This window comes from Papaver somniferum, chromosome 10, assembly GCF_003573695.1.
Source record: "Papaver somniferum cultivar HN1 chromosome 10, ASM357369v1, whole genome shotgun sequence".
NCBI classification, from domain to species: domain Eukaryota; kingdom Viridiplantae; phylum Streptophyta; class Magnoliopsida; order Ranunculales; family Papaveraceae; genus Papaver; species Papaver somniferum.
The window spans coordinates 148,609,561-148,681,649 of NC_039367.1; the positions used below are offsets into that span (position 1 = coordinate 148,609,561).

A 72,089-nucleotide genomic window follows, 5' to 3' on the forward strand; every position below is an offset into this window, starting at 1 on the left:
CAGAAGTACCATATTTGAGTGCAATTGGTGCAGTGATGTACTTAGCTCAACGTACGAGACCTGACATTTCTTTTGCAGTAAACTTACTAGGCAGGTTTAGTTCCTCCCCAACAAAAAGACATTGGAAAGGAGTGAAGCATATCTTTCGGTATCTTCGTGGAACAACTGACTTGGGCTTGTTTTACTCAAGAAATTTTTCAGAAGGTTCTCAAGTAAAGGGATATACAGATGCTGGTTTTCTATCTTGATCTACACAAAGTTGTTTCTAAAACAGGGTATGTTTTTACCACTAGTGGAACTACATTCTCATGAAGATCTTGCAAGCAGAGTTTACCAACTACTTCATCAAATCATTCAGAAATTATTGCGCTGCACGAACACAAGCAGGGAAGCTATATGGTTAAGATCGTTGATAGGGCATATCAGAAATTCTTGCGATTTGCCTTCAGTCACTAATGTACCAACAATTATATATGAAGATAATGAAGCATGTATATCACAATTCAAAGACGACTACATTAGAGGTGACAGAATAAAGCATATTTCACCAAAGTTCTTTTATTCTCACCATCTTAAGAATACCAACGAGACTGATATTCAGAAGATACAATCATGTGAAAATTTAGATGATTTATTCACCAAGGCGCTGCCAACAACAGTTTCTCGAAAACTTGTTCATGGTATCAGAATGAGACATCTTTATCAACAAAAGGTTTGATGTCATAATCAGGGGGAGTATCTACTTTTATAGATCCTCGGAGGTACTGGATTTATCGCATTCTACTCTTTTTCCTTTTCAAGGTTTTTCTCCCTTTTGGGTTTTCCTTGTGAAGGTTTTAACGAGGTAGCTGCGTGAGTCCAACACTGTTCCAATTTTTGGTATTGTACTCTTTTCCTTTCACTCTGGTTTTTCCCTATGGGTTTTTTCAAGCAAGGTTTTTAATGAGACAATATTTAGGATAATGGATACCCAAGGGGGAGTGTTATAAAATGCATGGGAAATGCATATGGTGGCTATCCACTTAGCACCATTGTTACACCAAGCTCCTTGTATAAGCACCTTGCATGAGCAACTTGAATAAGCTACCTTACAATAATAAGCTACTTGTTGGATGAGAGTAACACCTAAAGCTAGTGGGTGTTGAATTGCATGGTTTGCAAGCTAGAGGTGTTATTACCACACAACTCTTTACATGTAATGTGACATCTAAACTAGGTGATGTATACAAGCTAACACCTTTAGAACTTGTATAAATAGCTCCCTTAGCTAATGTATATAGTATCCCAATTTTCTTAAGTGAATAAGAAATGCTCTCTTCTCCCTTATTACTTTTCTTGATATCTATTTTGAGTTTAATGGTTAATTAGTACTTGCTTTAGTTATTGTTAATATTACTTTGGAAACGTAATAATTCCCATTTTTTTGCCGCATTACGCATATTTAACTGCATTGTTGATCGCATTTAAATTTCATCATACTGATTAATGCACACATTTTTACCGACCCGAATTATTGCCGAGGTTTTAGACTGCAGTGCTTAAAAGAAAGCTTGACAGTAAGAGAGAGTGAGGAGGAGTTACGAGTTTTTGGTTCTAAGATTCAACAACCAGCTACAAATACATGTAAATTCAGTGTTAGATTTTATTTTTTGCATCACTCCAAAATTTATTTTATTTATAGCACCATACTTCTACATTATCAAGATATACTTGATACTTTTCTGGTATTAAATGGGAACTATGCCTGGCTAAAGAGAACAGTAGATAAGTAATTTTTGGTCATCCAAGAATCGTCCTCTCTAACTTTTCCTGTGAAATTATTTGTATTATGATGAGAAGATGTATTTTGGCTTGGATAATATGAGATTTTATGTAGTTATCAAAGAAAATTGATGACATTATCAAATCAAATCCGTAGCTAAGTTATTTTAACACTTATTTGGTACCTTGATGACACCTTTTTAAGCCAAAAGAATAGGAAATAATACTCAAAAAATTTGGGCAACCAATTTAGTACACCGGTTTCTAATCTCTTTTATCTTTGCCTCCCTCAAACCTTATTTCCGTGTACCACCAACTCCTTTACCGGGTAATGTGGTTTTATTAGTTCTCAGTTGCACGGAATTTCCGGCAAACGTCGTGTATTAATTGTTTTTTTTTTCCAAAAAAGAGGCAAGTCTCATATATATTAAACATAAATTTATGATTCAAAATTAGAAGGCATTACGGGACTGACAGAGTTTTCATCTATTACAATAGATCCAAAGAATTCAAACAGACAACATAAACTTTCAAACCATTTTACATCATAGTCCCAGTTCCTAATCTGAAAAAAGATTTCTACCATATCTAACCGAGTCCAAAATAATGTGACAAGTTTAAATGGCACTAGTTCAATTAAGAGTAACTCATCCAAACTTAACAAAACTACAAATAATAGTGACATTAGGATCCAAAGATCCAATCATTTCTCAAGGTTTTTTCAAAATCACAGTAAAACAGACAAATGTATAACAGAATCCATATATTCATCCTATTGTGAATGATTTTTCATGCTAACAGTAACATAGGTAACAAGTGAAACTGAATCGGTTTGGATGGGTACGGGTCTTCTTCAAAATCGGTTATGGTGTCTTTGATCCCACTGTAACTATTTGTGTCTGAGTCTTTGGGTGAGTTTTAGCTGCTTGATGGAGAAATGGTACCTTAGTCATGAGTCCAATCAGTGATGTTGTTAAGAGAAACTTCAGTGTTGCTGCTATCCTGGAGATCTGTTGAAGGCTGTTCAAAATTTTGGAAGGTTTTCAAAGTTGCATACCCCCATGCATTCAGTAGGATATAGGCGTATATAATGTACATGATTTGATTTGATAGATCCCATATTTTGGTACAACGTGTAACTGGTCTAGGTAATCAATCCAGTTTTGTAGCATAACCATCCTAAAATAGGTAAATTCGATACATGTCGCCAATGCCTTGTAAATCAGGCGGGTACGCTTTACATGGAAAAAAAAGAAGGGAAATCAAATTTGTAATTGATATTGATTTGTAATATTGGGTCAAATTTATTGAGTGATTAGTTAGTTTTTTGGGGTTATAGTTGCACAACTCCTATTCCAATTTAGAGAAGGCTGATGAAAGTTGTGGGATTAGTACTTACATTTAGTATTTCCGTTTGTGCATCTCCAATATAAAGGGGTCAAGGTCTTAAAATAACATGACACATAGGATTTACGACCTTTAGCACCTAATTTCATCTCCAATATAGGGGTCAATGTCATATAAAAAGATGACATCATTTGTTAGATAAGTCTTTGGGATTGGAGATGAAATTTTGGTGAAGAGTTTTATCTTTATTTTTTTTTTTAATGTAGTGAATGAACCATAACCAGAAGATGTAAATAAATTACTATAAACAAGAGAGGACGGAAAAGTCAAAGAGAGAGAAAGTGCGGTGCAGAGGAGATTTTCTGGCGATGTTGACTTCAGTCAAAAGTTTCCTTCTTCTGATTTCTGGTGTGTTTCTAATTTTTTCTATGTTTCTTCTTAAATCCAGGTTTAATTATTGGTCTTTATCTTATTGTTAGATCCTAATTCTCCTTTTTTGTTTGATTTAAGTTTCTTTTTCTATGGATCCCCTTATACCTAATGGTATGGATCACCTTACACCTAGCGGTGAGTATTCTGTTTTGATTCCCAATTCTTCCAAGAGTGTTAATGATTCTCATACGAATGCAGGGTTTCAGCATCCTCCTAAATTTGTATGTTTTGATTGGTCTTCGTGTTTTGGGAAAGATCAAGCAGAGAAGATTGTAGATGAACCTATGGAGGTTCAAGCTTCTTCTGTTGTTGATGGAGAGAGAGAGTAATTTTTTTAAGGATAATGATATTGTTGATGTTCTTCAGAGATGCGAGAGTCTAGTAGTTGGTTGTTTTGTTGGTCGTCGTCTTCTTTCTTACTGGTTCAACATTTTGTACAAAAATCCTGGAAGCTTAAGGGTGATCTTGAGATGACTATTCATGGTGATTTTTCTAATGAAGAAGATATAATCTCTAATCTAGAACATGGAGCTCTATTTTTTTCTTCTGATCAACTATTAATAGTTAGAGCATGGACTCTTCTACTTAAAAGAAAGATTTTGGAGTTGAAGTTTGTTCATGTGTGGTTCATCTTTTCAATTTCCCAATTCATATGTGGCATGCTAAAAGATTAGCGATTATTACTAGTTTTATGGGTATATCGATTATGTCTAAAAATTGACGTCATCTAGAAAAAGAATGGGATATGCTCAGGTTTGCGTAGAGATTGACGCTCTCTGTGAGTTTCCAACTATGATTCCTATTGTGATTGGTGGCAAGAGAATTGAATCCTTGGATACCTCATAGAATATCATGTACAGTTTTTGGTCATTATCTGGCTAGATGTGTTTAAAGGCCTAAAGAACCTGTGGTGACTATTCATCCAATTCTTCTTGCTACAACTGTTGGTACTTCTAAGTAAATGTGGATTAAGAAGGCTCTAAAGGAACCATAATTTGTTATTAAAACAAGGAGCGTATACGTTCCTAAAGTAGGTCTGTTAATGTTGAGAACTTGGATAATAATGTTTTTTCAGTGATTTCCGGTTTTGTTAAGTAAAAAGTGGTGTATTTCTATAAAAGAGATCAGTTGATTGGTAGAAGTTCTTGTTTCTGTGGGCTATAGGTTTGAAGTTTTATCTGAAAATGATGTTGGGTCTTTATTAAGCAATAATCTTGTACCTGATGATATTCTTAAGGACTAATTAAACTGAAGTACATGCATCTGTTGCTAATTCTATTAAGGATACAAATATGTCCTCTGTTGGTGGATCTTCTTCTAAAGATATTACTAGTGGTGTGAGATGTCATTTCATTCACAAGCCTTCTAGTTTGAAGGATATTAAGAATCCTCTTAAGGTTGCTGACCACAAGAAGTTAAGAAAGAGTAGTAGGAAGATTCATCCCCTTAATGTTATTAATGATTAAGTTCATATGATGGACTCCTAGGGGCCTCAATGATCCCCTTAAACAAAGAGAGGTTAGTAGTTATATTAGTGATAATAACCTTTCCCTTGTTGGTTTAATTGATACTCATGTGCAACTTATTAATAGTGATAAATAAAAATAAACATTTGTCCTTCTTAACTTTTTTTAGAAAATTATGCTCATAACAATTCTGGTAGAACAGTGATTAAAGTTTCATCATCAATTTTAAACATGTATTTGAATGAATGATTAGAATCCAAATTTAATTTCTGATTATCAAAGCCTTAGAATACCTTTATCGCAAGAATTTCCCGTATATTTCCTCAAGTCATCAACAAACACATCAAAAGATGCAGATATGAATTCTACCAAGACACTAGCCTAACATGTAAAAGCAATAATCAAGCAAGTTAAATTCCCATGAAGCATTAAGATTCATAATGTTATGCTAATCAATACAATAGATTATGGAAAACCCATTATATAACAGCGGTCACTACATATGATTATAAGGATATATCACTACAATCTATAACTATATTTATGATACTTGTATTCAAAGAATATCACTGTTGCGTATAATATAGTATACCCTAAATTAGCTTTAGATATGGATGTGAATTAAATTAATTCTAGGCTTAACTAAACAAAAATTCAATTATATTGCAATATGTAAATCATGCAACTTGTCATAAACGGTAGAATGTGAACGACAATAATGAGAAAAAACTAATTCATCAATCAAATAACGTGCTTGGAAAATATGACTACATCTTTAACCAATAATAATAAACTAACTACATGTGTTTTTGGAAATCATCATAAAAATACAAAAAATAAAACTATTATATGAAACCATATATAACAAGTAGAACAGATCATCCATAAGGGTGAGATCTAGTTCTTATATATCCTCCTATATTTTGCCGAGTTCTAAATCTTGGTCAAGGCCAAATAAGCCTTAGTTTCATCTTGCTCTTAATGGGCTCACACAAGGGGGAGAGACCCAGCCTATAAAATTAATTTTTAATTCTGCCTCAACACAGTCCACAAGCCCAACAACTTGATATGCTTGTTAGTTTCACGGAACTGACAATCCAATTCGTACTCTTCTAGCACTCCCATTACCTCCGGAAACACTCAGTCCCTGCAGATTATTCAATACATCCATTCATTTATTCAGGTCATGACAATCGGTAATTCTAGCCCTTGTTTTTCTCCCAATAATCTTGTTCTCAACATCACCAGAAACCTTCAATCACCATCAGCACCGACTTTCAGAACTCCTCTCTGGCCTAACATTCATCTAAACCAACAATCAACTGATTCCTTCTCTCCATACTCACCAGATTCAAATGCAGCCAAAACCCATTAGTCTCCATCATTCTTCTCAAATCAACTGCATCAAATTTCTTCCATTAGATCCATTCTATCCTTATCAAGATACCTCAAAATTCATCTCCTTCTTTGATTCTTTATTTCATTTCCTTCTATCGGCAGCAACACAATTCCAACAACCAAACAACGTGTCTTGATAAGAACCCATATTGTTAGAGCATAGGTCGGTCGACCTCGCATCCGTTGCTATCTCAAGCATGTTTGTCAATATTAGTGATCAAAACTATGAGTCTTGATTTCTCGCCTACATAGCTAAGTCTCGGACTAGGATAGAAAGTGTAGTTGAGCTCAAGGACTTCATGGAGATTCATCATACAACGACGAAGATCCATACAAGGAACCGTGGAACTTCATCAACAAAAAGGTATGTGGAGACTTGAACTTATCTATCCCTCAAAAGTGTATCTCTTCTATCTCCTACTTCTGATGAGACAAAAAGTCGTATGCTATATATACTAGATCATACACATTTGACATTTCGAGCTGAGCGTTCATTGCTTATCTTTTTCTCGAAATCGTGTGTTGGTAAAGCGTTTCGATTTGATCAAGTTTATCTTCACCTAGGCCGAAAGTCATGAAAAGTTTCAATCACTTTGAGAATTTCTCTGACGTGAATCAGTATGTGAATAACGGCTACATAGCGTCCTCTGAGAATGTCTCAATGATTGAAATGAGAGTTTAGATTACATAACCATGTATTCCTTGAACCGAAGTTTTCGAATTTTGTTGATCAAGAGAAATTGGAAGGATTGTGGAATTGGCTTGCCAAGTCCGCGAACCCAGTCCGCAGACTCAGTCCGCGAACTGTCGGAAGTTCTTGACCGAGAATTTCTGCTGGATTTTCCAAAACTCGTTTGTGTGACTAAGTCCTCGAACTCAGTCCGTGAACCCAGTCCGCGAACTGGCGGAAGTTCTCTTTCCGAGAATTTCTGCTGAGTTTGGAAAACTCAACCGATTAACTTAAGTCCGCGAACTTGTTTGTGAACTTAAGAGGTTATGATCTAAAGATGAGCTCTGAACATGAAACATTAAATTACTTAGGAATGCTTTATGCAAACCGTGGCTATAATGTTCATGATACGATTCAATCGAATCGCATCATCTTTGTTTCAATTGTGTCCTGTGTAGTTACATAAGATCTCATAGTAATTGAACAACTCTTTAATTAGTTCATTTGAGTCATTTTAACTAGTTATGGTGAAGAAGAACAAGGTTAATATGAAATGCGCATATGGTTAACCTTTTGGGTTATTATGTTGAACCGACATACACGTACACGTTTGGGCATGGTTTTCACAAACCCAGTAAACGTCTACCCAAGTGTGTGTGACAAGCTAAGTTTTTAATCTAATGGTTGAGAAATATTAACTTGAATCTAAATCAGGTTTTCATCTAACAGTGAATATGGATTGCTTTGTAACTAAGGAAAAACCCTGATTTGAAGGCTATATAAAGGAGACATCTAGCTTTGAGAAAAACTAATCCCCACACGTCTGTGTGATACTAGTGCGCTCGCTAGAGTCGATTCTCCTTTAACCTTTGGTTTTCTTCTCTAAAACCAGGTTAACGACTTAAAGACTTCATTGGGATTGTGAAGCCAGACCGATACTACTTTTATTGTAGTTGATTGACCTGATCTTGCATCTTATATCGTACGAGTACAATCGATTGATTGGCTTGAGATCGTGAGATTTCTCCGATAGGCAAGATAAAGAAGTCACAAACATCTTCGTCTCACTGTTTGTGATTCCTCGACAAACCGCCTGTGTAGTCAGGAAGGATTCTATAGAGGTGATTGATTAATCTAGGCTGTTCTTCGGGAATATAAGACCGGATTATCAATTGGTTCATGTTCACCTGGATTTTATATCTTAAGACGGAACAAAACCTAGGGTTTATCTGTGGGAGACAGATTTATCCATTGATAGACTTTTTTGTGTGAGACAGATTTGTTTATTATCAAGTCTGCGATTTTGGGTTGCAGCAACTCTTGGTTGTGGGTGAGATCATCTAAGGGAATCAAGTGCGCAGTATCCTGCTGGGATCAGAGGCGTAGGAGTAAAAATGTACCTTGGATCGGTGGGAGACTGATTGGGGTTAAACTATCGTCCAGTCCGAAGTTAGCTTGGGGTAAGCTAGTGTCTGTAGCGGCTTAATACAGTGTGTGTTCAATCTAGACTAGGTCCCAGGGTTTTTCTGCATTTGCGGTTTCCTCATTAACAAAATTTCTGGTGTCTTTGTTATTTCTTTTCCGCATTATATTTTATATAATTGAAATAATACAGGTTGTGCGTTCGTGATCATCAATTGGAAATCCAACCTTTGGTTGTTGATTGATATTGATTGATCCTTGGACATTGGTATTTGGTACCGTCGAAGTTATCTCTCTTTAAAGACTCGCAGATTTCTATTTGCTTGAGTAAAGATCAAATCGAGAGATTGAGATATAAACTCTTTGATATATCTTTTTATTGATTGAGTCCGACTGTCTAGTTGATTCTCATAAAAAGTATATTGGAGCTTGTCCATACAGATTTCTAAGCGAAATATTGGGTGGTGTTGTTAGACCCCCACTTTTTCACATATGAACTACGACAACAACATTTCTTTCCCAACTTCTTGTAATTCGTACTCTCATGTTCTGTTCCGTCCACTTTCCACAGATCCACGAGATTCAACCAACAAAACCCATTTTAGTGTCAAATTCTTCATTTAATCTCCATCAATCTCTCGTTTCCAACCATGAATCAATTGAAAAACATCGATTCTTGTCTTGTGTTGTCCATGAATAAATAGTTTCGGTGAACCCACTAGAAACCATGACACAAGGCAGTCCCGAGGGTCTGTCCCTTTCAGTTCCAGCGCATGCCTTTAGTATTCTTCACAGCTGCCCCTTAACTTCAGTTGGACTCCAAATATCACTTACCCGATAAATGACATGTTCGCCCTTTTAGACAATTTTTTATTCCTCTGCCCCGAATGAAAACTTAAAACAAGCATAAAATATATAATTCACAAGAAAAATAACAAAGAAAACATGATCAATTGAATAGTAAACCAAAGTGTTTATGAAAAATGTCAGCTACACATCATTGACTTAGAGTGAGGGATACCTACAAAAGAGTGATTTATTAGTCATTTTCATTTGAATGAAACTTCAACTTAAGGGTCACTAGTTTATTTTTGAATTGTGATTAGAACTTTTAGCTCCTCGCAGTATGTATGAAGAAACACATACGCGTCTGATTTTTGTGTTGGGCTCGGGTCTGTGGTTGTGGCTGTCAAACAAGAACCTATCTCTTTTATCAAACTTAATTTAGAATTTCTAGAAAAATATAATTGATGGTTCTTTCCATTGTCCTTTAATTTGGAAGGTTTGAAATCGTATTTTGAGAGTATTTGAAATTACTTAATTACACGAGTGTTTGTGAATTTCTTTAATGCAAAGCTGCTTAGCTTATCGCTTTTCGCTAATTATTAGGTGACCTAGAAGGAAAGAAACAATATAACATCGGGAGGAACTGGAACTAGGAAGGAAAAAGAACAAGGATGAGATTTTTGTTTGTTTGTAAGTTTTGACATCCATGACTATCTACTAAATTTTAATTTTTGTGTAGGTGGAGATTTTTCGTAGTTGCTTTTAATTTTGATTTCCAATAAATTTTAATCATTCAACTTCAAGGAAAAACAAAGAACAAATACAATCAACAGTTACTTGATTATAAGGGTAATCTTGATCTCATAACTAGATCGACAATCTTGTTCACATCAACCTTATTCACTATTTTCATTCTCACTTTTTTTTCTAGTAAATAAACATTAAACCTTGTTGGTACCACAAACTTTATAGGTGAAAATATCACATTTTTTACAATGTCATATATATAAGCCATCTTATAGCATATTAATATTGATGAAAAATCACAAGCAATTACCACTAGGACCCCCAAATATCATTGAATTGTACATGTTTACTGCAGAATTACCAAAATAACTTGTGCCTCCGTTTTCTTCAAGGATTTGCAAATATCGGATAAAACCCGTTTCTTTCATTATATAAGCGTCTGTCGGTAAATGTCCATTTCCCATAGGTGGACTTGGTACATTTAGCTCTGCACCTGCTACTCCACCAAATCTGACTAATGCACCGTATGGAAGATAAGTGAAGAGCTCCTTTGGCCAATATCCAATGGGTGTTTTATCGTCATTTCCCATATAATACCACCAATTCTGACTCTTTTTATCCTGACATCGGTATATAAAGAAATGTTATTAATCCCTTATCATTTGAATGACCATCAGTATGATGAACATAAGATGGAAACAACTATGAACAAAAACACTGTGGCAAAGTTTATTATAAAAGTTATTTTCCCCCAAAATCCAATCGAAATAGTTAATTACCCGAAATACCCAAAAAAATATTTCCCCTCCGGAGCCGGGTGTGGGATTTAAAATGTTTCAAATGGAACTCTGGTATGCACCTGCATAAAACCAGGGAAAAACATATTGAAGCAACCTGTATTTTTATATCCATCAGCCTATGGAGATACACATGACAATAGAAATTAATTATTGTATTTTCACGGGTTGGGATAATTCCTGCAACAAAAAGTGATGCATAATCTTACTGTCCAGTAGCCAAAAGTTCTCGTGTAATTGTCACCAAAAAATTATGGGAATACCTATATACATTTCAATATTAAAGATCACACTTAGTATATGAAAGTTACAACAAATCAATCAACATGTGGAAAATGATCCGTGATACGAGCCTATTTTTTTTCATTCACACAATGCACAAAAGCTATCAACCATTTCCCAAGATTCACCTCAAACAGGTTATACATTCACTAAATCTAGGCGCACTTTATGCATTATATATATTTACATGGCGATAACTATTATATTATTAGCATTATAAGTGATGATTGTTAATTAATGGGTACTTACTGCCCATCCGGTTTCTGTGCTGTTAATTATGTCTCGTGGCCCATTCTGAATCCACATTTGAGATGTACTAAATTGGTTCCGAGTTACATATGGGTTATGTATTCCAAAGCTAGATTTAGCTCCATAATATTCTTTCTTTTCGTTATAAGGTGTTTCTACAGATACGTACTAGATCAAGATAGAAAACAAAGAAATTATTAGTTCCCGTTCTTCTTAAAGATAACGAATTACTTCTCGTTTAGCAGATATTTTAGCAAAAAAAAAAGTCGAGTAATTCTTACGTGATGATACATGGGGTTGCTGGAATAAGTTTTTCTTCTCCTTTTTATAAGACTAGAAAAGATCAGTTCCCGCTTTGTGGTCCTTCGAATATGGACTGTTCTTTCTGGGCACATAATTTCTTTATGAAGCTCATTAATCTGCACCGATGAATCCTTTGTGGAAGATGAACTTATCTTACTAATGTTTTCTTCTCGAACAAAATAACTTGGTTCCATCTGCATATAGTTATTCATAATTGTTATTAAATGGTATTAATAGTTGCATTTCGTTAAATCATTCCTATACAAACAATTTTCGGATTACAAATGTAATGTAATCATAAAACATGTGAACGATTATCTTGTTCCCCATATATAAATGGTTAATACAAGGGTATGCAATACAATGCAATGAGATATGGCTAACAATGTCATTGTGTATGTGTGGATTGAGTACCTGGATCTTATGATCTTTAAGTAATGGATGGTAGAAAGCAGGTTGCTTCTAGATGTCGATGCAATCTATAATATCACCCAATTTAGTCTAGAACATATACAAAGAAAAATAAATAGTTAGAAAAATAAATCTAAAGAAAACAACACAGATCAAAATACGTACGCGGTTGTTACGCTAAATCTAATGGTATTTAGACTTGTATTATGTAAATAAAACTATTCATTGGAAATAAGGAACAATTATCTTACAATTATCGTCTTGATTGGTGGTTTGTTAAGAATCTTGAGTTGTCTTTCAATCTCCATATCTTCTTTTTCCGATACGTTAGTATAATTTTTTCCAGCTACATATTTGGACAACACACTCAAACATAGAACAAGTATCATTAAAATCTCTACTAAACTGGACTTTATATAAACCATATTTACTTAATTCGTAGTAGAAGGGATGACTAATTAGTGGCTTATATATATATATGGTAATTCATATGTTGTAAATAACGAAGTCAGAGTTAAGATTATATCTATGAATCTGGATAATATTTCTTATAAAGAATATCCATTAGGATTATGCTGTAATTAATGAGAACTATTTTAGGGAGATAACCATTATTACTCTATGTGCATCATATTTAATGATCTCTTGGAGTTATTCCCACGTAATAGAAATGAAGATTAATATGCTCGAGGAAATGACGCTTATTTTGTACTCTCTCTGTACCAAGTGCTCATGTGACATATATTATTCACTTAATTTAATTCTAGGAGTTATATAGTGAGGGATGAGATTCATTGTACGTGTTGCTAGTAAGACTAGTTGTTACTTAACTAATCAAATCAGAGTGTCAAATCAACATCTTTATTAAAAAAAAGTTTAAGCTCTGATGAAATTCTTCAAGATAATTATTCTAAGTATAATATTTACTTTTTTATATATTAATCAGTCATAGAGTTTGGAGAGACTCTTTTGACCAATTATGGTCAAGTTTTATTCGACTAACTTTGTTTTTAATTTTCTAATGTAAAAAATTAATAACTAGTTAGTTTTATTTTTTTTTTACCAATTTTTGTCTGGATAGCGTCTGACACGTGCTCCAAAAACTAGAAGCTGCTACATACCCCCTCATTATCTCCCTCTCCCTCCCCCCAATAAGTGGCATCAATACCCACCACAAATTTTGCTTTGTTCCCCACCCTTAGAGAAAACCAGTGGGCGGGGGGACTATAATTTGCTATGTGATTGTGGGGCAAGTTGGGCAGGATGTTTGGGGTACTAAGCATTTCCGCCAGAAACTCTATATATCATATAGGAAAAACTATAACTTTAGATAGCTAACAGTTCAAAACCTCAACCTTACAATCACCTGAACACGTAACTAACATCGTGTTCGTCTGGGAGAATACGAAGAGAAATAACAAAATTACAGGGGTCCCATTTCTTAGCTATAAATATGGTATTCGTTTCAGGTTTTCTAAAAAAGAATCATGACATGAGATTCTACTATACATTATGATTTAACAACCTCCAATAAATTTGAAAAACAGTTCTGGGTTATTGATCTCTAATCTCTTCAAATAAGTTGTAATAGGTTACTAATTCAAGAGAAATTTTCAGAAAACCCAATTGATTCTTAAAACCAGCCGATTGGATCAAATCTGGATTGAGTGCTTATTAATCAGGATATGTTAGTCATTTAAGGGATATATTGTTTTTTTTTACAGTTGTTTAATTTCACTCTAATCAGATTCCATTACATTCGATTAACACTACGATCCAAATTTGACTCTTGGAGGTAACCCAATTTCTAGAACAATCGAATTCTGAGATTTTACTGCGTGTTCGTTTCAGAGAATTGTTCAGATTACCTAGTAATCGAATTCCTAGATTTTTGATTCTCCCAAACGAACATGCTGTATTATAAGTGAAATAGAAGAGCTAAAAACAACGGAAGTTCTATGCATACCGCCTCTAAAACAACACAACACAAAAACAACCTTCTCACACTAAGATGGGATTGCTGTCCTTGGAGTCAGTGAGGGTCCACTTTTAGGCCCCACAGTTTGGCGTATAAAGAGGAATCGTTTTTTGGGACTACTCAAAAATGGTGGGGGACTACTCTTCATTTTTTGGGGCGCTACACCAAATCAGACATTTTGTTACACAAATATGTGTGACTTCTTATTTACCTCGCGTTTTTAGGGGCCACTCAAAAGGATTTAGGGGCCAACAATTAAACAAAAAAGGTCACCCAAAGGGAAAATGTAGCCAGCCCTTATCTCGCGTAATTCGTAATGGCAAAATTACCCTTATATATTCGGAGGATATGATAACATTTTTATCCTCCGATTGCAATCGGATGCCAAAATATTACCCAGAATTCCGATTGTAGTCGGTGCAGTATTAGAATGATTTCTGTTTCATTCTTTCCATTTCTTTTTCATTTTTGAGTTGTTAGAGTTATAGAGAAGAAGGTGAAGGAAAAAAGGGAAAACCCATTCTATCACTACAAAAATGGATGGATATGAAGAAGAAGGTGAGAATCATGGCGAAGAACAAAATGTTGAGGGTTCACGACCGTTTAGAGAAGACGATTTGGTGTATATGTTGAATGATCCAAACTTTTGTGGAGAGGAAAACCTAGACGACCCTTTCATGGAAGAAAATGGAGAATCGCCTGATATTGAAGCTAACGATGCATGTAAAACACAGGTATTGTGTTAAGAAACTCAAATACTCGATTTGCATGCGTTTGTGTGCTTTTGTAAACAAGAAAAACCGATTATTGCATGCATTGAATGCCATGAACAACCCGGATTCGGTAGATAATTTCTCGAATAAACTTACGAATATAACACACTGAGTACCAAGTATGTATATTCGGTAGTTCCAAGATAGTAGTTTACTCCCGAATGTAGGAATCAAGCTCTTTAATTTTTCCTAACTCTCCGATTATATGCATTTTGAACTCAGAACCCAGGAGAAATTGGAACACTCCTATATTCGGTAGTACATATACATATCTTACTTTCGAATGACGTGCCTTCGAAAGTATATTACTTCGTTTTACTTCCGAATATTATAATCGGCTGGTATTGATACATGTTTTGATTCTGAATATTATAATCGGTTGGTAATGATACACGTTTTGATTCTGAATATTATAATCGGTAGAACTCTTAAATATCTATCTACCGATTTGGTGGGTATTTCGAGGCACGACTATAATTTTTTTTGAAACTATGTAATCGGAACAACAGTATTATAACACTTCAATCCGATTAATCATATTCGGGAATTCCATATTTTATCAAACCGCCGATTAATATTAAAAATTTGAATGTACAACACTCAAACATCACATGTTATTCTTTTTTCCCAGTCCGAGATGCAACAATCAACGCGGCTTCGAAATGTAGAAACGACTCTCCTTATATAGATTAGAGTGGTTACCCTCCTTATATAGCTGAGAGGGGTTACCCTCCTTATTGAAAAGGTTTTTCATTCTGATTTTTTACTCAATAATAACTGAGATGGGTTACCCTCCTTATATATATTAGAGTTCCAACGGCTCTAATTTTTGAAAATATGGCCGTTGAGGTTTCGCATCAATGATGCACTAAAATCGGTTGCTAACGATACACGTATTTCCTCTGAATAGGACATTCGGTAGCGAACTTAAATTTTTATCTACCGATTAGGTTGGTATTTGTAAACACGACTATATTATTCGGAGGATAATTTTTTTTTGTAAAGTCCCGAATGTACGATGGCCCAAAAATCAGAATTTGGGAAAAACTGATACTTTTTAAATTTTGAACTTGCAATAATCGGAAGTCAACTCAGTTACCCAAACTTCCGAATATGGGTTGTCTAACCTTCTATATTGGCCCTTGGAACCACCTAGAGCCATGGCATGGTTTGTTTTGAACTTGTAATATTCGGATGGATAATTTTTTTTTGTAAAGTCCCGAATGTACGATGGCCCAAAAATCAGAATTTGGGAAAAACTGATACTTTTCAAATTTTGAACTTGCAATAATCAGAAGTCAACTCAGTTACCCAAACTTCCGAATATGGGTTGTCTAACCTTCTATATTGTCCCTTGGAACCACCTAGAGCCATGTCATGGTTTGTTTTGAACTTATAATATTCGGAGGATAATTGTTTTTTTGTAAAGTCCCGAATGTACGATGGCCCAAAAATCAAAATTTGGGAAAAACTGATACTTTTCAAATTTTGAACTTGCAATAATTGGAAGTCAACTCAGTTACCCAAACTTCCGAATATGGGTTGTCTAACCTTCTATATTGGCCCTTGGAACCACCTAGAGCCATGGCATGGTTTGTTTTGAACTTGTAATATTCAGAGGATAATTTTTTTTTGTAAAGTCCCGAATGTACGATGGCCCAAAAATCAGAATTTGGGAAAAACTGATACTTTTCAAATTTTGAACTTGCAATAATCGGAAGTCAACTCAGTTACCCAAACTTCCGAATATGGTTTGTCTAACCTTCTATTTTGTCCCTTGGAACCACCTAGAGCCATGGCATGGTTTGTTTTGAACTTGTAATATTCGGAGGATAAACTTTTTTGTAAAGTACCGAATGTACGATAGCCCAAAAATCAGAATTTGGGAAAAACTGATACTTTTCAAATTTTGAACTTGCAATAATCGGAAGTCAACTCAGTTACCCAAACTTCCGAATATGGGTTGTCTAACCTTCTATATTGGCCCTTGGAACCACCTAGAGCCATGGCATGGTTTGTTTTGAACTTGTAATATTCGGAGGATAATTTTTTTTGTAAAGTCCCGAATGTACGATGGCCCAAAAATCAGAATTTGGGAAAAACTGATACTTTTCAAATTTTGAAATTGCAATAATCGGAAGTAAATTCAGTTACCCAAACTTCCGAATATGGGTTGTCTAACCTTCTATATTGGCCCTTGGAACCACCTAGAGCCATGGCATGGTTTGTTTTGAACTTGTAATATTCGGAGGATAATTTTTTTTTGTAAAGTCTCGAATGTACGATGGCCCAAAAATCATAATTTGGGAAAAACTGATACTTTTCAATTTTGAACTTGCAATAATCGGAAGTCAACACAACACAAATCATTGTCATTTATCTGCTCTTCTTTACTTTACGACCGTGACTACCTCCCAGTCCTGCACGACCACGGGTTTGAGCACCTTCAGTTGGAGCACCTTCAGTTGGAGCACCTTCAGCGCTCGATGAAGCTCGAGTTCTTTTACCCGTCTTTGATACTGCCACCTTAGGCGGATGCCTCTTCGTGACTTTCTCCCCAAACCGGGCAGCATAATCTTCGTTATCCATATTGTCAACTAGGTCTCTAGCCTCTTTGATCTTCTCAGCTGGCATGGGATCTCCGCTATTCAGGCATGCAGTTAACATTTTGGAAACACGCTTGAACCTGTTCACCTGTTTTTTATACGTAATGACATAACATCAAACGGTAATTACCTAAGATTTATAGGAACAATATAAAATTAACAAAAATATAAGAACACGCAGCAGTCTATCATAACCAGCCGGTTTGTCTTTGATGATACAATTATAACTTGAACCCGCCGCAGTAGTGTTGGATTTGATTTCACGGATAACCAAAGAATGTGATACGTTGTTATACCAACTCATATAGCCTGGAGAATTTTCATCACCTCGGGTGGTTCGTCTACCAGTGTTGATAATAAAGTCATTCCTCTTATCCCAGTTATCAAGAACAGTAGGTGGGCTTGTGTGAACAATCGTGAGATTGTCACCACTAGAAGAGCACAAATCCAACTCCAATTTGTAGTAATCCTCCATTTCCTCCACAGGTTGATGTTGTATATACCCGTGTTGTCGCATCACCCTAGAGGGGTTATACATCACATATCCTGTGGGATGCCACAATGGTCCAAAATAAAGGGACAAGTCCGACTGAACATTTATATGCCCACTGGCTCGATCTTCCTTGTATGGATCAAAGCATACGTCCGAGGCCTTCAATTGGTCCAAAATCTCCCTCATGCGAATCAACTGCTGCTCTTTTGTCCTAGAACGATTGTCTTCAAATATATACTTTGTTCCTCTAGGAGTACCTTTGCACCACCCCGGGTTCTCTCCGGCCAACTTCAGGATAGGGAAGTGGTCATAGATCCATGCCTATATACATAAGAAACCAAGCTTTAGTAAATAGATTGTGTATATTCGGTAGTAATTTCCAAACATTATTTTCGATTATATATAATCGGAAATAAAACTAAGTACCTATCCACCGAATAACCAACATTCGGAAATAGATATGGATCATTTCTTAATGAATATGCGTCATTTGGAGTTCAGTAACCTATAGTTTTTCTGGCTTGTATTTTCGGTTCTAATATCAAAAGAATATTTCCGATTATATATAATCGGAAAACAAAATAAGTACCTAGCCACCGAATAACCAACATTCAGAAAAAGAGATGGATCATTTCCTACCGAATATGCGTCATTTGGAGTTCAGTAACCTATAATACTTTGGCCTATATATTCGGCAGTAACTCCCCAAGACTAAACTCCGATTCTAAGCAATCAGAAGTAAAACTAAGTAACATGTTCCCGAATAACCTACATTCGGAAGTTAACAATGTAGATATCCTACCGAATATGCATAGTTTGGAGTTATGAATATGCATCATATGTATTGTCTACTGAATAACTATAGAGTGAGTTATAGAGTTAAAGAAAAAACCTGCAATAGAGCCACGTTCCCGACAACTTGGCAGGTTTCTAGCCTCGAAGCCTTTCTCAACTCTTCCATCAAGAATGCTAGACATGCCGTGCCCCAAGAATAGTCACCGACTTCATGGAGAGGATCCAAAAATTGTATAAGGTTGGCGTCGATCCGGTTGCCAGAAGTATTGGGGAATATGACACATCCCAATACACAAAGGAGATATGCGGTGGCAGCATGGTTCACTTGCTCATCAGTTAACGTTCCATTTTTTCCTTCTCCAAGGTGCCTCAGAACATATTCATCAAAGCTGTAATGTTGATCTGTCTTGTTATGTAACTTGCATGCCTCCTAAACTCTGATGTTGTTGTCTCTTCATCCCAACCTAAGCACTTTTTAGTTAGAGCATAAAGTTGTGCCCAACTTAACTGCTTTGTGTAGTTAAACTTCACAGCTGTGCCTTGGTCGGGAAGGTTAAGAATCTGCACAACATCATCCGGGGTAATCGTCATCTCCCCAAACGGCATATGGAAAGTATCGGTCTCAGGATACATTCTCTCCACGAACGCCGATATGGCCACACGATCATGTTCCAACAATGAATTCTCGGCGGCATTAGCTAACCCCGAGTTGGCAACAATTGACTTGAACCTTTCACATTCACCGGATAAAGGCCACGCAAGCATTTTTGTTGGTGCGGCGGTAGGTTTGAGTAGACGGACCGCATCTTGATGATCCTATTAAAGTACATAAAAAAATCCTTAATACAAATATTACGATATAACACATAGACAATACATTAATAAAAAATAGTAATTTTATTACCTCGGTTTCGTATATTTCTCTGGCCCATGAGTCTTTGTGTCCAAATAACAATTTTCCTCCATCCGCCGGTAGCCCAAGGATTGTGCCTGCTGGAATACCCTTCTTATTCAAGTGTTGAGGGACAAGATGTGATGCTTTCTTAGCAATATCCTTCTTTACACCATATTTTCCTTTTTTTGGCTTTTTTGGTACCACTTGGTTGTCCTTCTTCTTCTACTCTTGGCACTGGATCAACTGGTTCAATTTCATGGTGGGGTGTAACTTGTGGAGCAGTTGGTTCTGCACTTTGTTGAGCGGCTTGTTCAACACTTGGTTGCACCCCTTGTTCACTGCCTTGTTGTTCTACACTTTGTTCAGCACTTGGTTGCACTCCTTGTTGACTGATTTGTTCTTGTAAGCTTTGTTGAGCACTTGAATTATCTTTGACACTCCTTTCCCTCCTAGCACTAGCTGTCACTTTTTTCCTCCTTTCTCGACTTTGTCTAAACAACAAAGAAAGGAACAATATTTACAAACTATACAATCGGAAGACAAAGTATGGAAATATAACCCGAACGTACACATTCGGACGTAAGAAGACACATACTGTTCCCGAATACAAAACAATCGAAAGCTAACTACACATATTTACAATCGAATATGCATCAATTGGAGTTCAGAAGCTCTAAATTTTTCATCCTACACAATCGGAAGACAAAGTACACAACTATAACCCGAATGAACAAATTCGGAAGTAAGAAGACACATATTTTTCCCGAATGAAAAACAATTGGAATATAACTAAACATGTTTACAACCGAATATTCATCAACTGGAGTTCAGAAACTCTAAAATTTTATCCTACATAATCGGAGGTATAAAATATTATATTGTCTTCCGAATAAATACTGGCCCAAAATGGGATTTTTCCTATATCAGAAATTTTGAGATTTTTTCTATATATATATATATATATTCGGTAGTGAGTGTACTTCCGAATACTGTGTGTCCACTTAAATATATTCGGGAGCCAAAAAATTCATTAAACTACCGATTATTACCAGTTTGTATCCAGGAAGATATGGCCAACAATATTCGGCCGATAACCATCAAATATTTATCCCGAATACTGTCGATGTTCTTGAGAAATGAAGAACATGACTACATTCGGAAGTAAATAAGCATGAATATCTCTCGAATCTGGATAAATAACCGAAAACCCTTGAATTTGTTTTTCTCGATTCGTCGAATTAAAGCGAAATAAACCCCAAAAATGATAGATTCTTACCTAACTGGGGCCATTTGAAGTTGACGAAGTGTTTGACTATCGGAATCGCCACCACCGACTACATTGACGGGTACTTCTTCTTCGCGTTCTTCTTCATTTGCAGCAACAATTTCTTTATTTCTTGCTAAAATCCCAATCTTTGGATCGATACCCCGAGCAACGTTTTTGGTTCTAGGTCTGTGGGTTTCATTTCCCTTATCCATTGTTTTATAAACGAATCGACGATGTTTTGATTTTACGGTTCGCGACGATGTTTCGGTTGAACACAAGAACGAGGGAATTTTTTTTTCTTCCACAATCGGAAGATAATATGAAAATGGAAGAAGAAGAGTTGAAATGAGTAGAATTTTTTTTGATTTGGTTTTTATACAGTTTTACCAGAAGGGCATTTATGTAACTTCAATATCATATATGGTACCCCTTAACTAGAGTCTTTGGCTGGGTGTAAATTGATGGCCCCTAAATCCTTTCGGGTGGCCCCTAAAAACGCGAGTCTTATTTAATGTCACACATATAAGTGTAATAAATATGGTGTTATTCTTTTCTCACACATCAGCGGTCACACTAATAAGTGTGACTTTAGTTAATTTAAATCACACTAAAAAGTGTGTCAAATCTCTTACATATATTAGTGTAACAAATCTGGTGGTAATCAAGAAAAATAATATATTTTTGTTCCCCGCCTTGTTTTGGATATTACACCGACTTTCCCCAACCCAGATTGTTTCCAAAATACAAAGTCCATCGGAACCAGAAAAGAAACCATTGTATTGCATTTAAACTGTATATACAGGTTACAAATATGTATACACTACAAATATATGCAAGTTGTCAAAATTGAAAAGCAATGAAAGGTGAAGATGGTGCACTATAATTTACCACAAGCACACCATATTAGTGACATCTAGACCATTATTATGATACAAAAACCTGACTATCAATATCTTAATAATATACTTCAGTTATGTATACTTAAGACAAATGACTATATTCTTGCCTTGTTTATTTTTACGGCTTAGCAAAGCAGATCGATCATATCTCCATATAGGATTTAGGACGTGCAACAGGAGTGGCTCTGTAGATGCAGGTACTAATGAATATCTTCCTGCACATGGCGTACAAGTATAAGAATGCAAAAATTACAAGAGTATAAACTGGGAACAAAAGCCAATCACTACTACAGAAGATGAGAATCGAGTTTTTTTTTGCCAAGAAAACCAACCTGTGCCTAGGCTGAATCTGTTGCAATTCATGTTGATCTTGTACCACTATGTAGTATTTCCACAACTTCACTATGACTTAAAACAGCTGTAGTTATACCATGCTTGGTAAACCATATGGCTCTTTGAGTTCCAGTTTGTTTGGCACCACCCGCTTCATCTTGCATGTGTACCAGATTTCAGAAGTTGATCGATTGTCCTAAAAGAAAAAGTGTGTTTTTAAAATTAACAATGACTATAAACGGAGATCTCAATGGCCATGTAAACAAGCTCATGCATATGAATTTAGAAATTAAGATACACTCCAAACTATACTGAGAGCTCAGAGACCTGCAGCTCAAATCAAAACATCTAATACTCAGTTAACATTCAAAATTATAATGAACCATAAGCAAGAATAGGGAGATTCAAAGATACCAACGACTCCTTTATCGTACACCCTATGTCCCATGTATCTTTTTGCTCATCTCTTGCTTTATTTACATAAAATATTTAACACCGGAATAGGCAAGCCTCGAGAAATATGTGTCAGACACTTTAATAATTGCTAACAAGTTTTTTAAGGAGTAACAAAGGGATAGATACCAAATTATTAACAAGACTATCAAATACTACTAACAACATCCACTTACATCCACTAACATGTTACACACGGGATTACATCAAAGATACAAATCTAATTACATGAGTTCCATCCAAGTTCAGATGCACAAGGCTTTCATTCAAGAAAATATATTGTAATGCAGGTATTATGTAAACGTCCCACAAGGCAATGTATTGTGTACTGACCATAGGGCTCAAGTGACACTAATCCATTCAATCAAACTAATCAAAGAATTTTAGCATAAATGTCCAAGTTTGAAACGATGGAGAAAAGCAGGAAACTTAACTCAGGATCATCTTTTGAGTGGCCTAGGAATTATTGAGTCCCTGTAATATCAGGATCATCTTCAAACTCTGAACATATAGATAGAAGTATAATTTGATTATCTTTTAATATCTTTATTTCTAACAGATCCCTATTTCAGCTGGAATGGAGTTATAGCCCTGCATGTTTTGGCAGAGATTAACATAGCCTACTTGACACAAAAAAACGCATAATATAGCAAGATACCTCAGGTTTTACCCTCTCATCCTAGTTTAATATAGCACGATACATCACCATGATCGTTGATATTCACCCTCTCCTCCCAGTGTTTCCGCTGTTAGAATAAGACATGCAGAATAAGAGAGTAAACAACACTAGCCATCACGTGAAGTACATCTCAAACACACATAATCCTCCAACAAGACGTCGATGGATACTCATAAGTTCTAATCGAACAACCACCTTTGGGATCATTTGTAAAACCAACACCAACATTTAAATCACATAACTCATACAAATTTAAGAAGGTATAACTGAACATTTTCTATAGATACTTTAAAGAAGCTTACCATGAATCTTCAGGCCGCGACCTAGACGTTTGGTATTAAGTGGAAAATCCTAGTGCTGAAAAAAATTCAACTCAAAACCTCTTGTCATATAAACACAGAGAGCAACAACAACCATGTATGGGAAAATAAATTGCAAACAACAGAACATTCTTAAAATTGAGCATAACCAAAATCGATTTTCTCACTTTTCATCTTTCATTGAAAATTGCAGACCTACAAAGGTAATGAAGTGCATAAGATATTTTACCTCTTCAAGTTTCTTCTCAGGCTTTTGCTCATGTGCCCATCGGTTTCCTCTTTTTGCCCCCCCCCCCCCCCCCCCCCCCCCCCCCCCCCGTAGTTAGATGAAACTAGGCTAACCCCGTAATCCTCTTCTAGTTATATAAGAATTGAAGTCCCATCTACATGCAACAAAATCAACTTTGTTTTACTATGGAGTATAATTTACTTTGTTCAACAGAAGTAAACAACAGATTTTTTTTCATTTCAATTGATTTTCCTCACTTTCGCTCTTAACATACTACTCTTTAATGAGTTGAAATCATTGGGCCAAATAGAACAAATCTACGCTTCATTCGCTAGTTTACAATTCACTTATCAACAATTAGAAGTTGTTTTGTTTGATGGGTAATGAAGATTAAAACATGTTGATTACTAATCTGCAATATGAATTTTGATCGAGAATAAGGATTGAGAGATGGATCGAATTGCAGAGATTAACTGCGTACGATTTTGCAAAACATTGTTTCTACGTTTTAAATTCAAAACGAAGATTATGGTAATATTGTTACAAATCCAAGGTCGGATAATGATAATATTGTTACAAATCCAAGGCGAGATGGTGAAGTAGTTGAGACGTGGTATTATTTTCTTATTTAATTTTTATTTAAAGTAAATAAACTGATATTAAAAAGAAAATGAAAAACGTTGCCTCACTAAAAAGGTGTAACAAAAATAAAAGTGAAATAAAAATAAAAGTAATATGGAATTAATGTAACACTTTCTAAGGTTGTTACACATAAAAGTGTGACAAATTTTTGTCACACAAATAAGTGTGATACTTGTGTGTTACAAATTTCTCAATTTGGTGGCAGATTTTAGAAGTAATATTGAGTCACCCCTTATCTAAGTTTTTTTTTAATACCAAACTTACCATTGGTAATTACATTACTTAGTGTAATGATTATTTAAGAATTAGTGAGGTTAGATTAATTAGTTGGATGTTATCAAAAGAATAATTTTTGAGAAGAAGGTTTTTTTTTAGATGGTTGATTTGGAAATGAGGGTGTTGGGTACTTAGGAATACTTCAAATTTACTTAATCTTGCTTGAATTGGCATAAACTTTCGAAAAAAAATGAAAATGTTATAAACTGATTTCGGCTATGAAATTAGAGTTCGGCTACGAAATCTGAAGAACAGGTAGCCGAACTCTTCTGATAGTGTAGTTCGGCTAGTGCTTCTGAAGACACAGGTACCCGAACTCATCTTTAATGGAGTTTTTGCTTTCAGAGAAAAGTTCGGTTAGGAAAAAAATTTGCGAGGTAACCGAACTAAAAGTTCGGCTAGGAATTTTTTTTGCGACGTAACCAAATTTAAAGTTCGGCTAGGAATTTTTTTTTGCGACGTAACCGAACCAAAAGTTCGGCTAGGAAAAAAAAACTGCGACGTAACCGAACTTTTTTCTGATAGAAAAAACTCCATTAAAACTATGTTCGGCAACCTGCGGCTAGAAACTTTTTGTTTTTCGAAATTGCCGAACTTTCATTCATGTTCTTCGTTTCCATCGTGTTCGGCTAGTTCGACAAGTTTTTTCCCAAAATTCCTAGCCGAAGTTCTCTCGGCGACTTTCATTTTCAACTCATTTTGACGATTACTTCTCATTTTTTCAACCAAAGCGAATGGAAAATAATGGGTTTGTTATAATTTTGATTTTGTTAATGATTTAAATTAAGCTATATATAGAGGTGGCGATGGTGGTGGTTTGAGGTGATCGGTGGTGGTAGCGAAGGTGGTAGGTGGTGGTCGGTGGTGATGAGAGGTGGTGGTTATATATATAGGTGGTTATTAGGCTGGTTTTAAATTGAATTAGGTTAAGGGTAGGTTATTCATTTCTACACTTTAGGATACCCCTTATAATTATAGGGTAGATATTCCTATCACAAAGTAGTCCTCCACCATTTTTGAGTAGTCCCTAAAAAACGGTTCATAAAGAGCCACCACATCTAATAACTACCAGCAGAAAATATCGATAATTAATAAGGGGAAAGCCACTTTTATTAGAGGGAAAGCCGACTTGATCTAGGATACTTGACTTCGGTAAATATCGGGTGGATTTGGTAATAAGCTTTCCCCTAATCATTTTTTGTTTTGTTTTGGAGTTTAACTTTCCATATCACCTCATTCTGTTGTTGTACTCGACTACTGTACACGACTAATCTTACAGTACTCAACTACTGTCGACTATTATTTTTATTGACTGGATTGGATATGTTCGTGATAAACGAAAAGAGTTTTGTTTTTCTTAAAAAAAAAAAAAAACGAAGAAAAGGTTAGGGTTTGTATTGAAAAAGAAAAGAAAAAGCAACCTGAAACAAAAAGGATTAGATCCAAAAAGAATGTCAACTGATACAATAGATCTTCCCAATTTGTAACTAACTCAGCAAGGAGTGGAACCTAAACCACTTTTTTAACGAACCCCATTGATAAATCAGTCTTTTGACTTCGGTAATGATCCATTCCTTGGGTCCACCTCTAACTCTGGCATTCCACTCTGCCCATGTCGCCCAAACCACAGCAAAAGTAGCATAAAACAAACTTTCTTTCCCAAATTTTTCATTTCGGGGTAGACCAATCCTCAAACTGCTCCTTGACCTTGGCTTTGGGATTCCACGATGCATCCGTTCTTGACACAAAGTAACTCCAACTGTCTGTAGAGGAAGTGCAATGCAAGTGCACATGGCTGATCTCCTCCTCAAAAGAATTTTAGTGTTGAAGGTACTCTGAATATATAAGAATGCAAGATACACTCGTCTACTTCATGGAATATATGTTTGCTAATTAATTGCAGAACAACAGCCATTATGTACATCCAACAGTAGATGTGATGCTTAACTAATCAGCACAATAGTTATACTCGAATATTTTTGGATCTCTCTAAAACTAAATAAAAGTATTTGATTCTAAGGAACCGGGAACCAATATTTTTGAACTGCAACATGACTCAATCCTCCAAAATTGCTTTATACATAGTCCCGTAGTTGCTTCCCATTATCTCTGCAGTCACACACCAATAAATATTCCGACACCACTACCCAAATAAATCGTTTCCATCCTTATATAGTAGAACGACAAAGATGACTTACTAACACGGAAACAGAGAGAGGCTGATATGGAAAGTTAAACTAAAAAAAGAAGAAAATAACAGGGGAAAAGCTTAATACTAAATCCACCCCATACTGACCCGAAGTCAAGTATACTAGACTAAGTCAGCTTTCCCTATAGTAAACGTAATTTTTCATTTTCTCCTCCCCCTCAAAACCAACTGACCTAAATTCTCCTCCTGAAATCGAAATCAACAAGATTCGAAGATTTCTTAGTCTTTTACCACAGAAATGAGATTGAACAATACCATATGGGTTATGTCTATGGTAAAGGCTTGAACATTTTAAGTAACAAATAATGGTGGTGATTCACGATTCTGAAACGTTTTTAGTTAGTGTTGTCTTCCTAAGTCCTCCCATGGTGGTGAATGGATGGGGGACTGCAAAGACTACATTTGCTCGAATCCTTAACAAACGCCACTGTATCTCCTGGTCTATGAAGATAAAGCACAGAACATCTACTACAGGTAACGTTTTTGTATTTTGTTTGTGTAGTTTGGGTTCCTTTTTTTGTGTATGGGTATGGTTGCGATCTCAATTATTGATTTTTAGTTCTGGGTTTTTCAAATACTGATTAAGAATATGAATTGTGTTCTCTGTAAATCCTAGATTTCTCTTAGTATAATAGAATTTAGAAAACCACAGGTAAAGTAATGGAATCCTTATTTACAGTCAGATTTCCAATTCGGCCCTAATTGGAAAATTTGGAATTGTAGCACTAGGTCACTTGCACTACTATGATTAGAGGTATTTGTATGCAGGAGCTTATAGGTCTTTCCTGTAGACTGTTTCATGAAATGACTGAGAATGGAATTCAACTTATTATTGGATAGGTACTGGGACAGATAGATTCCAGTTATAGCTCACATTATACTTGCAACAAACTAAGTGTTTACTGTGCGTGCAACTTTGGTGAAGTTATCTGAACAATTAGTGGTTATATATTATTGTGAATCATCACAACCACTAGTTGTATAACTTACATTTCTATCGATTGTTCTGTGCTAGTTATACCTAATGTAAATAGGTCGATCCAAAAATCCATAGTTATACCTACAAGTAACTAGTATTATGATTGTGAATCATCCACAAGTTTTATGATTGTGGATTATTCACAAGTTGTATAAGTTCTATCCATTGTTCTGTATTAGTTATACTTACAGTAATTAGTTTGATCCAACAATCATTACTTATACCTGCATAACTATTTTATTTCAACAATTCATGGCAGTTCTAGAGGTAATTAGAATTGAGTTTTTCTATGATCAAGTACCCAAAAGCATGAAGAGTCTTGGAACTCCTGTTATATGACTAGTATAGGAGTTGATAATTTCATTCGTGGTTTTCTTTTGAAAACTGTTGCCAATTTAACCAAGCAAATCCATAGAAACGGATGCATACACAATAGAAATGGGGACTCCAGGGCACCCCTATGCACGATCCTAGCAGATTGAATGCGTCTGAGCTTGATGATACAGCTTCACCTAGTGGAGTTGATGACGAGAGTGAGGATTCTCTCGATATTCCCTCGAGATTTGAGAGCGAGAATAAGCATAGAGCAGGTTCGAACTCTAAACAAATCGGGAGACTTGAGTGCTCTTTAACAAGTTCGACGGTGGACTAAATAGTTGCTCATCTTCCAAGCACTCTGAGGTGGTTAGGAATTCTAGATGATGCCGAGAATGCTCACTTGAATATACAGGGACTAGTCTTTGCTGTAAAGATGTCTGCAGTTAGCTATCTTATTCAATCGTCGAAAGAAAACTTCTTTTGTCTTCAGGAGATGAAGGTAGATATTGTTACTGATTTAGATATTATGAGTATTTGTGGTATCAAAATTGTGAATGGGTTTGTCTGCCATCAGTAAGGCTGGTGGGATTGTGTTGTTCTTTTTTTTTTTTTTCTTAAGCAGGATTCTGGTTATTTGGATGTCTGCTGACTTTATTCTAAGCAATGTTTCTCCAGGTACTTATTCGATATCTGTGGAAGTAACAAATTAAAGATGATAGTTTGGATTGGTTCCTGACTGTAATTCATGGTCTGAGTTACTTGATGAAGGCATGTGGGGAGGAAAATTTGGTCAGTGGAATCCAAGTTAAAGTTTATCGGCTGCTCTAAAGAATTTTGGAGTTAGCTGACCAGCAGGTTTCTCTCTAAAGAATAATGAAACAGTGGAGAAGGCATCTATAAAAGCTATGCTGGGGAACCCAATATTGCTAAGGGAAATGGAGCATAGGCAGAGGTCGCGGCAGACTGCGCTGTAGGTAACAAAAACCAGACTACTTTCATCAGTACACTAGCTCCAGAAGACGCTCGAATCGAGTTCTTTGTTTGAAGGACAGTGCGGGAAGACTTGAGACTAAATATTCTTACCTTCTATTGCAAGTTATATAAAGAAGAACCTTGTGAGATAGTAAAGCTTTATGTCGGAAAGCTTTTGACAGAATTTGTCGGAAAGATTCTATTCTTTCTTCTATGGGTTTTGGTGTAAATCGGAGGGCATGAATTCGTCAAGGCATTGGTACAGTCTCTTTCTCAATCTTTATAAATAATGTTTCAGTATTTGGTAGAATTTGAAGCTTGGGTGTGTAAGGCAGGGTGATCCACTGTCACCTTTGCTGTTCAAGAGCAAAGTTATGTGTCTATGTAAAGTTAAAAAGAGAAAGGTTATATCAGGTTTTGATTACCTGACAAATGACTCAATCTCAAACCTGCAATATGTTGATGATACGACGGTTTTCCTAAATGCGTGACGGTCAGCAGTCTCCAATCTCTATAGCTTACTGAAGTGCTTTTTGTGTGTCAGGCTTAATGCTTCCAAGACTAGGCTGGTGGCGGTAGGAGATGTGCCAGGCCCACATATTTGGTAATATAGGCTTGGTTCTGCAGTGGATTAGTTTCTTATTTTCTATCTCAGTCTTCCTCTAGGGACCTGACAACGGTTAAAAAGAATTTGGAATCTAGTTATTGTCAGGTTTGAGAAAGGATTTATCTCTTTGGAAACTATAATGGAATTGAAAGCTGTGAGATTGGTTCTTATAAAATCATTATTGGCGGGCCTTCCTAATCATTATTGGTGATCCATGTCTTAGAAGGGAAAACTGTCTATTCCTTTGGGCAAAGACTAATGGTGCTAGAGGAATGCATTGGGTCGGATGGGATGAGCTCGTTGAGCCTTATAACCCAGGATGTCTTGGAGTTAAAAGCTCAAACATGATAAATTTGGCTCTACTGAGGATGTCTTGGGGGCTCGATTTACTCTCATGTGAGTTCAGTTGAGGGTGCACCTGAAGCTTCAAAGAAATCGCACCGATAATGAAGTTAAAGAAGCTGGGTTGATGTTGGATTTTATGAACCTGCTACTGCTCTCGCATCAGACATGCTTCCTTCTAGCTGCGCTTGTTCGTCATTGTCAACTAAGATTTATATCTCTGGCTTCTGCTAGAGAACATGTTGGTTGAATCATCACTTCGAAATGTCCTGCGAAATTCATATGGAACAATACAGAGCCAGCGAGAATAAGTTTTTTTCTATGACAGGTATGGCTGTGATTCTCTTAAGATGTGTTTTAGGAGTTCTTTTATTCCTCCAACCAAACACTACTAAGATACTGAACTTCATTTACAATTATAGTATTAAAACAGAACTAACATAGAAGAACAGAATCTTCATTACTTATAGAAAAAAAACATGCGGAAATGAAAACAATAGTTAAACCATGATTATCAACTCCTGTCTAAACTCTAGAGATGTGGGAGACAAAAGAATTGAATTCTGCAGTAGATTTTCCCTCTTTTGATGCAGATTCACGAATGGCAACTCCTAATTCCTCTGCGCGCTTCCTCATATCCTTCCCATCATCCGAAGCCATCAATTTCCTAACGGCATCTTCAATCTCTGTTGGTGAAGCTACTTCTTTCCTATTTCCCCATTCTCTAGCAACAACTCCGACCTTCAGAATCTGGGTAATCAGCATTGTGTTTCTAGGTTGGTCCGAGTGCATAGGCCAAGCTGCCATTGGCACGCCCATGCTCAAACTTTCCATACAAGAGTTCCAACCACAGTGGGTCAAGAACCCTCCAGTTGACGAGTGTCCCAAAATTTCAAGTTGTGGTGCCCAATCCCTTAATATCATCCCAACTCCTTTCACCCGCTCTTCGTAACCTTCAGGTAATTTGATTTGAATCTCTTGATCTTGATTAGCATAAACATCACTTAGATCTGCTTGTCTCAAGACCCAAATAAACTTTTGCTCACTCTTTTCAAATCCAATTGCAATTGCTGTAATTTCTTCATCTGATATTGATGTCATGGTCCCAAATGAAACATACAGGACTGAATTTGGAGATTGTTTGTCTAACCATTCCAAGCATCTATGGGCACTGTTGGAATTCACTGATACTGGGTTCAGTGGTCCAAATGCCCATCGCTTGTTGCCTGCCTTAAGAAATGGTTCTTGAGAAACTAAATCAATGAATTTACCTTCTATAGGATAGCATGTGTTATAGATTTCACCTACATGAAGATCTGAAAATTCCATATGCTTAGTAATGAAATTTATGAAGTCGTAAGTCATACAATCTTCAAATGATAACTGAAGCAAATCTTGATTTATACTTTCAATACCAGGAAATGAAGGTCTACCAAGAGCTTCCCATTTGAAAAACATAACACCAAAAGCTGAACAACTATTGAAAGAATAAGCTTCACCATTTGGGATTAATGTAGCTTCTTTTGCAGCAAAGCTCATGACATTATCATGAACAACAACAACGCGTCGACAGGTCAGTGAGAGCGAATGCAGCAGTTCAGCAAGCGGCTGTCGGAGATGATCTGTCGCTTCAAACATCGGTAGGAGATGACTAGGCCATTTATTCGCCGCATTTGTATCCGGTGGAGGTGTTGGGAACGACGGAATCAGAAAATCATGGAAATGAATGTTGGAGGTAGCAGATGGATCCCAACCGTGAATTCGGGTCTTCACTTGGCGATTGTGGGTCGCTGCACCAACGTAGTGAACAGGAATTTGACGGTCCGATACAAGGTGGGAAAAATGGAGTAATTGGTTCAGGTGACCTTGTGCTGGTAATGGAACTACAACCACCACAACTTGATGTTCTTGATCCATTTTAGATAACAACACTAGGATGAAAGAACAAAGAGGAGGTGATTTTTGAAACTTAATATGACACTGGAATTTTAGACTGGCTTAAGATACGATTGAAATACTTGATTCATAATTTTGCTGAGCAAGCTGCAGTTTCATTGATAATTTATCTTTAACTAGATCCAGAAGATATGTGGACTGAAGTTAGAAAAAAAAAAGAAGAAGTGGGATAATGGGATAAACATAAACAATTCATATTTCAGACAAGATTAATTGGTAGCTTCCAAATTTGTCTGTTGAAAATTTATTTTTTCTTGGATTCCTAGAAGCTTTAATGGAGGATGAGGTTGTTGGCAAATGTAGCTGTGCCAACTCCTATTAATTTAGGTGTTTATATATGGTTATGATAAGTAAACGAAGGAAGCAGTAATAGACTGGATATTGCTATTGCTAGTCATTTTATTTGTTTATAGGTACACAAGTCAAAATTTGGGACCATTTTTATACTATGGTGCAAGGAAACGAGTGGTTGATGACGAACTCCGTGACCTATGGCTGGTTATGGGACATGCATCATGATAATTCTGGTTTCCCTCCATTCTCCCTCATTCTATCACATTTCTATTTTCAGCTATATACTGAACCCAACATGAACAACCATCAACCAATACTGAGACTAGTACTCACCTCTCTGACCTCTATTCCCGATCTCAGAAACATACAATAAAGTGGCCACAAAATTATAAGCAGGAGAATTAATTAACTGTTTCATTTCATCTCTGAATGTTTGATTGGAGTTTCATTTTGCATAACTAATAAATGAAGCTCCACTACCAATACAGTGAGTTGTAGAAAAATCCCACCATCAAATCAAACAAAAAAATAAAGAATGAATAGCAACTGTGACTGCTTTCTGAAATCAAGTGACAGGTGCAAATGGAACTTGTTGACCCTAGCCTTTACTGTTGAGTGCAGATATTTTATAAAACAAGTTCAACCCTGAAGAAATGTCTAAAATGTGTTCATCGTTTACAAAGTAAAAGCAAAAGTAGGCAAAGACATGAGATGGGTGTTTAGGGCATTATATTACCATGGTGAAATAACTAGCTCCATTGTCAGTGTTGTAATGGTTGGAGAAGTTTAGGGATTGTTCAATCTCAGCTGTATCCTTCGTTACTGGATCGTTGTTCGTAGCCATTGTTACTTTTTCATACCTTCTCAGCATTGCTATTTAATACGTGAAGGAAACTCAATCAACGTGTGTTTTACTGCAAATTTCTTTGTAACATATGGAGTAGTTTGCTATGTCAGGGTGTTTATGTTCTCGTTGTTGCAGAAACTGCCTTACCCATTTGTCCTACCTCCCTTTACAATGTGGATCTGTAACCGGGACGATCTATTTGTTATTTGGGTGTGATAGTTTTTTTGGCCAAATCTGGGTGTAGTTCTTCAGCCGTTCTTTTTGTATCCATTGCATATTGCTGTAACATATTGCTGATTGCAGACATGGACTGGATCACGCATACCGTGATTATTAGATACACCCAAACAAACCAAACCATTGCAAGAACCTACCGGGATATTAGCATCACCCCGTCTAACTTTTGGATGCTCGATCTTAGTAAGGATTTTCAAAGGGTTCACTGTGTAATCATCACTCATAACGTCATCATAATCTCCGTGATAAAATGCAGCCGTCTTTTCCCTTTTTAATACTGGGGCACGTTTGCGTAGCGTGCATCCATGTGCCTTAAAATCAGAGACCTTTGTGTACTGGAAGAGAATCAACTAACTCGATCTTCGTGTATTTATAACAATTACGATTAGGGTTTTCCAGTTACTCTCTTGACTGATTCACTTCCTTCTTTGATTACCAATTGAACTTAAATGCATTTAAGTTTGTTGCCCACACACTTAAATTTTACTACTGCATAACAAAAACAAACCAAAGCATGAATATAAACCAAATGCGAACAGACAAAGAAAATACATGCAATCACTATTGCACATACATAAAATTATTTGACAGAAGCACAATTCATATCAACATTCACAACCCATTTACAGAAAATCAATATCCCCGGACTACAAAACCATAGTAGAACAAATCATTTACATCAGTGCTATATAATAAACCCAATCAGTCAGATCAAGTCTGTGGCCTGTGATAGTGAGAGTACCTGTTGTTACCACAACAAATTAATCAACTCCTCATGCGTAGATGGATCTCCACGCTTGTCATCTCTTTGGATAAAATCGACATGTAGCATCTTAAGAAAGGAGAGGCATCTGAGATCATAGGTTAAAGACTTTTTCACTTTTGGGCAATTCCAAATGGCTAACTTTCTAAGAGAAGTTGATCCTCGTAAATCTGGAAGAAACCTTAGAACTGGGCAATCGATGAGGGCCAACCTTTGAAGAGAGCTATTGCAAAGAGCAACCGCGTTATTCTCGTTCTCATCATTATTTACACCAAAGCCTTCAAACTGATTGCACTCTTTAATTTGCAAAACTTGAAGATTGCAAGTGCTTACTGGGAAGTATACAAGCTCGTCAATATTCTCCAAAAATAGTTCCGTGAGAGATGCCTGGCTTCTCACAACCGAGCATACTAACTTGTGGTCGGTCTCGTGTAATAACAATTGCATCAGACAAGGAAATGAAGGGATTTCTGTTAACCTTTTGCAGCCCTTGATACTCAGATGCTGAAGACAAGAAGGATATGAAAAACTCAATTCTTCTAGATTGAACATATCAGTAAGATCGAGTTGGATTAAGGAAGGAAATCCGCCAATATGTAAACTCTTTAAAGTCATTGCTGTAAGATCAAGACACTTGAGACACGAGAGCTGCCCAATAGATGCTGGTAGTTTTTTAATTCTGCTGCAATTTATAAGTACCAAAAATTCCAGTTCTGGAAGACGAGACATCCACGTGGGAAGGTCACACCCCATGAAATTCTGTATATTCAAATATCTCAAACTCGAGGGAGGTTCGAGAGCTTCAAATACTTGAAAGTTACATGACTTGTGATCCCACTTCATCATGCCCAACTCTTCTTCTATTTCACCCCAACCTAGTAGTAATTCGCGAAGGTTATGTTTTTCTTTCAGATTTGTTTTCTTAGCATCAGTTGGGTCTTTCACGTTCTCAAGATTCACAATAGTTAGATCCTCAAGAATGTTTAGGTTTCTTAACTCTTCGATGCCAACATTACATTCAGGTGATCCGTTTATTAGTTTTTCTGGCACCGAGTAAACCAATGTTTCAAGGCAAACTAGTTTCCCTACACCCAATATTATTTGGTTTCTCGGCTGAAAGTAAACAAATTTTCTAAGTTTTGTCCAATTTGTGACATCTTTGGGAAGCTCACACTTGAAAAGATCAACAAAATCAAGATTGTGTAGGTTAGCGCAAGACTCGGGTAATACTTTAATCTCGGTACCATAGAAGTTCAGGTATCTTAACTGTGTTAAGGCTCCAAAATCTTTGGGAATTTCCTCAAGTAATGTGCATTCTTTAAAATTAAATATCCTCAAATTAGCAAGACCTGCAACATATTCTGGTAAAGACTTTAATTTCTTGCAGCTATTGACATTAAAAGTCTGCAAATTGTGTAGGTTGATAATGAAACCAGGTAGTTCTTCAATAGGTGTAAACGACATATCAAGAAATTTTAGATGTTTCAAACCAGTGGTGGCAGAGTTGGGAAAGTTGGTTAAGCTGTTGCAATGACTGATATCTAATTTCTGCAAATTAAGACTAGTGAGAGAATCAGGTAGTTCTTTAATATCCGTAAACGAGATGTCAAGGAACCTTAGATTTTTCAAAAATCTCATGTTTTTTAGAAGATTTTGGACAGAGCCACACCTTTTTAACACCAAAGTATGCAAATTGTAAAGTTTACTTATGTATTGATCACTACGCCTCATGCCACTAAGATTTAAATTGGACAGGTAGAAGTACCTTAAATGCTTTAACTTATTAGCAGCCGGATATCTAATCCTTTTGCAGCCACCAGCTATTGGACCAAAATGTAGCACACGCAATTTCTTGTTTCTTGAGAATGAGTAATCCTTCAGACCGTAGTTTGGTTCAAGGATGATAATTGTCCTCAACTTCTTCAATTCACTCAAGGCTCGGGGACGTGCTGTTGGTAATTCATCATCTGATATTAATTGTAAACGTCGAACATCTGAAATATTTTCCAACTTGCTTACCTTCACAGTCGCACATTCACAATTCCCAACAGTGTCTCGTGCTAGATCATGGACAAGATCATGCATCTTGCACGTGATTATGTCATCTAAATCATTCTTTTCCACACCATCTAAAAATGAACTCCGCACCAAACTATCAAAATATTCTTCTCCAATATCTTCTATCGACCGTTCATTTCCAATACTAGAAGAGGACTCCAAGAATCCTTCTGATATCCACAACTGAATCAATGTTTCCTTATTAATCTCCCAACCTTTGGGAAAGATGGAGCAGTAAGAGAAACATTGTTTCAGATGAGGCGTCAAGTTATCATAACTCAATTTCAGTATTGGTCGCATTTGGCTTTGACCTTCTTGTGTATTCCAGAGGCCAGTTTCTGTAATCGACAACCAATCGCTTTCTTTATTTTTCAAATGCATTAGACTTCCAAGTAATTTTGCTGCAAGTGGTAAACCACTACATTTGTTTGCCATCTCCATTCCGATGGTTGTCATGTTTGGGGTCTTTAGTGCTCCACCAGGAGAAAATGCTCTTTTCTCCATGATAGACCAACATTCATGTTCTTGTAATTCTTCCAAATGGTATGGACGAATGCTCCCCTTTACAACATCTGCAACCTGCATGCGACGTGTGGTGATCAATATTTTACTCCCTTGAGAAGCAACGAGCAACAGATTCTTGAGTCTCTCCCATTGCAGAATATTCTCGTTCCACAGATCGTCAAGTACTAGCAAAAATTTCGTATCCTGGAGATTATCTTGAACCTTATTCACCAATAGATCAAAATTTGATACACTATGAAACTTAGCTAGAGTAATGGATTCCATAATTTTTATTAAGACGGTTTCCACATCAAAAAAATTTGATACGCAGACCCAAATTCTCGTATCGAAATGTTCAATTACCCACTTATCATTGTAAACGAGTTGAGCAAGGGTGGTCTTCCCAAGTCCACCCATCCCCACAATGGAGATTATAGGAACCTTTTCCAAAAATTGATTGACAGTACCTGATGATGATGCGGTGGCCTTTGTTAATAAATCAATTATTTTCTTCTTATCATCCTTCCTTCCAACAATCTCTGAATCGATTATGCTGGATGCAGTTTGCCGGTTCCGTTGCTCACTGCTTCCACCATTGGCAATGGTAGAAGCAGGGTTATTCATAGTTTGCAACTGAAACTTCTGCACATCTTTCGCAATTTCATCTACTAAGATATTAATTTCCTTAATTTGTTTAGTTAGCTTACGACGATATGCAACTGGGTTAGATGATGAAAAGAAATCACGAGCCTTATACTTGAAGCTCTCTCTTTCGCTACGACGCATGGTTTCGTAAGAGAGCTCATCCATAACATCATCAGCATCATAAGAAACATCCTTGAGCCTTTTCAGCCAAAGTCGCAACTCATTACTCTTCTCTTGCTTCTCCTCGGCATCAGCTATTTTAGCAAGAATCATCTCTAAGGTGTCTCGAAGCTTTCTCAAGTCATTTTTGAGACTCGAAGTGAAACCAATATTTTTGGCGACCACAGGGATCACAAAATTCTTCAATAATTCTGTTACACCGTTAATAAGGATTCTTTCAATGGCCATTTTGAGATATTTGAAAGTATAGAAACCACTTTATTGAAAAGAAGATTAAGAAATCAAGAGAATAAATCCAAGAAGCTATGATGTTTAACGGTACACAGCAGCTGCACTGCAGGCTATTCATGTTTTATAAGGTGTTTATTATCTCTGGATTCTGGATAAGGATTGAACTAAAAGAATAAATAAATCATGTGGACATTTAATTAGTCGACCATGTCACGTCTAAATGTGGGCATTGCATTTTTAAATTAGTCATCCCGGTCACATCCAATCCTTTGCTCTGCCATTGGTTAATATTTTTTCCCGAAGAAATCACCATCACACCAATCCAATTGATGTCAGCTTGGGTATGTACTACTCGCGTGCTCAGTTGTTTATTTTATGTTTTGGCGGGCCGGTAATTTGTTTCTTGTAAGTCTTGTTGATTTGACTTCTCATTGTTCTCTAACTATATATGGCGATGCCTCGTTTGCCATCTCTTCTCATACTTTTCATATTTACATAAGAACAAGCATTATGTTTATGTTTCTGGCTTAGCCTATAGCGGAAGAAAACCACACTACCGGAACTGGTTTTTTCTATAAAGGTGGGCCTAAACTCTTGTGGACTGAGATGGTCCTATAATATAAACTCCCTAAATACAAGGTATAAACAACTGCACAGTGGGTGAAAATTAGGGTTTGTCAGTTTTTCGCTTTCTTACACGCAGTTTTGGGTTCGTTTAATCGTTATTACAATGGGAGATCCTCCCACGGACCCCCCTAGAATCTTAGATATCTTGATGCTGTCACGGGTACTATTATTCGAAGCAGAAAACCAACCTCTGTTGGATCTTAATTCTTTACCGAAACCGGCTCTTATCGCCGGAAAAGGCAAGGGAATTATTCTAACGCCTGAGTTAGAAGATGAAGCTTTGACAGACATGAAACACAGTTTGATTGGTCGTATTGACACAAAAAAAATTGATATGAAGTTCGAGATCGCAACACAAACCCTATTATCACAATGGAAAATTAATGGCAGCTGTAGATTTATTCCATTACCTAAAGGATTCTTCACGATGACTTTTTCTAACGCTGATGATGCTAAAAAAGTATTGGACGAAGGTCCATACATCATAGAGACGACAGTAAAACAGACACCAATCATCCATGCAGTTCGTGTTCAACCATGGACGACTGGTTTTGATCCGGAAAAACAAAAAGCTTCGTCGACTCTTGTTTGGGTTCAATATCCAGGTTTGAGGCAAGAGTATTGGACGGAGAGAATTCTGCTAGGTATGTCAGCCACCCTTGGTAAACCTGTCAAAGTCGGTGAACTAACTTTGAAGAAGACGTTTGGATATTATGCATCAGTTTTAATTGAGATCGATTTTTCAAAACCGATTGATAAAACTGTTTACGCTCAATCAAGTTGGGATCTTGAGGGTTATGCACAGGTGGTGGAAATTCCAAAACATCCTGAGTTTTGCGAGCACTGCTAGGTTTTAGGTCATTCTATTGATCAATGTAAAGCTAAATCATGGCCTGTAGCCGAAAAAATTGTTGCTACTAAGTCAGGTAATGTAGCAGATAATAATTTTAGAGATCGTAGAAGAGGTAACAGGAACAGAGACTTTGTTCCCCGACAACTGAAGAAGTCAACAACAATAATAAATCGTTACAAGCGAGAAAACAATCTGTATTCGAATTACTACGGGTACAAAAACTAAATTCAGTGACAACGGTGCTGAAAATTCGGGTAACGTAAACTCTGGGAAGTTTGATGTTATTAAAAGAAATACACTTGATAGGAAAAAACTTTTAGGAAAATCGGCTATCGTATACATGCGTAACATGCTAGCTTAAACTAAACAGTAGTGACACACACCGTGATCCAGCACCATGGAATGCACCGAGAGGAAATGGACGGCCTAAATGTCACCCTCTCTGCATTGAGATAGGGGTGAGGTATGAGTGGGCCTAGAGGTGTAAAACGTGCTGGCCGGCACAGCACGACACACGAAGTCGCGTGCTTCACGTGACATGTGCCGTGTTGTGATGTGCCAACGATTTAAACGTGTTGTGCCGTGATGTGCTTTACTAGTCAAAAACCAGGCACAACACAACCCACTGGCACAGCACACGAATAAACGTGTTGTGTCGTGCCGTGTTGGCACACATGCTATAAAAAATTTGAAATCACTTAATGTATACATTAAGTCGGCCATTATCACGAGTATTTAAATAGACAACATATTGTTTGAAATTATTTCAAGTAAAATTAACAAGTTTATTCAATAAAAAGAAATAGCCCATCAAATATAAAATTGTCATGTAAATTAATGTTCTAGTCAAATATAGGTGACGACACTATAACAACTATATTGAAATATATTTTCCAAATATTAAGGTACTATATGTGTTGTTATAAATAAGCCAGCATAAAATGTCAAAAACTAGATAGAATAGTGACTCTTTTGTGAAATATACAAAAAAATATGATGTATTATGCCTTATTATATGGTGTATTTTTTCATGCTATGACGTGCTTTCTTAACGTGCTGGGATGGGATGGGCCACGTGCTTATTCGTGCCGCGTGTTGTGCTACTGTGCCGATTCGGCTAACCCAGCGTAGCCCACGAAACTAACGTGATGGGACGTGTTGGGCTAAATCACGTGCTGGGTTGAGCTGGGCTAGAATTTTAGCGTGTTGTGCTGGCACAACCCAATTTACACCTCTAAGTGGGCCCCACCCCCTCTCACACGGTGCTGCACTTCGAAGTGCATCTATACTTTCCGTAAACTAAATTATCTACTAGTTAAAATGTGGAGGAAGTAAGCCCCATAATGATTGATCATCTCCGTATTCCAAAGATGAACTAGCCATCATATTGCTTCTTTTTAATAGGAAAAGAGATTTCTATTGAAAATAATTAGAGAAATTACACATTGTTCATGTCTTGCTGGATTAAAGTTTGAACCCAATCTGGAGCATTATTAAACCATCTGAAACATAAAAATTGGGACCTTGCAAACTTGGCCAAAGAATCAGCCAGATGGTTTGCATCCCTATGTGCATAAGAGCACACCCAAAATTCTAAAGTTTTGAGAATTGATAAAGCATCAGTAATGAAATTATTTGTTGTCCACTTAACAACTGTGGATTTTCCATTTACCGCATCAATCACATTGACACAGTCACCTTCCAGATGAATTTTCCTCCACCCCATCTCCTTAGCCCAAAGCACTGCTTCCAGTAGATCTTGTGCCTCCGCCTGTTCAGGATCTACTCACCCGACGTACCTCCTCGCAATCCATAGGTGATTCCTGCATCATTTCTACAAATTAGTCCCCATCCAGATAGGGTATTTTTATCAATATGAGACGCATCAAAATTTATTTTTAGAATGCCATTTCCTGGTGGTAACCAAGAATGAGTAGTTCTGCTAGTGGGATGGTTTTGAGTAGAAAGATTTACTCTTGACCTGATCCACTCCTCAAGCTGCAGAAGAACACTGTTAGAAATATCTACCAGATTTAAGCTTTTATTTTCAAAGATTTTTGAACATCTTGATTTCCAAATCATCCATAAAGTAAAGCAAGCCATATCGTACATTCTGTAGTCCTTATGCATATTATTATTGGTTACCAGGAAGAAATTGCAGAGCCATTGATATAAGTCCTGATTTTGAATGATGGCCGTAAGACTAGGAATAACATGAGTCCAGATACACTTAAAAACTGTACAGTCGAAGAATAACTGCTGAATTGTTTCAGGGTAATTCCCACACGGAGAACAACAATCATCTTGGTGTCTAGTAATACTGGCTAGCTTAGACTTAGTTGCTAAACATTTATGCAGGAATTTCCAAATGAAGTGATGAACTCTAGGGGGTAGTTTGTGTCTCCGAAAAGATTTCCAACCTACAAATAAGTTGTTTTTTGTAGGTTTATACACCAGGTTATCATTCAGTAATAGAGAAAAACCATTGTTTGCTGGTTTCCATCGGATTCTATCCTTACCTGTAAGGGGAATCCTTATTCTTATTATTTCTTTAACTACGACTTCATCAAAGAGGGCTCTCAGAGTATCTAAATTCCACAAATTAGTTTCATGATCTATTAGTTGGCTAACTAGACACATACCAGAAGATTGGAAATTAGAGGGTGGGGGACCATTCGTACTAGGAATCCAATTATTCTTCCAGATTTGTATATCAGTTCCATCGCCTATTTCCCACATGTAATTCTTTTTGACAATTTCTAAACCAGTGCATATACCATCCAGGAACCATTATTGCTTATACTATCGTTTAGCATATTAAGATTAGCAAAGTATTTTTCTTTAAGAATAATGGCCCAAGGTTCATCTGGATTTTCTACAAGTCTCCAAGCTAGCTTAGTCAGAAAGGCCATGTTCAGGACATCAGTTCTCCTTATGTTAAGACCACCTAATTCCTTAGGAAGTGCTATATCACCCCATCCTTTTGTGTAACACCCTTTCTCATTTTCTTTTTTGCCCCACCAGAAATTCATTTGAATGCTATCCATTTTGGTAGTTAGTTCTTTGGGCATAAGAAAAACATCTAGATGGTGACTAGCTAAGCTACTTAGGAATGCTTGATTCATGACAGTTCTCCCAGGGGGGATAGGAATATAGAATCCCAGATATGAAGTCTATTTCTATAACTGTCTAGCAAATGGACAAAGGAACTATATTTTCTTTTCTGTAAGAGGAGAGGGACTCCTAAGTATTTTTCATTAAGGGACATTCTCTTAATTCTAAGGGTATTTGCTATCTCATTCTTAACAGCAGCTGTGACCTTAGGACTAAAAGCTAGAGCAGAGTTTTCAAAATTAATCGCCTGACCCGAAAATTTACTAAATTGATCAATGAAGGTAGACAAATTCCTAGCATCTTTATTCCTAGCTTTTATGAAGATTAGGAAGTCATCAGCAAAAAATAAATGGGAGATAGGAGGACAGTTCTTAGTGGCTTTAAATCCATAAATTTCATTATTACCTTCAGCAGTTCTTAGGCCTCTAGAGAAAGCTTCCATGCAAAGTATAAAAAGGTAAGGGTATAAGGGGTCACCCTGTCTTAATCCCCTTTGAGGATAGAACACATTACCTAGAGATCCATTGAGCAAAATAGAAGTGGAGACAGTTGAGATACACTGTTCTATCATGCTGCACCAAGCATCAGCGAAACCTATTTTTTTCAAGCTAGCAATGAGAAAGATGCATTCCACTCTGTCAAATGCTTTTGACATATCTAGTTTAATATCTACACAACCGTCTTGCGCTTTAGTCTTTTTCATGGAATGAATAAGTTCATGAACAATGATTATATTATCATGAATTAATCTACCAGATAAGAAGGCAGTTTGGGAAGGAGAGATGATTTATGCAGGACACGTTTTAGTCTAGAAGCCAACAATTTTGATATGATTTTGTAAGTGACATTACACAGACTTATAGGTCTATAATCCACAACTCCTTTGGGACTATTATGCTTAGGAATTAAAGTAATAAAATTATGATTCAATTGGTTTAAGAGATAATGTGAGTGGAAAAAATATTGGACCATTTTAACAACATCAGGGCCAACAGTTTCCCACATTAGCTGATAAAAACCTGGTGGGAAACCATCTGGTCTTGGTGTTGTCCATGGTTTCATGTCAAACACAACTTTTTTAATATCCTCTGCATTATGCATAGCTACTAGCATGGCATTATCGGATTCAGATATACTAGCACTAACATTGTTAAGAAACAGATCAGGGCAAGGTGGCTTAGTAGATCTACTCGTTGAGCTAAAGTGTCTTAACAATTCACATTCAATATCTTTTCTATCATTCAGCCAAATTCCAAGATTATTTTGCAAAGACTCAACCTGAGTTTTTTGTCTTCTAAAATTAGCTTTATGATGAAAGTAAGCATTATTTCTATCATCCATTAGAAGGGAATCATACTTACCTCTTTGCTTCCAATAGTCAGCTTCAACATCATACCAGTATTTAAGTTTCTGAGTTAAATCATTAACTCTATTATTGTTTTGTTGATTGGAAGTACTAGTAAGAACAGACAGTTGCGCTTCAAGATTAGAAATTTGAGTGTTGCAGTTACCAAAATAATGATAATTCCAGAGCCTAAGACCCACTTTAGCATTTTTAAGGCAATGAGTTAATTGAAAAGCAGAGGACCCATTAGTGTTACACTTCCATTCCTTTTTAATGATATTAGTACAACTAGGATCTCTAAACCACGCTTTATTCACTCTGAAGGGTTTCTTATTGGAGTTCTTTAATTTGCTGGTGAGGAGCATTATGGGACAGTGATCACTACCCACAACAGTGAGGTGATACAAAGTTGCATTAGGATAAGTACTAGACCAGTCAAAAGTTGTGAGAATTCTATCTAACCTTTCTATGATTAATTCATTCCCATTTCTCCTATTGGTCCAGGTATAAAGGTTGCTAATATAATTCATGCTTGTCAAGAGGTTGTTATGCAGGATCATGTTGTTGTTATCTAACTCAGACTGACTGAGGATGTTACCTCCTTCTTTTTCATCTGTATGCAAGATAAAGTTTAGGTCACCTATAACTATCAAGGTGTTAGTATGGGTTGTCTTAATAAGCCTTATATGATTCCACTGTCTAGTCTTATCAATATCATTTAAGGCCCCATATAAGCAAGTAACTAAAGACCTATCATTCTGACTATCAAGTTTAACTAACAAATTTATCATATTGAAATTTTTATCAATGATCTGTAACTCAATATTATCCTTCCATAGGAGGCAAAGACCACCAGACAACCCTATTGGATTCAAGAAAGTGACATTTGGGTATTTGTATCTAGCAAGAAGGTACTGCATTCTTTTTTGTTTATTTTTTGTTTATTTTTTGTTTCACTGAGAAAGATGATATTAAGGTTTTGGCATTTTAGGGATGCAGTAAAAATCAGCTACGCAATGATGCTTCAAAATATCAGAAGAATAATGATGGTAAAAAAAGTAAAAAAGGTTATTAAAAAATATTATAAGAGTTATCTTATTCTTCCCAGTAGTGCCTAAAGAATGTTTCTCCTTTTGTGTGATTCTATCCGGCTAGTATTTCCATTTTATTCACCTCATGAGAGCTTTCTTGAGTGCTATGTTGATTGTTCGGTAGCTTTGACTTCTACATTCTCAGTTGGCCACCATATTGTAAGGCGACAAATTAAAGACCTTTTCAAGGATGAAACTTTGAAAAGTTCAAGAATCTAATGAGCTATTTTGAGTGCTCCGTTTTGCTGTCTACTATCCCAGTTTGCAACTATTTTTTTGTCATTACGTGGGTTTTAGCATGGTACAGATGGCGTGTCTAATAACGTCTCTTGGAACATCTCAATGGGCGAAACCTGGCCTTTTTTCTTTCTTTTTTTCACAAGGGGTTGGCTGGGCGAAACCAGGCCGGTGACTATAAAATATAAATAATAGTTTAGCACTACTTATCACCCACTCCATTGGCACCCTGGACATATTCCACCAATCATTGAACAAAAACTACAAAATATTGGTAATCACTCCGAACAATTTTATTCTCTCCTCTCTCTCACACTTCCTCGACAAAACCATTACTAACAATCCTTTTCTACTCATATTTGGTCCATTTTGGACTGGATCTGAGCAGATTTTTTCACTATTCTTTGTTTTTTATGCTAGTTAGTAGTTCTAACTTAGTTATTTATCATGTTTTCTACTTATCTGCACCATTATGTTGGTTTTATCTTCTTTTTTGAGGTTTATCTTCGCTTTAATGGTGATTCTTAATTATTGGATTGGGTTTTAAGATCAATAGTGAAGCTCTCCAACGACGAAATCTTCACATTTGTTGTCTCCGACGACGAAATCTTCATCATCAACTTATCCGGCGACAGAATCTTCAACGGTGATTTCTTTGACGAAAGAATCTTCATCACTAGGTACGAGAGATTTGAGCAAATCACTCATATTTTGGGGGCGTATCTTTCTAAAGAAGAAAACCAAACTAAATGGTTGGATTTTTTGATTCCGAAAAAAAATCATTCTAACTCTGACGTGATCGGAACTTATACATACTTGTATTTGTCTTACTCCGGTAATCCTTCTCTTCTCTTGTAGGATTTCTCGGTATTGTACTTTTACGGTATGTTCTTGTTAATTTATATTCTCTCATTTTCGATCTTAAACTCATTGGAACCTCGAATTTCTATTAATGAAAAGGTTCTTTGTTTATTAAATATTTTTTTTTTACTTGCACCTAGTAATTTAGCTATATGGACTAAGAGGGAAAAGGTTATATAGCCAAATTTCTGTGCAATGACTGAGGCTGAAGTCATTTGTCATGTTCAGTTAATTTTACATTGATATCTAGGTTTTGACAAGAACCTTTTGTTGGTACTTAGGCCTGTTCCTATGCACATGCCAAAAAAAACCTGTTTAGCATACCAGGTGGCATGGAAAACGAATTGAGCCACTATGGGAAAACCATTGAGCGATAAAGTTTCTAGTGAACAATATCGATAATATCGCCAGCGATAAATACTTTATCGCCAGCGCTGCCATTAATGTCGCTCGATATTGACTCATACAGGTATGCATATTATGGTTTCCGGACTTGGAATAATTTGCAACAGTTAGCATACAAGTACGCATACTGTGCTATATCCAATCATGGTTAATAGTTCTAAACTCCTATTTCAATTGTTGAAACATTCTCGGAAGACGAAAATAGTTGTCTCACACAAACTATTAGCTTCAAAGAAATTTTCAAGTGATCAAATGATCAATACGAAATATTCGAGTCTACATCAAATGACTGTCTCACACAAATCATGTAAGATGTTACAAGGCGATTTTCACATGATCATCTTTTGACTTTCGTCAAGAATATAAGATGAACTTGGTTAAAGCGAAAGCTTACCAATACGTATTTCGAGAAATATGTAAGCGAGTTAAACTCAACTCGAAATATCAAATGTGTATAATCGAAGTCTATATATCTATACGACTTTTGTCTCAAATAAGAGATAAAGTAGATAGACTTTTGAGCGATAGATGAGTTCAAGTCTCCACATATCTTTTGTTGATGAAGTTCCACAATCTCCCCTTAGTAGTTCTTCGTTTTCAATCGTTGAACGCCGTGAAGTCTAATGCTCAACTACACTTTCTATCATAATCCGAGACTTATCTATAAGTAGACTAGAATTCAAGACTTATATTTTTGGCAAATAAACTTGACAACAAGCTTGAGATAGCAACGCTTGCGAGTTCGACCGAGAAGTGCTCTAACAATATCCCCCTTTTGTCAAATTTAGTGACAAAACTATCAATACATATGGATTACAAAATAAATAAACTTTGTAGATTCTCATCCAAATGCTTGATTTCCTTGGTTCTTCAACATTACTCGAAATCTTTGTCACTTCCAAGTACTCTAGTCACTACAGAAAAATTTGCCATCAGCGGCACACACCATTGTCGCAAAAATTTTAATTTTCGTCGCTAATTATTTTAGGCGACGAATATTTTTTGTCGCTTAGGTTGTCGCTGATAGTGCGTTGCAGAATGTAAACAGCGAAGCAAATTTGAATTTCGTCGCTAGATTAGTATCAGCGGCCAAATAGCATGTCGTGGCTGAAAATATGTATTTACCGACGAAAAGTTACATTGTCGCAATTAGAAATTATTAGCGACAGCAAGTGTTGTCGCAAAATTTTTTTTTTTTGGCGACTAAATCTATTTTTTTCAAAATCTATTTTTTTCTGCGGCGCATTATTTGGCAGCAAAATATTATACAAATGGCGAATTGTGCCTTAATTTTGCAGCTAAAAGGAACAATTTTGCAAAGATCGGACATAATAGGAAAATTCCATGAATCACAATTATATTAACCAGAATAATTGTTTACAAGTTTACAAGCTGCAACTAACAAAGTTCTCTAATACCTAACTGTCTATAGCTATAACAACAACATAAGATTGAAAGAGAAAGAAAAAAAAATAACAGAAAATCACAGAGAATGAAAAAAGATTCTTATAAGAAAATATCACTGGTTAATTGAGTGTCTTGTGTACGTTACAATGCCTGCAATTATGACCAACATATGTTGTTTTACTCTAACATCTTCAAACGTTGATTATAATCTTGAAGTGTTTCCTTAATCTTAAGACTTGCGAGCAATTCTTCAAGCAAGAATTCTTAGATTTTGGTACTTAACTAAGTCCTTTGACATACCCTGATCTGGATCCAATAACCTGATCACATATTTGTGTTTTAGTAAGGTGCTACTCTAGCAGGAGAGCCATCATTTAATCCTATCAACTCATAAAGCTTGTGAAACTGGACCATCATTTAATCCTATCAACTCATAAATCTTGATCACCTAATTTACCGACCATCCTAGCTACAATTTTTTAACTTGCCGCTAAAACTGTTATTTTGCGACCATAATTTGTATGGTCGCTGATTATTATATACAGCGACAAAGTGCCATGCGTCGCCAGGAATTTTGTCGCTGATGGCATGTTTTCTTGTAGTGAGTGATTCTTAACGTGATCAACTCAGCATCATACTTGTTGAAGATCCGTAGCTATAACAATGAGAAAATAGTAGCTCTCAATCATTGTTATACAATGTCATAGTATTATTACACATCATCAAAGTCCAATAGTATCTTGACAAGAATAATATGGTGATATGTATCATTCCCCCTTAGTCAATACTTCATCTCACATAAAAACCACTCCCCCTTACATAATATTCCGTAAACAATATGTATTTGTAGTGTGAACTACACATTAATTCTCCCCCTTTTTTCAATATAAATTGGAAAAGTTACGAAACTAGTGGGATCATAATGAAATTCTCATAGAGATACTTCATGACTAAAAGAAAACATATCAACTTTTTTTCGATGATTTCACATAGTCAAAACTTAGTGTATTCATCAAGGAGTTTATAAAGATACAAGATAACTCCTACAACATTCCACAGCCGCACTCCCCACAAAGATTTGGCAATTAAGCACAACAAGAGCGACCTTACTTTCACAAGAAAATAAATATTTCTTTGGACATTAAAAAATTACATGAAACACGAATTTGTATCCAGAAAACTCAATTAATTAACCACAAGAGAACCCATGATTAAATTAATTGAAAATGCTCAACATAAGAGAACTTACGGAGCCGCACAGTACCTTCATATAGAAGTGGATCAGGGAAAGATCAATATTGCGGAATATTCAAAGATTCATTATATTTTTCATCAATATTTGCATAAAGACATATAATAGACTTAATCTTTGCAATCAAAAGTTCATCCTATCTTCCATCAATATTTGCATAATGACATAATAGTCTTAACTTTTGACATATATGGGACAATCATAGTTCACGGACGCAAACACACATATCCCATAACAGTTTTTGCAATATATAAAACCAATAAAGATTAATACTGCAAAATCATCTTCCAAATAAACTTTAGAATTTAAAAAAATAAATCTAAAAAACATTGCAAGATGAAGATCGTTGGCAATAGCTCTGTGTACTCACAATAATTGCTATTCCAAACCCTAGCTATCCTTTTTAAAACACAAGAATAAATTCTTATAAGAAGTTTCCTAGATATTAAGACCTTTGAATAAAAAAAATTATCGTCCGCGAACTGTTGTCGTCAACAGTCATTAAAACATAAGTTTCATGAAGATATGAGTCAATTCCAACAAACCTTCTTGACTGATGCCGAATCAGTGCCTTCTGAATTTCAAGAATCCTAACAAAAATATCCTTTATTTGATGTAACTCCTTTCTTGTTTCCTTCAACTCTTCAAGAACACCAGAAAACTTCTAAAGATTTGATGGTACAGCCATTGGTTTCCTCACATTCCTCATTTTTCTTTTCAAGGAAGAGGCTACCAGAGATTTATCTTTTTCCTTCATGATTGATGGCTTGACAATCATATTAAACTCTTTTCCATCATAAGTCATAATGCTTGGAGTCTCCATACAAATATGGGTTTGTGAGGGAAATTCACAAAACAACCTTTACAAGCAAACTTGTGATAAAAAAAGTTTTTCAAGGAAGGAAAAAGGAATGTAGGGTTACGAAACCTTTATACAAAGTAAGAAGATTCGCGTACGCACGACTCACAACCCTAAAGAAGTCAGAATTGTCGACTTTACCCCCTTTTAATGAACAAGCATGAAGACCTCTTTTCAATACCAATCTAGGATATGAAAAGATCAACCGAAACCAAAAAAAAAAACTTAAGTACTTAACTCTTGGCTCTTTGGGATTAAGCACTTGAGACAAGATGTGAAACCAACACAATTAAGTTATGTTGGGTGAACAATAATTTGTCTACCATGAACCTTTTGGAAAGAGTTCCTAAAATCCTCTTTCACGAAGTGTTTAAACCGTGTTCTTTTCTGAATTGGTCTAATTTTTTCTTTACAAATTAACTTCTTTGGAGAAGAGTTGAGTTTACATACCTCGGACGACTTCTGAACAAGTTTAAGCTTGTTTGCTAATAGATTTGCTTTCCGTTGAAGTTTGTTGACATATCTTACTTTGTGCTTGTACTTGAAACAAGTAAAGAGTCCATAACCCTTAATAGTACAGTAAGAACATGTCAAAGTGGAGGATGTTTCAGATACCATAGCGGAGCAAGCTTCTAGCCAAATTGTGGTACCTGAAGCATTATAAATAGGATTTCCAGTAGATAGAGCAAAATCCATTTTATCCTCCAAAATAGTTGAAGAAATTTCTCCAGGAAACATATCAAGATTGATGTGAGTATTGCTACAATTATCAAAATCAATATTTTCAGCAAGGAGCGCAACACTTAATTTTTCATCTTCATTTGAATCATAGTGATCAGACATTTCATCAAGAGTTGCAGCAAGACCTTTGTTCCCAATGTATTTTCTACGATTTGGACACCCATTGGCAAAATGACCACAACCTTTACAATTGAAGCACTGAGGCATATCCTCATCATCAGATCGACTGTATCCCTGTTTTTAAGAGGAACACGGCATGAGGTTTAACTGATGATCTAGGCTTATCTCTGACGAACCGTTACTTCTCTAAAAGAAGATCTCTAAACTGTCTTGTGATCAGAGAAACTGAATTATTAAGATCATCATCTGATAAATCAGTCTCACAAAGATCATCCACAGAGTTGCCAACACATTTACTTTTTTCAAGTAATTTTGTGTTCTTTATACCTTGAAAGCAATATCCTTTTCAGATTTGGATGTGTGACGGACCGGAAAATTACGCCTCTGCTCCCCGATGCGCCATGATGAAGCTATGATCCGGGCCTTAAAGCTAGGCAATTGCACGTCCATTTTCCCTTGCAAGCATGCTCGTGAGCATGGTGTAGCTAACTTAGATTTCACACCGTTCCAACTTACCCTTGTTCCGCGAAGGGTTTATTAAGAAAACAAAAACTTTCCTAAAACGTCAAAAACGACCTTTTTAGGCCATAAACGATGGAATTTGGCTAAATTCTGGTGACCATGTATTGATCCATATGTATTGATCTTTGGGCCGTTTCCCATCAAAATTGACTCCTCTTGAGCTAAATTACGACACTCGGGTTTTTAGCTTATGTTGAACGCCTTAATAGGAGTATGAGCATCCATTGAATGGAATGAAACTTTCCTCATCAAGTTTGGCCACAATCATCTCTTGAGTCGAGCTACCGAGCCAGATGATATGAAAGGCCATAATGTCGCAATCATCTCACAATTAGATGATATGAGCGACAAAGTGCTGGACCGGCAATGATGCAACTCATTTTGGCTGCCTACATACCCTTCCCTACTCTAAAGGGATCAAACACAGACCGTAGTTCATCCTCGAAGGGACCGTCAACTTAAGAGAAACTCGTTTGCAAGGCCGTAGCCTAGCAATAATGGTAATGTCCTCGTCCGTATAGGCCGTTTCGTCAAAATGCACAATGATTATGCATTATCGGGTCCGCGACGTGGCATTATGATGCCTAAGCATCAAATGCATCATTATACTCTTCCGATAAATCTATGGAGCTTACTTGGTACATAGTCCCCATATGCACCTTCAACCAACTACCCCTACCTATATATGTTAACTTGCAATTTCTACAAGTATGGAAAGGGGACCAAATTGACATGCCTGCTTCACTGTTCATTCGCCATGATTGCGTTCAGTCTCAATGATTGTGTTCATTCGCAATGGTTGTGTTAGTTCGTAATGATTTCGTTACTTCACAATGATTGTGTTTATTTGCGATGATTACGTAACACTCGTTCGGACATCCCTCTGTGGCCTGATGCACAATGATTGTGCGATATTGGCTCTAGGCCAATAGACTCCATAATACACAATGATTACGCTCCGATCTGGAGGCCACCTACCCAACTGTCATAATGCATCATGATGATGCAACATTGAACTTTTGCAAATATGCCTACGCAATGTGCCTTCCTTGGCACAAAATATGGCCCCGGGCCAAATGCGTCTCACTATGCAAAGGAAGCTTTGGATGAAGCTTCATCACCCGTGTTACAGGTTGTATGCTCATGATCAAAGATCTTAAACTTCCCAACCAGAGTATTTATGGATAAAGTATTAAGGTTATTTCCTTCAACAGTGGCATGTTTCTTAGAATCGTATTTAGCTGGCAACGATCTAAGAATTTTCATCACAATGCCCTTTTCAGGAATTACCCAACGCAAAAATGCATTAATAATTTTAGACACTTTCTGATTAAACTCCTCAAATGAATCCTCATCAGCCATACCAAGGTTTTCCCAATCAAAACAAAGGTTTTGAAGCCTAGCTTCTTTCTAAGAGGAATTTCCTTAGAATACAGTTTCTAAGATATCCCATGCTTCTTTAGACTTAGTTCACGTAGTCACATGGTGCTGAAGATCTGGGGTAATGGCATGTATCATAGCATGTAACCCGTCAGAATTTTGCTTTGCAGCAAGAATCTCGTCAGGTTCATATCTACCAATATCCTTTGGAAAACTTACATCGCCTTCTGCAACAACCGGAGGACCATAACCATTAACAACACGTACCCATGTTTGAAAATCACGAGCTTGAAGAAAAGCACGCATAAAAATTTCCACCATGAGTAATTCGAGCCATCGAAGACTGGTGGTACGTTTATAGAGATGGCACTTCTGTCTGAAGAGTCAAATTGCTACAAACACAGATTTATAAGGTCTTAAACATGTTTGCCTACTCTGATACCAATTGAAAAAACGGAGGTCTAACAACCTCACCAATATTTCGTTTAAGCAATATGTATGGACTAACTACAATATACTTTCAAGAAAATCAACTAGACAGTCAAACTCAATCCAAGAAAAGTATATTCAAGAGTTATATCTCAATTTCTCAATTCAATCCACAATCAAACAAATAGGAATTTGCGATCCCGATTCAATATAAGAAATAATTTTGACGGTGTTCATACATGAAAAATAATACCCCTTAACGGGTTTAGGATGCCCCCTAAGAGGGGAGGTAATCCGAGCATGAGATGTAGGTACTTGGGGACTAGGCTCAAGTCCAATGAGAAAATACCCATGAGATAGGAGGGACAAATGAGGAATTAAGGGATTAAAAAGGGATTATATTAAAGACTGGAATTAGAAGTAATTAAGGAGGTACAGGACATGTGTCATGATGTCATAAAAGGAGGGACTTTTAGGAAAGTCTATATAAGGAAGGACAAGGTACAAAGGAAATGCAACTCTCTCTTACCATTCCTAGTAAAGTGAGGTAATTTGGTGTGACTAGGACGGGTAGAACCAAAATCAAAATCACCCCACAACATTTGGAGACCACACCCGGAGGCTCGTGCCTAGCTCACCATGACACACCCAGAAGGCGCTAACTCAGGCGCGGAAGAAAACTAAGTGACTAATCGGCCCATCAACCTCGACGAGGTAACAATGGAAGACGATGACAGCGAAGAAGAAACACTGGCTCAAGATTCTATCAAACAATCAACGGGACATGGATCCCAAAACAGAGAGATAATAGCAACACAGTGGAAGAATATGCGAGTAATTCAGTCGCCGAAACTCACATCGCCATCTTTGCAAGACATGCAAAAAGAGCTAGAAGAGCGCTTACGAAGAAGGCAGAAGCTAGAATATTGGATATCACAAGCGGTAATAGCATGCCAAAGCGCTCTGAAGAAACAACGAATGACAGACACAAAAATGATGAAAATACAGCGACGCCACAGGAGGAAATGGCGAGGCACTTGGAGCAAAATTACCATGTGATAAAGCAAGACAATCACTGCCTCGTAAGAAGTCCGTACCCAGCAAGCATCCGTGAATATTAATATCCCGAGGAATACACTTCTCCTGAAGACATACGATTGACAAGGGAATGCGTGGGAACATATCAGCCGATTCCTTTCAGCAATGAATGACAAAGTCTCCGATCCGATGGGAAGTTGTGTTTGAAGGAATACCCCAAGTTACTCACTGGCACGACATTCACCTGGTACGACAATTTAATAGCGGAAAGTGTGGATTCTTGGTCGACTCATACTCTTCCTCGGGAAATTCTAGCCATCCAAAAGGAAAATCACGGTAATAGACTTAAGCAAGAGCGGACAACGGATAGGAGAAGAAATAGGAAAGTACATCTTGCGGTTCAGGCGCTTGGCACTAGACTATCATGAGGACATCAATGAAGGATCACTCGTTGAAATATGTGTGCAAGGAATGACCCCAGCTTTTAATGGAAGTCTGATCAATTTCAGATTCCAGACTTTTGTTGAGCTAGAAGAAGCAGCCGAGAGAATCGCCGACTGCATAGAAGAAGTACCCACAGACCCTGCTTGGCACCACATAGTTAGCACCGTATCTGAAGAACCACGCAATCTAAGGTCCAACACCAATAGGAAGAGAAATGACTAGTTCCAAACCATCGGCGGAACCCAAGGGAGAAATGGATGGACTAGGCGCGATTCAAATCCACCACCTCCTCTACCTTGCAGCAGGGAGCGCACAGTCGAAATACTGAACCAGTGGGTTACCGGAAAGGAAATCCAGTTGCCCCCGACAGTGGTAGACGTCAAAAAAATAGATAAGAACGTATCCAAGTACTGTCACTACCATCAGAGGTTGGGACACCCGACGGAAGAATGTTTCGCCATTAGGAGTATATTCGAACGTAAGCGCGCCTCTTGGGAGCTCGAGGCAACTAAGCAGGCAATCGAGTACGACACCTTTCCTATCCACTAAAATAAAAGATAGAAAGGGAAAGAGGAAGAATATGAAAGATAAGATTATAAATTTTAATCAACCCTATTTTATGGTAAGAACTAGGGCTTCACCCGTGCAGTAACGGCATGGGCAAAATTTTATTCAGTTATGTATTTTCCGACATATGGATTTTAAATATAATATGTATTAATATCAAGTTCACCATTTTTATCATTACAAAAGTAAAGGAAAACCCTATAGATATTTTTGTTCTTTACTTCACAATTCCTTTCTAGCATTTTACGCCTTGACATCCTCACATACTATGCCCCTCCTTTCTCGAGTTGTATCCTCAAGCCAGCAATGAAATTTTATCGAAATTATTTTTTATCCCAAAAAAAAAAGTTATTTGATATGTTTTTTAGTTTACAAAGATATTTTATTGATCCTTTGAATGGTATTACCTTTCTGCATCTTCCTTATTTTAGTGAACGATGTTAGGATCTTCATGGACCAAAGGAAACTACTATAGGCCCGACCACATATCACCGATGATGTCCCTACTTGACCACCTTGGGATAAGAGGTGTGCGATTTTTATCTAAAAGGCCTTGGTGCTACTAAGGATCCCAAGCTTATTAAGCTCCACATGTGTTCCTATTTATTCCATGTGGTACTATCCTAGCTATACGTGGTTTATCGCGCCACATACTCCAACAATCTCCACCTTGGCGAGTCCAATCAGACTCGACCATATGATTACCATATGTGTATGCTACCCATTGATCATGATTATTGTTACAATGCGCCCTAGAATCCTACTCCACCTTAAGTTAATGAGAAGGAAAGAACTAACTCCATCTTGAGAGTTTCCGTGCCCACCTAGAACCCTGCTTCACAATTAATGTGTGAGACACTAACTTCACCTTGAGCGCCAGTTCAACCTTGAGCATTACCTTGCCGATCTATAACCCTGCTCCACCTGAGTTAATTGGTGAGACAATAACTCCACCTTGAGCGCTAGTTCAACTTTGGACCTTGCCTGCTCCACCTTGAGTCTAATTCCAATTGCACCCTAAACCGGGTGACATCCACAAGCAGTTTAACGTTCGGATAATAGCCCCACCCATGGGATCTGATACCAATTGTTAGGATCTTCACGGACCATCAGACACTAATCAGGGCCCGACCACATAAGCCTGAACCCCACTTGACCACCGTGGGATAAGAGGTGTGGGGTTTATAACTAAAAGGCCTCGGTGCTGTCTATGGAGATGCCCAATATTATTAAGCTCCACATGTATTCCTCTTTATTCCATAAGGGACTATCCCTAGCTATACATATGTGGTTTGTCGCGCCACATACTCCAACAACTGAGCGGAACCCAAACATGCATTAAACTATGTAAGCTGTAAAAAAATTACAGCACCTGAACTCATTTATCTCAAGAATAATTGTGTAGATATTAACAGTGTTCGGATCCTTGTTGCTTTCCCCCCTTTAAGAATAGTCTAGAAAGAGTAAAACTCGGAATTGGCTCAACAGTACATATCGTATTGTATGTTCTTACTATTTCAATGACATAATGAAAATCTAATTCATTCACTTAAGGTATTATATTTTAAAATGTTAAGTCATTTCCGAGGGAAACCATTTTACTCATATACGATGTACTTCTAGTTTTTCAAAATTCCCATATATATTATGTATGTAATTCAATTTGGAAGTAAGAGTTCACCGAATGGAAAATAGGTAACGGCTTGTCCTTTCGTAACCTTTTCAACATAGTTGAATCCAGAGTTGGTAAAAAATCGTTGAATTTATGCGTTCTCGGGCGAGAATAATTTAGGGATGGGCTACCTTCCCGAAAACTACTGATGGATGACAGCATCAGTGTCAGTTAAAAATCCCACACTGTCGGAAAACCACAGTGACTAAGTGGGGACAGTATGACCGGAGGATTAGGTCCTTACAAATGGTATTAGAGGTGACCACTGGTTACCTATCAAGGGTGAAAGAGTATCTTTGACGAATTGCGTCGGGAAAGGGTCTCATGAGTGACAAAAAAATTCCAGAGTATAGGATTGAACATATTCCAGAGCCGAGGAAGGCTCCAAATTAAGTTGGTGGTATTATAGTGCTCCGACTCGGCAGGTGGGATTCGTCAAATGGAGTATAGATAATGGTTTGTCCTTTCCTAACACCGAGACATTTTCATAGTTCACGAAAATCTCTATAGTTAAGCATGCGGTATTGATTAATCCCGGGATGAGTGACCTCCAGAGAAACTGCTGTTGGATGACAGCATCGGTGACCATTGAAAACCCCATACCGTCAGATGACCACGGTGACTAAGTGAGGATATTATCGGTAGAGAGTCGGGCCATTACATTCTAAGACATTACGCTTCCAAATGTGAGGTTATTTTTTGCATAAAAATAATAAAACCATGATTAGTTAGTAAGTCAAATCGTTAAGTACTTAACCTAATAACAATAAGCTCTACTAACAATAAACTCTGTTATCCATCATCACTAAATAAAAATAATGTTAAATCATTTATAAAGAAATACGTGAGACGATATGAAATTATTCATTGGGCAACAATACTTTCCACAGTGACTATGGTCCACTTATATAATTGTTAGCCAATCTAACTAAGTTTGGTACGGCTTTTTTTTTATTTTTAAAAAAGTACTTTGAAAACATATTTATAACAATATTTTTCATTTTAGTGTTTGGTAAAGATTTCATAAAGTGTTTTTATATGCAAAACACCTCCAAAATTTATCAATTTTAAAAGTGGGGGAGAAGGATCTTTTAAAAGCTTCAAAAGCAAATACTACAGTTAACCCTAATTTTATATTTTATTTTTCAATTCTATCCCATTTTTTTTTGTAACAGACAAAAATTATCCTTGAATCTATATATGATCACACTAATTTTTATTCGTTATATTTTATTCTTTAAAGATAATTATATTTTAATATTCAAACTACATTTAATTCTTTAAAAATAATTATATTTTAATATTCAAACTATATTTAATGTTGTACTGTACACTAAAATATACTTTTATTTATCAACCATAAATATTAAGCAGTTATTGATTTTGAAAAGTGATTAAGAAATATAATACTTTTCAGTAATAATACACAGTAAGTTTCATGTTCGAATCCCCTCAAGACTATTCTTTTGATGTATCATATTTATTTTCCCCTTTAATTTCTCTTAACATTTCTCTCTCTTGGAGAGAGGATAGCGATGAGAGAGAACGTCCGAGATACTCTAGAGAGCGTATGGAGAGAAAAAACTTTTGCAGCTAGAAAGGAAAACTCTTGAAATATCCTTTGAATTTGTAGGGAAGGAGGATTTCATTAAGATTCTTGAGAGAGGATGGGGGGATCGAAGGCTTGGGTATTGTTTCTGGAACGTGTTGTTTGTTGGTTGATTGAGCAGCTGAGGAAGGTTTTCAAGGGCAAGAACAAAGGCAGTAAGAAGGAAACTTATGAAGGTGATTTCATATATGCCGTGAAGGTCCAAAATAATAGTGGAGGTGATTATGTTCGAATCTCAAGATATACAGAAGATGCTGAAGCAAACTCATATAGTATATGTATCCCTAGTGGTGATAATACGAGCTGTTGGAATATTCTAGCGGAGGTGCTAGATTTATTTATGGAGAGACATTGAATGCAACAGAAGATCCAACAAAAACCAGTGTTGGAGGATTTTCCTGAAGTTTTATCATCCAGAAGTTCGAGAATTAAGAGGACAGGGATAGTGAAAGTTAACAAGAAGGTGGGTTGGAATTTTGTTTCTTTCTTGATTAAGAATAAGCTGGGCATGAAGAGATATCTGAAGATTGAGGAGAAGACAACAGTAACTGCTCTAGTTACACTGGAGGAGGATGAATGGAAACAAATTTGGGAACCAAAGAAATGTTGTTATAAGGATGTAGATCTGTGTTTATCACAGTGGACGGGGGACCTGAAGGATTTGGAGGAGAAGGGTAGTAAAACACAGCCTTTAGTAATTAAGGAGAAGGTTCATACATCACAGTCTCAGGGGGTGGAGAAAAAAAGATTCTCGTGGTAGCAAATTAATGGAGAAGAGAATTGGTTTAAACTGAGGGGTTTGCCTTTTCGATTTTCGAACTCTGATAATATTGTAAAGATTGGAAATATGCTGTCTAAGATGAACTCGTCAAGAATCTCAGTGGAAACATTGAGATTAGAAGGAACCCATTTTCTTAGGGTTGCTATTGTTGGTGATCTCAGCCATATTCCGGCGGTGCTAGTGGAGGAGTTCGACGGAGAGAAGGTTGTGATGACGATTCAATGGGATCCGTATTATGTGGAGAAAATCAAGCTCAATGAGCTAGATTATCACAGAAAATTGGGGGATTTTGATAGGAAAGTTTCTTTGAAATTAAAAATTCAAAATATGGTTGTAACTAAATCCAAGGCGGGAGATCAGGGAAGAATAACTTAGACCTTGTTTGTTTGCAGCTGACTCGGCATCTGGGTCTGAGTCAACCCCTGATTCGCGCCGAGTCAGCTGTCAGATTGTTTGTTTTGCACTTTTTACAACCTCTGACTCGGCATCTGAGTCAAGGCTAATCCCTGACTCGGGCCTTATAGAGTCAGGTGGTGTTTGTTTGCAGCTAACTCATCAGAGTCGTCTGGATCTGAGTCGTCTGGATCTGAGTGAAATCACCTGACTCATCTGGATCTGACTCACTAAGGTCTGAGTCAGAAAATATGTTTGTTTTGTGAGTCAAATCTGACTCAGCTGAGTGGATTTTTTTGGACAGAAAATGCCCTTGTGCACATTTCAAACAACTTGTTCACTACCAGTCTAACAACCCAAAACTTCAACCCATGAATAAACTTTAGCTATATGAGATTTTTAATTCCATAAAACAACTTCTCTAAACAAAAGTTAATTATATTAGATTTCAATTTAATAAATTACATTGGCTTAAACTTCTCAAAATAAATTACACAGAAGTTAATTGCTCGGATTTTTTATGTAACAGAAGTTTTATCTAACATCACAAATTGTTCACTACCAGTCTAAACAACTTCTCTTTTTGATGGAATTAAATATTACCAAACAATAAAATCTAAAGACTTCATTCCTACAAACATAAAAGAAGCAGAAGCAACAAAATCTAAAGGAGGCTAGCTATCTCATCACGTAAGTTGTTCATATATATCTGCTCTTGTCGTCCAAACAGACGAGGTGCATTGACTGTACTCACTTTAATCATAGCCCTTCCTTCCACTTTCTCTTCAGCTTCCTTAGTGACATTCGCCTTCCTTATTCTCTCCTTGTATTTGATCACCTGACCCAAAATTACCTTCTGTATGAGTTGTCTATCACCTTCACAAACACCTCCATAATTGCAGCAATGTAACAACATTAATTCCATGCTTTCTGAATTTGAAGTTTTCATATCACCCAATTTCTGAACGATTTTGTTTTCAATCTCAGATAACATGTTGATTCCGACCACAATATTATAATCTTCCACCAATTGACCAACTTCCACCTCTCCTACCTCCTCTCTCATACTTTGTTGGTCTGTCAAATTTTCAAAATTTGAACAGTCTCCAACGGTCTGATTCTCATTAAAAAGAACCAACTGTAATTCCGGGTTATGGATCCGACCCAAAATCCTATCCAAATCCGTATCCATACCACCTCCTTCTTCCGAGTCAGCTTCTGAAAAATCTAACTAAGGTGGTGCTTGTTTGCAGCTGACTCATCTGAGTCGTCTGGATCTGAGTCGTCAGGATCTGAGTGAAATCACCTGACTCATCTGGATCTGACTCACTAAGGTCTGAGTCAGAAAATATGTTTGTTTTGTGAGTCAGATCTGACTCAGCTGAGTGGATTTTTTTGGACAGAAAATTCCCTTGTGCACATTTCAAACAACTTGTTCACTACCAGTCTAACAACCTAAAACTTCAACCCATGAGCAAACTTTAGCTATATGAGATTTTTAATTCCATAAAACAACTTCTCTAAACAGAATTTAATTATATTAGATTTCAATTTAATAAATTACATTGGCTTAAACTTCTCAAAATAAATTACACAGAAGTTAATTGCTCGGATTTTTTATGTAACAGAAGTTTTATGTAACATCACAAATTGTTCACTACCAGTCTAAACAACTTCTCTTTTTGATGGAATTAAACATTACCAAACAATAAAATCTAAAGACTTCATTCCTACAAACATAAAAGAAGCAGAAGCAACAAAATCTAAAGGAGGCTAGCTATCTCATCACGTAAGTTGTTCATATATATCTGCTCTTGTCCTCCAAACAGACGAGGTGCATTGACTGTACTCACTTTAATCATAGCCCTTCCTTCCACTTCCTCTTAAGCTTCCTTAGTGACATTCGCCTTCCTTATTCTCTCCTTGTATTTGATCACCTGACCCAAAATTACCTTCTGTAGGAGTTGTCTATCACCTTCACAAACACCTCCATAATTGCAACAATGTAACAACATTAATTCCATGCTTTCTGAATTTGAAGTTTTCATATCACCCAATTTCTGAACGATTTTGTTTTCAATCTCAGATAACATGTTGATTCCGACCATAATATTATAATCTTCCACCAATTGACCAACTTCCACCTCTCCTACCTCCTCTCTCATACTTTGTTGGTCTGTCAAATTTTCAAAATTTGAACAGTCTCCAACGGTCTGATTCTCATTAAAAAGAACCAACTGTAATTCCGGGTTATGGATCCGACCCAAAATCCTATCCAAATCCGTATCCATACCACCTCCTTCTTCCGAGTCAGCTTCTGAAAAATCTAACTAAGGTGGTGCTTGTTTGCAGCTGACTCATCTGAGTCGTCTGGATCTGAGTCGTCTGGATCTGAGTGAAATCACCTGACTCATCTGGATCTGACTCACTAAGGTCTGAGTCAGAAAATATGTTTGTTTTGTGAGTCAGATCTGACTCAGCTGAGTGGATTTTTTTGGACAGAAAATTCCCTTGTGCACATTTCAAACAACTTGTTCACTACCAGTCTAACAACCTAAAACTTCAACCCATGAGCAAACTTTAGCTATATGAGATTTTTAATTCCATAAAACAACTTCTCTAAACAGAATTTAATTATATTAGATTTCAATTTAATAAATTACACTGGCTTAAACTTCTCAAAATAAATTACACAGAAGTTAATTGCTCGGATTTTTTATGTAACAGAAGTTTTATGTAACATCACAAATTGTTCACTACCAGTCTAAACAACTTCTCTTTTTGATGGAATTAAACATTACCAAACAATAAAATCTAAAGACTTCATTCCTACAAACATAAAAGAAGCAGAAGCAATAAAATCTAAAGGAGGCTATCTATCTCATCACGTAAGTTGTTCATATATATCTGCTCTTGTCGTCCAAACAGACGAGGTGCATTTTCTTCCGTTTCCGCTTCCACTTCGACTTCCACCTGTGTCTCATTCTCATATTCTTTAAATAGCCAATCATCCAATGCATTACGACGTAGAAAGTTATGTATTGACATGCAAGCAATGACGATATCTCTTTGAGTCTCAAATGAGTAAGAAGGCATTTTACTTAAGACGGGAAATCTTACTTTCAATACCCCGAATGATCTCTCAATCACATTCCTCAATCGAAAATGGGCTTGATTAAACTTATCCTCTTTTGCTGTTGGAGGTACTCTTCGATAATCACCTATCCAATACCTTATGTTGCGATACAGACACATAAACCCCTGTGTATGAGAGTACGCAGCATCACATAGATAGTATTTTTCTGCAAATTTTCAACAAAAACATTATGAAGTTGAAAAAAAAACATTATGAAGAAGTCCTGGTTACTAAATGACAAGCCAATATAATCAAAATAAATTACACAACTCAATGGAGCCTAACAGAGGATGAAACCAAAATAATTAGCAAAGGGCACAATGAATGATGAATTATGAGAGACTGGGTATGTATCTCTTATTTATTTATAACCAAGAATACAAACATTCAGATGAAACTGTGCTTAGGGGATATTACCAACAATAAATCCTAGTTGCCCTCTTTGTAGACAATTTTGACAAAAGCCTTATTCACCTTTCTATGAAATGAGGGTTCTTTTGTTTTTGCTAATTCACAAACTTTATTAATTGATAGCCAAAAGACTACAAAGAAGATAGCTAAAATAAAAAAAGCGGAAGACAAACAAAGAAATCCACATCAGGCATCTCTACTCTATCCCTTGCAGAAATGCAGATCTGAGAAAGCTTACACTGTAACTACAATATCATATATTCTAACACTGGTAAGTTTGGTGGGTAGTTTAACAGGTGGTTCAAAGAACAGATTCCCCATCCCAACAGGCGCAGGGGTGGCCTGAAATAATCTAAGTAGAGTTCGATATTGTGATCATTTGATGAACACTACACACAGCCTAATATGGAAAATACTTGGAGTGAATGTTATAATGGCAACACAGTTTATTTTTCCTACAATTCAAATATATAAGAACGCAGTGCACAAGAATCTAAATAAAATTGAGTAAAGAAAACAAACCCAATGCAGAAAAATTGGACTTAAAATAGAGATATTACCTGGTGGAGGTAGAGGAAACTTGAAAGATGGATCACGCCCTGCCTCGGTCAACACTCTCGAGTCATGAGCAGTTCCTTCCCATCCAACCACTACATACAAAAAGTACATATCCCGATCACGTATCGCAAGCACGTTTTGGCTACATTCTCCTCTTCCCCTTCCTCTATACGGTGTTTGCTTCTCGACTGGAATGCTGGCACTAATTAGAGTGCCATCCAATGCACCAACAGCACCTTTGAAAGCACCTTCTCTAAGACGTTTATTCCTTTTAGTTATAGCTAGCTTATCAAATAACAAATACACTTGGTGGAGGAACTAGGACTTCAGCAGACCATTTATTCATAGCAGTCAACACTTCATGAAAATACTTACTAATTGTTTCACCTGAATGTTGAAAGTTATATAAAATTACACGATTCCTACAATTGTTCCCGATTGTGTATAGAAACATTGCCATCTTCTCCTCTACTTCTAAATACTTGCTATCCTCTAAAATTCCTTTGGCTCGGAATTCATTGCATAATTGAATAAAAGGAGCCTTAGTCATTCTCAATAGGTTGTACATATTCCTCGGACTTCCTTCTAACAGATCTTGGGTGAAAGCCTTTACCGTTAAAATTGACTTCTTGTACTTCGGGCGTACACGCCGCTTAGCCTTTTTAAGTTGCTTCACTAACAAACATAAAGCTACCAGTTGAGATAGTAAGGTCTTCATTTTTCTGAAAACAACAAGTAGATGGAAGCATTATGAAGTAGTAAGCCTCTGAAAAATAGAGGAAGGTATTACACAACCACATAAGAAAAAAAACGAACCAAAATTTACCGTCTTTTTCTTGGTGGCTACAGGGGTCTTAACACCTCTTTTGGGAGTCTGCAAAAGACAGATGTCAGAATATTAATCAAAATAAGACTTCTCCATTGAATCACATCACCTAAACAATTGTATAAATCAAATACACAAATATGCAGTATATACTAGAAATTCCACTACCAATCTCATGGCCAGGGAAATGCTGTACTAACAATAGTCTTCTTTCTATGCAGTACTAACAATAGTACTCTAACCACGTACTAGTCTAAAAATTTAACCATCTCCACTAAACATTAAAAATTTAATCAGTATTGAAGCCCCTCCCAGAGACCAAACTCGTAGTTCAAACTTCACACAATTACAGCTTACAAATCAAGATGAACGGAGACATCATAAGAAACTACTATCAGATGAATGGAGACATCATATATAAGTACTTGCCTGTATTTAGGTGCTTCCCTTCTCTACATAAAACCCACTTCCTTGTATCCTTCTCAATCTGCAACGTAAAGAAAGAAAATTGTTACAACACACTGACATATTAAACATAACCAGCAAGCAATTAAATATAAACAACAAGCAAATATTCTTAAAGAAATGGAAACATAACTTCAATACTGATTCATTCATTAACTTCAACAAATACTAATTCAGTCATTCAACATTCAACACAAATTAAAACCCGATTAAGTAATTCAGTCATTCAACATTCAACACAAATTCTACTGTTTAGCAACTCATAACATCTCTGACTATTTCCTAATTCATGAATTTCAACGTTCTTCTAAAATTTTGTGTGCAAAGGCAACACGACGCTCATCGCTTTTCAAACTGACAAACAATTTCCGCCAACCATGCATCTCTGAAGCTTTTAGACTAATGCTCAAATACTCATCCATTGCGATGCAATCAGTCTTAAGTAGATTATCCAGAGCTTTCATCAATTCTGATGCGTTATCCTTTTCTAGAGCAAGTTTTTTATGTTGAAGATGAGCCTCCATTGATGTGACAATAGAACAAACTTTTTCAGTTAATAAATCACTTGAGGCTTCGTCCATTTCCTTCTTTATTTTCCTTCCACTCCCCTTTGCATTGAGACTAGAATCAACCTCGTTATCATCCTCATGATTTTGTTCTTTTCATAAAACCCATGCTCAGTAGCTTGTGGAAGATCATGAGGATAATAACGAGGTTGATTCTAGTCTTAATGCAAAGGGGAGTGGAAGGAAAAGAAAGAAGGAAATGGACGAAGCCTCAAGTGATTTATTAACTGAAAAAGTTTGTTCTATTGTCACATCAATGGAGGCTCATCTTCAACATAAAAAACTTGCTCTAGAAAAGGATAACGCAGCAGAATTCATGAAAGCTCTGGATAATCTACTTGAGACTGATTGCATCCCAATGGATGAGTATTTGAGCATTTGTCTAAAAGCTTCAGAGATGCCTGGTTGGCAGAAATTGTTTGTCAGTTTGAAAAGCGATGAGCGTTGTGTTGCCTTTGCGCAAAAAATTTTAGAAGAAAGTTGAAATTCATGAATTAGAAAATAGTCAGAGATGTTATGAGTTGCTAAACAGTAGAATTTGTGTTGAATGTTGAATGACTGAATTACTTAATCGGGTTTTAATTTGTGTTGAATGTTGAATGACTGAATTAGTATTTGTTGAAGTTAATGAATGAATCTGTATTGAAGTTATGTTTCCATTTCTTTAAGAATATTTGCTTGCTGTTTATATTTAATTGCTTGCTGGTTATGTTTAATATGTCAGTGTGCTGTAACAATTTTCTTTCATTACGTTGTAGATTGAGAAGGATACAAGGAAGTGGGTTTTATGTAGAGAAGGGAAGCACCTAAATACAGGCAAGTACTTATATATGATGTCTCCATTCATCTGACAGTAGTTTCTTATGATGTCTCCGTTCATCTTGAACTACGAGTTTGGTCTCTGGGAGGAGCTTCAATACTGATTAAATTTTTAATGTTTAGTGGAGATGGTTAAATTTTTAGACTAGTACGTGGTTAGAGTACTATTGTTAATACTGCATAGAAAGAAGACTATTGTTAGTACAACATTTCCCTGGCCATGAGATTGGTAGTGGAATTTCTAGTATATACTGCATATATGTGTATTTGATTTATAAAATTTTTTAGGTGATGTGATTCAATGGAGAAGTCTTATTTTGATTAATATTCTGACATATGTCTTTTGCAGACTCCCAAAAGAGGTGTTAAGACCCCTGTAGCCGCCAAGAAAAAGACGGTAAATTTTGGTTCGTTTTTTTTCTTATGTGGTTGTGTAATTCCTTCCTCTATTTTTCAGAGGCTTACTACTTCATAATGCTTCCATCTACTTGTTGTTTTCAGAAAAATGAAGACCTTACTATCTCAACTGGTAGCTTTATGTTTGTTAGTGAAGCAACTTAAAAAGGCTAAGCGGCGTGTACGCCCGAAGTACAAGAAGTCAATTTTAACGGGAAAGGATTTCACCCAAGATCTGTTAGAAGGAAATCCGAGGAATATGTACAACCTATTGAGAATGACTAAGGCTCCTTTTATTCAATTATGCAATGAATTCCGAGCCAAAGGACTTTTAGAGGATAACAAGTATTTAGAAGTAGAGGAGAAGATGTCAATGTTTCTATACACAATCGGGCACAATTGTAGGAATCGTGTAATTTTATATCACTTTCAACATTCAGGTGAAACAGTTAGTAAGTATTTTCATGAAGTGTTGACTGCTATGAATAAATGGTCTGCTGAAGTCCTAGTTCCTCCACCAAATGTATTTGATAAGCCATTTATAACTAAAAGGAATAAACGTCTTAGAGAATGTGATTTCAAAGGTGATGTTGGTGCATTGGATGGCACTCTAATTAGTGCCAGCATTCCAGTCGAGAAGCAAACACCGTATAGAGGAAGGGGAAGAGGAGAATGTAGCCAAAACGTGCTTGCGATATGTGATTGGGATATGTACTTTTTGTATGTAGTGGTTGGATGGGAAGGCATTGCTCATGACTCGAGAGTGTTGACCGAGGCTGTGCGTGATCCATCTTTCAAGTTTCCTCTACCTCCACCAGGTAATATCTCTATTTTAAGTCCAATTTTTCTGCATTGGGTTTGTTTTCTTTACTCAATTTTATTTAGATTCTTGTGCACTGCGTTCTTATATATTTGAATTGTAGGAAAAATAAACTGTGCTGCCATTATAACATTCACTCCAAGTATTTTCCATCTTAGGCTGTGTGCAGTGTTCATCAAATGATCACAATATCGAACTCTACTTAGATTATTTCAGGCCACCCCTGCGCCTGTTGGGATGGGGAATTTGTTCTTTGAACCACCTGTTAAACTACCCACCAAACTTACCAGTGTTAGAATATATGATATTGTAGTTAAAGTGTAAGCTTTCTCAGATCTGCATTTCTGCAAGGGATAGAGTAGAGATGCCTGATGTGGATTTCTTTGTTTGTCTTCCGCTTTTTTTATTTTAGCTATCTTCTTTGTAGTCTTTTGGCTATCAATTAATAAAGTTTGTGAATTAGCAAAAACAAAAGAACCCTCATTTCATAGAAAGGTGAATAAGGCTTTTGTCAAAATTGTCTACAAAGAGGGCAACTAGGATTTATTGTTGGTAATATCTCCTAAGCACAGTTTCATCTGAATGTTTGTATTCTTGGTTATAAATAAATAAGAGATACATACCCAGTCTCTCATCATTCATTGTGCCCTTTGCTAATCATTTTGGTTTCATCCTCTGTTAGGCTCCATTGAGTTGTGTAATTTATTTTGATTATATTGGCTTGTCATTTAGTAACCAGTACTTCTTCATAATGTTTTTTTTCAACTTCATAATGTTTTTGTTGAAAATTTGCAGAAAAATACTATCTATGTGATGCTGCGTACTCTCATACACGGGGGTTTATGTGTCTGTATCGCAACATAAGGTATTGGATAGGTGATTATCGAAGAGTACCTCCAACAACAAAAGAGGAGAAGTTTAATCAAGCCCATTTTCGATTGAGGAATGTGATTGAGAGATCATTCGGGGTATTGAAAGTAAGATTTCCCGTCTTAAGTAAAATGCCTTCTTACTCATTTGAGACTCAAAGAGATATCGTCATTGCTTGCATGTCAATACATAACTTTCTACGTCGTAATGCATTGGATGATTGGCTATTTAAAGAATATGAGAATGACACACAGGTGGAAGTCGAAGTGGAAGCGGAAACGGGAGAAAATGCACCTCGTCTGTTTGGACGACAAGAGCAGATATATATGAACAACTTACGTGATGAGATAGCTAGCCTCCTTTAGATTTTGTTGCTTCTGCTTCTTTTATGTTTGTAGGAATGAAGTCTTTAGATTTTATTGTTTGGTAATGTTTAATTCCATCAAAAAGAGAAGTTGTTTAGACTGGTAGTGAACAATTTGTGATGTTACATAAAACTTATGTTACATAAAAAATCCGAGCAATTAACTTCTGTGTAATTTATTTTGAAAAGTTTAAGCCAATGTAATTTATTAAATTGAAATCTAATATAATTAAATTCTGTTTAGAGAAGTTGTTTTATGGAATTAAAAATCTCATATAGCTAAAGTTTGCTCATGGGTTGAAGTTTTAGGTTGTTAGACTGGTAGTGAACAAGTTGTTTGAAATGTGCACAAGGGAATTTTCTGTCCAAAAAAATCCACTCAGCTGAGTCAGATATGACTCACAAAACAAACATATTTTATGACTCAGACCTTAGTGAGTCATATCCAGATGAGTCAGGTGATTTCACTCAGATCCAGACGACTCAGATCCAGACGACTCAGATGAGTCAGCTGCAAACAAACACCACCTTAGTTAGATTTTTCAGAAGCTGACTCGGAAGAAGGAGGTGGTATGGATACGGATTTGGATAGGATTTTGGGTCGGATCCATAACCCGGAATTACAGTTGGTTCTTTTTAATGAGAATCAGACCGTTGGAGACTGTTCAAATTTTGAAAATTTCACAGACCAACAAAGTATGAGAGAGGAGGTAGGAGAGGTGGAAGTTGGTCAATTGGTGGAAGATTATAATATTATGGTCGGAATCAACATGTTATCTGAGATTGAAAACAAAATCGTTCAGAAATTGGGTGATATGAAAACTTCAAATTCAGAAAGCATGGAATTAATGTTGTTACATTGCTGCAATTATGGAGGTGTTTGTGAAGGTGATAGAAAACTCCTACAGAAGGTAATTTTGGGTCAGGTGGTCAAATACAAGGAGAGAATAAGGAAGGCGAATGTCACTAAGGAAGCTGAAGAGGAAGTGGAAGGAAGGGCTATGATTGAAGTGAGTACAGTCAATGCAGTTGATAAGGTGTTAACTCCAGAAACTAGAAATGAAATTAATGGATTATAAATTCATAATTTGGAACATTAGGGGGCTGAATTGGTTTGACAAGATTAACACTTTGAAGGAGTTGATTGCTTGTCATAGATGTACAATTTGTATGGTGCAGGAAACAAAAATCATGAAGATGAACCAATGGTTTGTAAAGTAACTCTGGTGTGATGATAATTTTGATTGGGTTTACTTACCATCTGTGGGGACTGCAGGTAACAGTGGTGGCATTCTAACTATTTGGGAGAATACAAAATTGATGAAGGAAGATGTCAGGTTAAGAGTTAACAATATCTCTACTATTTTTTATACAAGAGTCAATGGAGTTAATATGGTGTTTGTAACATGTACTCTCCCTGTGAGTACAATGAAAGAGATTTGTTTTGGGAAGACTTAAAAGAAGTGAGACAATGGTGGGAGGGACCAATGTGTTTTGCTGGAGATATGAATGCGGTCAAATCAGAAGAGGAGAGGAATAGAGGAGAAGGAGATTGCAGAAACAATGAATTTCTTAATTTATTCATTTATGATCAAGAACTGATTGATTTGCCTTTATTAGGTGGATCTTTCACTTGGTCATATATGCATACTAACACTTTGTGTTACAGGTTGGATAGATTTCTGCTAAGTGTGGAATTGGATGTTCTTTTTGCTGAGGCTATTCAAATAGCTCTAACAAGGGTCATCTCAGACCACAGGCCAATTATGCTGGAAACTAAACCAACTGTGAGGAATAAGCCATACTTTAAATTTGAAAATTCTTGGATTTTTCATAAGGATTTTGTGAAAAGGGTGCAGGAATGGTGGGATGTAATGGTTTATCAGGGTCAAGCAAGTTATGTATTTTTCAAGAAATTACAAAATCTAAAGCACTTTTTGAAGCTGTGGAGTCAACAAGAGTTTGGGTCTTGTAGGAGGCAGAAGAAGGAGCTGACAAAGATGATTGCAAATTTTGATTCAATGGAGGAGACTAATCCATTAAGTGAGGCTCAGTTTGAAGAGAGAATTGATTGTTGCATAAAACTGAAGAACATCAGAGCTCTGGAAGCTAGAAAATGGCACACTAGAGCCAAAGAAAACGATTTTAAGTGGGGTGATTCAAAGTCTGGTTATTTTCATAAAATTGCAAGTGTTAGGAGGAGGAGAAACACAATTGCAAAACTGGAAATTGATGGGGAGGATTGTTTTGATCAAGAAGTCATCAAGAGAGAAATGAGAAGTTATTATTCAAAATTATTTGAGGAACAAAAATGATTTTTGTTTTACTCTTGATAATTTGGATTTTCCTTATGTGAATGAGGCAGAGAAGGAGTGGATGGAGAAGGAGTTTTCAGAGGAAGAGGTTTTTGAAGTTATAAAATATTTTGGTGCAAACAAATCTCCTGGTTCAGATGGATTTTCAATGGAATTTTATAAAAATTGTTGGCAGATCATCAAGAAGGACTTTATGAAGCTTATGGAGGAGTTTTACAGGTTTGGGAGTATGGACTGGAGATTAAATTTTTCTTTTTTGTCTCTTGTACCTAATAAAGAATATTCTTGTGCACCTAAGGATTCCAGGCCTTTAAGTTTGTTAGGCAGTGCTTATAAGGTTCTTTCCAAAGTACTTGCTAATATACTAAAGACTGTGATGCCTAAATTAGTATCTGATTTTCAAGGAGCTTTTATTAAGAACATGCAAATCTTAGATGGTGTTTTGATTGCAAGTGAATGTATAGATAGCAGGTTGAAGAAGAAAAGGCCAGGAGTCTTATGCAAAGTGGATATGGAGAAGGCTTTTGATCATATAAAATGGAAGACAAACTATGTATTTTGGAGAAGCATGGGTTTGGTAGGAGATGGATTTCTTGGATTAAATGGTGTATCTCTTCTTCAAATATTTCAGTTTTGGTTAATGGGAGTTCAACTGAAAAATTCAAACCTTCATAAGGTTTGAGGAAAGGTGATTCTTTATCTCCTTTCTTATTTTTGTTAGTGGTTGAAGTTTTATCTAAATTGGTTGATGATGTTGTGAAGAGAAATCAGATACATGGTTTTCAAGTTCTGGAGGGAGGGATGGTGATATCTCATTTAGAGTTTGCAGATGATACTCTTCTATTCATTAATGCAGATGTAGAGGAGATGCGAAAAATGCTCATTATCTTGAATACTTTTGAAATGCTTACAGGTTTGAAGTTGAACTTGGAGAAAAGTTCTTTG

General features: G+C 36.5%; 5 protein-coding genes across 5 annotated transcripts; all 5 read right to left on the reverse strand.

Annotated features, from left to right (window-relative positions):
- Positions 1-10,325: 10,325 nt before the first annotated feature.
- On the reverse strand, positions 10,326-26,502 carry LOC113316484. Its single transcript, XM_026564651.1, has 6 exons — positions 26,241-26,502; positions 12,323-12,417; positions 11,639-11,854; positions 11,358-11,525; positions 10,889-10,945; positions 10,326-10,649 (listed from the first exon to the last, which is right to left on the reverse strand). The coding sequence occupies exons 1-6, from the start codon at positions 26,500-26,502 to the stop codon at positions 10,326-10,328; spliced, it is 1,122 nt and encodes a 373-aa protein (XP_026420436.1).
- A 3,930-nt stretch (positions 26,503-30,432) lies between these two features.
- On the reverse strand, positions 30,433-32,443 carry LOC113318747 (zeatin O-glucosyltransferase-like). The gene has a single exon (XM_026566982.1). It carries the CDS (start codon positions 32,051-32,053, stop codon positions 30,662-30,664), a length of 1,392 nt encoding a protein of 463 aa, XP_026422767.1. The 5' UTR covers positions 32,054-32,443; the 3' UTR covers positions 30,433-30,661.
- A 1,569-nt stretch (positions 32,444-34,012) lies between these two features.
- LOC113317839 (putative disease resistance protein RGA1) lies at positions 34,013-37,914 on the reverse strand. The gene has a single exon (XM_026565966.1). The coding sequence runs from the start codon at positions 37,846-37,848 to the stop codon at positions 34,219-34,221; it is 3,630 nt and encodes a 1,209-aa protein (XP_026421751.1). The 5' UTR covers positions 37,849-37,914; the 3' UTR covers positions 34,013-34,218.
- A 2,855-nt stretch (positions 37,915-40,769) lies between these two features.
- On the reverse strand, positions 40,770-42,378 carry LOC113316485. The gene is made up of 3 exons (XM_026564652.1): positions 42,109-42,378; positions 41,131-41,329; positions 40,770-40,984 (listed from the first exon to the last, which is right to left on the reverse strand). The coding sequence occupies exons 1-3, from the start codon at positions 42,376-42,378 to the stop codon at positions 40,770-40,772; spliced, it is 684 nt and encodes a 227-aa protein (XP_026420437.1).
- Positions 42,379-42,452: 74 nt separating this feature from the next.
- Positions 42,453-44,710, reverse strand: LOC113316486. Its single transcript, XM_026564654.1, has 2 exons — positions 43,415-44,710; positions 42,453-43,139 (listed from the first exon to the last, which is right to left on the reverse strand). Exons 1-2 carry the CDS (start codon positions 44,708-44,710, stop codon positions 42,453-42,455), a joined length of 1,983 nt encoding a protein of 660 aa, XP_026420439.1.
- Between the last annotated feature and the right edge of the window lie 27,379 nt (positions 44,711-72,089).

Excerpts from the sequence above, each read along its gene's own strand:
- LOC113316484 (XM_026564651.1), bottom strand. The coding sequence starts at position 26,502 with ATGTGCACTTGCATTGCACTTCCTCTACAGACAGTTGGAGTTACTTTG. Across the intron at positions 12,418-26,240 it reads AAGACTGATTTATCAATGGG|CTGGAAAAAATTATACTAAC; the intron begins GTTCGTTAAAAA and ends CCAAATATGTAG. Across the intron at positions 10,650-10,888 it reads TTTTCCCTGGTTTTATGCAG|GATAAAAAGAGTCAGAATTG; the intron begins GTGCATACCAGA and ends TACCGATGTCAG.
- LOC113318747 (XM_026566982.1), bottom strand. The coding sequence starts at position 32,053 with ATGGATCAAGAACATCAAGTTGTGGTGGTTGTAGTTCCATTACCAGCA.
- LOC113317839 (XM_026565966.1), bottom strand. The coding sequence starts at position 37,848 with ATGGCCATTGAAAGAATCCTTATTAACGGTGTAACAGAATTATTGAAG.
- LOC113316485 (XM_026564652.1), bottom strand. The coding sequence starts at position 42,378 with ATGGATAGCATTCAAATGAATTTCTGGTGGGGCAAAAAAGAAAATGAG. Across the intron at positions 41,330-42,108 it reads GCAATAATGGTTCCTGGATG|CTTGAGGAGTGGATCAGGTC; the intron begins GTATATGCACTG and ends GTTCTTCTGCAG. Across the intron at positions 40,985-41,130 it reads CACCTATGGATTGCGAGGAG|TTGTTAAGTGGACAACAAAT; the intron begins GTACGTCGGGTG and ends GAAAATCCACAG.
- LOC113316486 (XM_026564654.1), bottom strand. The coding sequence starts at position 44,710 with ATGCAGTACCTTCTTGCTAGATACAAATACCCAAATGTCACTTTCTTG. Across the intron at positions 43,140-43,414 it reads GCCCTGATGTTGTTAAAATG|ACTAAAGCGCAAGACGGTTG; the intron begins GTCCAATATTTT and ends TCCATGAAAAAG.